The sequence below is a fragment of the Malus sylvestris genome, chromosome 6, assembly GCF_916048215.2.
Source record: "Malus sylvestris chromosome 6, drMalSylv7.2, whole genome shotgun sequence".
NCBI lineage: Eukaryota > Viridiplantae > Streptophyta > Magnoliopsida > Rosales > Rosaceae > Malus > Malus sylvestris.
The window spans coordinates 2,292,663-2,364,751 of NC_062265.1; the positions used below are offsets into that span (position 1 = coordinate 2,292,663).

At 38.8% G+C, this 72,089-nt stretch overlaps 3 protein-coding genes, 2 long non-coding RNA genes and 1 pseudogene across 7 annotated transcripts; 4 read left to right on the plus strand and 2 right to left on the minus strand.

The window, feature by feature from the left end:
• Positions 1-1,065: 1,065 nt before the first annotated feature.
• On the minus strand, positions 1,066-1,981 carry LOC126627114 (uncharacterized). Its single transcript, XR_007624907.1, has 2 exons — positions 1,610-1,981; positions 1,066-1,501 (listed from the first exon to the last, which is right to left on the minus strand). It is a non-coding gene; the product is annotated as an uncharacterized LOC126627114 (long non-coding RNA).
• A 1,023-nt stretch (positions 1,982-3,004) lies between these two features.
• On the plus strand, positions 3,005-13,872 carry LOC126627113 (uncharacterized). Its single transcript, XR_007624906.1, has 3 exons — positions 3,005-3,098; positions 3,268-5,053; positions 13,741-13,872. It is a non-coding gene; the product is annotated as an uncharacterized LOC126627113 (long non-coding RNA).
• Positions 13,873-17,819: 3,947 nt separating this feature from the next.
• On the plus strand, positions 17,820-31,690 carry LOC126626785 (uncharacterized). The gene is made up of 4 exons (XM_050296180.1): positions 17,820-18,164; positions 28,016-28,163; positions 28,368-28,446; positions 28,539-31,690. The coding sequence occupies exons 1-4, from the start codon at positions 17,820-17,822 to the stop codon at positions 28,663-28,665; spliced, it is 699 nt and encodes a 232-aa protein (XP_050152137.1). The 3' UTR covers positions 28,666-31,690.
• LOC126627108 (uncharacterized) lies at positions 29,414-31,466 on the plus strand. Of its 2 annotated transcripts, XM_050296538.1 has the most exons (3): positions 29,414-29,547; positions 29,681-29,834; positions 31,093-31,466. In XM_050296538.1, the coding sequence occupies exons 1-3, from the start codon at positions 29,537-29,539 to the stop codon at positions 31,315-31,317; spliced, it is 390 nt and encodes a 129-aa protein (XP_050152495.1). In that variant the 5' UTR covers positions 29,414-29,536; the 3' UTR covers positions 31,318-31,466. The 2 variants fall into 2 exon arrangements, with proteins under 2 accessions (XP_050152495.1, XP_050152494.1); XM_050296537.1 differs by lacking the exon at positions 29,414-29,547 and having other exon boundaries at positions 29,622-29,834.
• A 12,761-nt stretch (positions 31,691-44,451) lies between the features above and the next one.
• Positions 44,452-45,126, plus strand: LOC126627107 (uncharacterized; annotated as a pseudogene).
• Positions 45,127-55,681: 10,555 nt separating this feature from the next.
• LOC126627101 (alcohol acyl transferase 2-like) lies at positions 55,682-58,192 on the minus strand. Of its 2 annotated transcripts, XM_050296532.1 has the most exons (3): positions 57,678-58,192; positions 56,380-56,799; positions 55,682-56,343 (listed from the first exon to the last, which is right to left on the minus strand). In XM_050296532.1, the coding sequence occupies exons 1-3, from the start codon at positions 58,116-58,118 to the stop codon at positions 55,858-55,860; spliced, it is 1,347 nt and encodes a 448-aa protein (XP_050152489.1). In that variant the 5' UTR covers positions 58,119-58,192; the 3' UTR covers positions 55,682-55,857. The 2 variants fall into 2 exon arrangements, with proteins under 2 accessions (XP_050152489.1, XP_050152488.1); XM_050296531.1 differs by having other exon boundaries at positions 55,682-56,799; positions 57,678-58,191.
• Positions 58,193-72,089: the final 13,897 nt, after the last annotated feature.

A 72,089-nucleotide genomic window follows, 5' to 3' on the forward strand; every position in this document is an offset into this window, starting at 1 on the left:
TATTTTCCTAACTATGTGAATGAGCATATTAATACGAGGAACGACTCACAAAGGCGTTGGGACGATCCCACTTTTGATTACTACGCTCTAAATTTGAAAAAGCATTATAGTTTTAGATGGGCAGGTACTCAACAACCTTTTGAGCAGCCTAATGTGCCATAAGATTTAGAGGAATGGTGTGTAATTCAAACACCCCAATGTGCAGTGAGTTATGACTATATGCAGGAAGACGCTAGAATTGAAGAATCACCAAGTGATGACTCTAACCCAATGGTGGAAATTACTGATCCTAATATTTCCCCAGAACCCATTCCTACCCAGATCTATATGCCACACATACAATATCTCGAGGCTGCCAAGCAACCAACAAAGCTGCATGAAGGCATTGAAATTGACATGTTCAAAGGGGTTATTCATACAAATTCAAAATATGATCCAACATATGAACAACACTTGACAAATATACCAGATTTCGATACAGGGCAAATAGCTAAAGATAAAATAATTTTTGCTGTTGTAACAGACAATGCACATGCACAACCAATCAAACTTGAAGAAATTCAAGATGAGTCCTATGAACATCATAAGTTCTACATGGGTATGAAGAACAAGCATAATGGCAGCTAAATTCTCCATCACGAAATTCAGCCAGTGCAAAAATTATGGGTATTAAATACATGATCGTAGTCAGTTAAAGGGAAACACAAGCATTGATGGAGGAGACCCTATTTGATCACAAAGATTCATTCACATAGAAGGGAAGACATTAAGGATTCAACCACAATAGTTAAAAACTCGGTCAATAAACCTCAAGTCACTGATTACCTAATATTGCCCTATGATGCTATTAAAGATTGGTTGACTCTACAAGAACAAGTGATGCAATTGTTAATTCTTGTTATTTTTCTTTACTTATCTAATTATGTTTTTTATTTGTGATTCGTGCTAATCTCAACTACTCATGGATTCATACATTTGTCCATTCATCTCAGTAATATGCATTTAACTATCCATTCATCGCAACTTTGCATTCAATATCAACATTAAAGTGCATAAATTTAAAAGGAAATCTAATTGGAGTTTGAGTTTCAGAAACGTTACAGTGGGTTGGCAAAGAAGACTCTGTACCTACTTGGACCCACTCATCTCATTCGCTCTCACATTTCATAAAACAAATATATGCTACAATACAAGTTTGGGGTGCGATCCAAGTAGCACGAAAGACGTACTACTCTAACAGAGACCAAATTTAGTATCAGGCACAGAAGTTTCTCAGACATTCATCAAATGGTACATGAGCACATGAGAAAGCAATACATAAGCATATAGAAATTCACCGATCTCACACATGCATCAACAGATAAAAAAAGAGGGAGTCAAAATTTATACCTTTGGCTTTGGATCGAGCATTTCTTGTTTTGTTTTCCAGTGCATCGCCGGATTTGAGATTTTGTAGCAATTCCGTTGTCTCTTCCATGGTACTGACGTTAGCTCAAAGTTCCTTGCACAAAGAATGACCACATGCATGTGTTAGTTTTGGTTTATTTTCTTGAAATGCACAAATCAAAATTGAAACAAAGAAGTTTGGGGGAGAGTTCTTTCTTTATACCTTTAAGCTCTTGGATAGGACGGAAATAAGGGCCCTGCTTTTCCGTTTGCAGGCATGATGCACTCCATGATCCTCTTTGCTGTGTTGATGATGGTATAGAAATGAAGCTCAGATGGGCTAAGGTTTGAGAGCAAGATGGAGAGAGCCCTCATGGCTCTAGGCTCGAGGCTAGAGAGAAGCAGCTCTAAGTTTTAGAAATGGGAAATTAAATTAAATTAAATTTATATATATATTAAAATCCAAACTTGGGTGGTACTGTTTCATAACAATAAAATGACGAAAATGCCCTTCAAAAAAATTATTTCTCAATGTTTTCTACCAGCTTCTCTACAATAAAAGGACAGTTGTGCCCTTTGTGTCCACACGTCTGCCATCGCCTGTTCTCTTCGTGCATCGAGTGGCATTGCACACCGTTTCCCTTTTAGGCTAGCCATGTGTAGATCATCGTCGAAGGCTTTGCTTCCAATTCTTCTCGACATTTCCTTCTGTTTCCACTTCTATCTCTCTCACTCCGCAGTCTTCTCTCCTCTCATCTCACTCTTCTTCTAAGGCTCTGACTCTCCTTCCCTACTGAAAGAACCATGATCTTTCATGTTCCCCTCTTCTATTCCTTTGGGTAATTTTCCAGTACACTTTTCCATTTGCTTCCTACACTAATCTCACCCTGAAACCAAACACCATCTTTGCCGAAAATTTTGAATTTTTCTCGGAAATTATCGCCTATCCCTGAGATTTTCTTAGTGGGTTTTCGTTCTCAGGTCCCGTATGTAAAAGGGTTTTGGCTTTGGTAGCAGATGAAGATCGGTGACAATGATCGAAGTTCGTCGCCGTGTGGGTGATCCCAGTGGCACTGGTTTTCAATTCTGGTGATTTCTATGGTTTTGTGTTGAATAATATTTGGGGATTTGGTTTGGGTCTGTGGGTAAGCAATACTCAGGTTAAATTTGGTTCCCTTTATTTTCTCAAATTTGTTTCACCGCATGATTTTTTGATCCTTTACTTAATAGTTCTTAAGAAATTTTAGAATCTTTATTTGTTTTGAATTTTTTTTTATATTTTATTTTCAAGCCTTGAATTTGGTTTTAATTTCTCTGTTGATAAGTTTGAGGATGAAATTTATTCTTTCTTAACATTATTTGACTGCAAATTCTAGGTTCCAACCCCTAGTAACGCAACATGCTCGATTCCAATTCTTAATTAAGGGGGATGATGCAAAACCCAGAATTTCTTTGTAAGTTGGCTTCTCTTTAGACTATACAGGTATATTTATTCTGGGTGCCTAAGGTTTTGAGTTTTGAAGTTTGTGTTTGATTAATTAACCATTGAGATAGCCGTCATATATGACACTGCCAAGATTCTCAATTCTTAGTCTTTCATATTTACAATTTGGTTTGTGGTCTTTTGACATCTCTGCTGCTCTACCCATTACCAAGCACAGCTCGACAATCCCCAGCATTAGCAACTATCAGGGTCCTGCAAAAATTACACAGTATGTAAGACTAAGACATGAAACCTAATTAAGATTCACAACTTCTACATGCAAAGTATTTAGAAAGAAATTCCATACAAACTCAATGCTCATCAGTCAATTTCTTTCTCTCTTTCATAATTTAACTTTTGCTTCTTATTGCCTTTGTTTTTTCTTTTCTGTCTTGCAGATACTCTTTAATTTGTAGCAATCACTTCTGTCGCAACTGGTCGGCAACAGTAATAGTCAACCCTGTAAGAAGTGACATAGATTTTTCTTTGATATGTTTGATAGATATAGCCTGAATTGATATTTCTCCCTTAGCTTCCTGCGGAATCCATGTTGATTATATGGATTAATTATGCAACTTGATTGAAGTTTGATGTAATTTCATATTGTTAAACCCCCTTAAATGGATGAGAAAATATTGTTAAACCCCTCAAACTTTATTTGCGCTCTACTTTCAATTTAATTTCATATCAGTGAGACAATATAATTTTGTTTGAAAGGTTGGAAAAAGCTAATAACTCTTGGTAAAATGTCTTTATGCGGATCACAAACAAGCAAACATTATCAAATCTATGTGTATGAGTTGCAAAGATACATATGCAAAATAATAGGTGACCTCTTCATTCTATATTTCTAACTTTTTTTTATTTATTTATTTATTTTCCAAAATCCATGATGAGCAATTTATGTTTCTCTTTCTTTAACATTTTTTTCCTTTGGTTTTGCTCACTTGATTTGATTGACACCTACTTTTTAGAATTAGAATAGAATATGGTTATAATTATCTGCAATTGTGGGGTAATTGGCAAAAACTCGAGACCCTTTTATGCCTGTTTGAAGGAACAAACAGAGTTTGTAAACCTCTGCCTTGCCCATACATGTTTTACTCTTTCATTGGCATTTAATTTATTTTACCGTTTTGGTTTAGGCTTTTAGTTTGGTTTGATTTGTTGTTAACTTTGTTAATCTGGTAAGAATTACATTTTTCTAATGGCTTGGATTTAGGATTTCAATATAATTTCTTCTTTTTCAACATAATGGTTAATCTGGATAAGGAGGTAGTTTGCATTCAGGTGAGGTGGAGCGGACTTTTTTGAGAAAGAACCTCTTGGTGGAGCCCCCGGAGGACAAAATAGTACTATTTAGTGACTAAGAGCTGAGAGCCCAATTTCATTACAATTTCTTCCTTTTCAACGTAATGGTTATCGAATTAATTGTTTTTCCTTTAAGGGTACCAACAGCAGGCTAGACTCATACCTTTCCATTTTTTCTCTTCCAAATTCCCCAAACAATACTAATGTTATTCCATTTTTTCAAATGATAAATTTTCTACATGGAATCTTATTTTCAAATTTGTTTTATATTTTTGCTCGAAATTCACAAGTGCAGTGTTTTATATTTGTTAAAGGCATAATAGTATATCCATTCAGTTTAATGACATTTAACGAAGTGGTGGTTTACACAATTTTCAGCAGTTTCCACGTAGGTTCTGATTTTAATTGTTTGGTAAAACCTATAGATTGTTAAACTAATGACAAGCTATTACTATATATTGTTCATATCAAGGATGGAGACATTTTTAGATTACCCTAAAATATAGCTAGGAAACACCTGTTCTTTTTTATTACGGCAGACATTGATGCCCTACAATGTTGACTTTCTTTAATGCTTCCTCTGGATTCTCCAGTTTCTTTTTAAAGTTTATTTGGTTGTTGAAAAAAAAAAAACTTAAAAATGAAGGGCTTTAGAGTTTGATCATTTGTGCCTCAAATTTGGTACGGTTTCTTTCCCCTATATAATTTCGATTGGTAATATAGATTTTCATCATAAATTATTGTATTCTTTTGCAAAGTTGTTCATTTTTTATACTTTTTTTTAACTTTAACCCTTCGCTTGAGATCTCAACTTCAATTAGAGAAAGTGGAAGAGGAGCATAGAAGTATGTCCACTACTCCTCTGTTTCATTGGTAATATCTCCAAACCCAATTCTCAGTTTTTAGGTTATTTTCACATCAATTAATTTTGCCTGTAATATTATTTTAGGGAATTTTCCGTGCACAATTTTTTTTCTGGGTCAAATAAATAGTTATGGGTCTTCAACATGTTATTTTTATGTATTATAGTTTATTAGTTCACAACTATAATTTTTCAATATTAATGGTAAAGCTTAATTTCGGATTGCATGTCTGAAAGTTTAGCCTTTTGTTTACAATTTGAATTGCATGTCTCAAAATTTATAGTATTTTCTTTAATTGCCAACTTAGAGCTCAGAGAAAGAGGTAGCAGCCATCCATCTATTTTTGAGCCCTTTGTTTCGTTGGTAATCAGGTAAAGCTCAAATATTTCGAACATGTTTAGTTTTGGATTAGTCTCTACATCTACACACATCAACAACAACAACAACAACAAAGCATTTTCCCACTAAGTGGGGTCGGCTATATGAATCCTAGAACGCCATTGCGCTCGGTTTTGTGTCATGTCCTCCGTTAGATCCAAGTACTCTAAGTCTTTTCTTAGAGTCTCTTCCAAAGTTTTCCTAGGTCTTCCTCTACCCCTTCGGCCCTGGACCTCTGTCCCGTAGTCACATCTTCGAACCGGAGCGTCAGTCGGCCTTCTTTGCACATGTCCAAATCACCGGAGCCGATTTTCTCTCATCTTTCCTACAATTTCGGCTACTCCTACTTTACCTCGGATATCCTCATTCCCAATCTTATCCTTTCTCGTGTGCCCACACCTCCCACGAAGCATCCTCATCTCCGCTACACCCATTTTGTGTACGTGTTGATGCTTCACCACCCAACATTTTGTGCCATACAACATCGATGGCCTTATTGTCGTCCTATAAAATTTTCCCTTGAGCTTCAGTGGCCTACGACGGTCACACAACACGCCGGATGCACTCTTTCCATCCAGCTCGTATTCTATGGTTGAGATCTCCATCTAATTCTCCGTTCTCTTGCAAGATAGATCCTAGGTAGCGAAAACGGTCGCTTTTTGTGATCTTCGCTAGATTGCTCCGGTCATTAGTGTGGATAAGTATATAAATGGATAGAGATAGGAAAGCAAACACAAGATGTACGTGGTTCACCCAGATTGGCTACGTCCACGGAATAGAAGAGTTCTCATTAATTGTGAAGGGTTTACACAAGTACATAGGTTCAAGCTCTCCTTTAGTGAGTACAAGTGAAAGATTTAGTACAAATGACATTAGGAAATATTGTGGGAGAATGATCTCGTAATCACGAAACTTCTAAGTATCGGAGTGTGGTGTCGTCTTGACTTGCCTTATCTGTCTCATAGGTAGATGTGGCATCTTCTCTGGAAGTACTCTTCCTCAATCCAGGGGTGGTATCTTTAACTGGTGGAGATGCACAAGGTAATGTATCAATTTCACTTGAAGCTTACTTGTAGTTTCAGGCTTGGTCAAGCGCGATACAAACCATGTAGTAGGAGTCCCCCAAGTCGCCGAGTTAGGGGGTCTGCTGAAAGAGGTGAGAGACAAGGTAAGCAATCAGAGCTCCGACTGATTGTTCACCTTCTCCCCATCTTGCAGCAGCATGAAGGATAAAGAGAAGAAAAATGAGAAGAGATGATATGAGATACTTTTGCTTTTGAAGAAGTAACTTTCCACAGGCTTATTCTTGAACTGAGCTGGAGGGTTTTCTGGTTTCCTCCAGAGTATTAAGGCCGACTGAAGAATTTGAGGGTCAAAACAAGTCCATCAAATCTAGAGTACGTTCCACCCTGCTGATATGGGATACTTTTGCTTTTGACAGAGTAATGGATGTATCGGCACGTGTGCTGTTACGCTTGTCTCCACATGCTTCCTTGTATCCTTCGCACTTGCCCTATCTGTTCCTCAAGCAGATGCGGAATCTTCCCTGGAAACATAAGATGTTGAAGATGAGTACTCGAGAGCAATGCCAGGTAAGTAATCAGGTAAGGGGTTCCAGGCAGTCAGTTCCTGGCTGGAAGCTTGATTCCAAGTGCTGACTGATTGCTCTCTTTCTCCTTGTCTTGCAGGTAAAAACAAGGCCAAAAGAAAAGACAGGGAAAAAACATGATATGGGATACTCTTGCTTTTAACCCTGATGATATGAGATATTCTTGCTCTAGTATAGCTTGTTTGCAGAGGTATTATCGGGGGGAAAGAAAGCTAAATATTTTGAAAGGCTTCGTTGGGAGTGCCCTCTTAGATATGATGAAGGGTTGAGCATTTTTGCAGGTCTGCCTGTCCGTTGGGGATGGAGGTCGACATATATAGGAGTCTCCCTAACAACAAGTAGTAATGCTATTCCTTTACCCTGCTTGGTCATAGCACGGTAGTGGGAGCTGCCAGTTTCACATGTTTTAACTCTGTCAGAGCACTTTGAAAAGGTGGTCTGTGGTATCTGGCTCTCGAGATTCGGAGAACGATGCCTCTTCGATTTTTGAGAAAGCAATCATGTTGGGGGTCTGACTCTCGAGATTCGGAGAGCAGTGTCTCTTCGATTTTTGAGGAAGTAATCATGTTGGGAGTCTGGCTCTCGAGATTCGGAGGGCGGTGCCTCTTCGATTTTGGAGCAAGCAATCTTGTTGGGAGTGTTGTCTCGAATGTGAGTAAAGGTTGGGCATGTTTGCTAGTCTACCTTGCCACGAAGCACAAAGGTTGACACACAGGGACTTTCCAATTATCCAGCAATGGTACTGTTCCTTTACCCTCTCTTCGATTTTGAGAAAGTAGTCATGTTGGGAGTCTGGCTCTCGAGATTCGGAGGACGGTGCCTCTTCGATTTTGGAGCAAGCAATCTTGTTGGGAGTGTTTTCTCGAATGTGAGTAAAGGTTGGGCATGTTTGCTAGTCTACCTTGCCACGAAGCACAGAGGTTGACACACAGGGACTTTCCAATTATCCAGCAGTGGTACTGTTCCTTTACCCTTGTGGGTAATAATATGGTAGCTAGACCTTCAAAATTTATGTGTCTAAACTTTTGTTAGTGCTGTTTCTTTGCTATTCTTTTACCTTTCTTGGTCAGAGCGATGTAGTGGGAGCTGCAAGCTTCACGTGCTCAACTTTGGCAGAGAACTTTGGCAAAGTTATCTGTGGTACCCATGAGCTATTGTTGCGTGTGGGAAGTGGGTGATTGAACAGTAAGATTCATGTGCTTTCTACTTCACCAGAAGTCTTCGACAGAATGCCCATAATTTCTGCAAAGCTGAGTGTGCGTGTGACAGGTGCTGACAAGGCTAGAAAAGTAGGTGCCTCTTCGATTTCTGAGATCAGCCCTCGTGGTCTCTGAGCAACCCAGCTTTTGAGAAAGCGAGCGCCTCTTCGATTGATTCAGAGAACGATGCCTCATCGATTTTTGAGAAAGCAATCATGTGGGTCTGGCGTGCCTCTTCGATTTTGGAGCAAGCAATCTTGTTGGGAGTGTTTTCTCGAATGTGAGTAAAGGTTGGGCATGTTTGCTAGTCTACCTTGCCACGAAGCACAGAGGTTGACACACAGGGACTTTCCAATTATCCAGCAATGGTACTGTTCCTTTACCCTCTCTTCGATTTTTAAGAAAGTAGTCATGTTGGGAGTCTGGCTCTCGAGATTCGGAGGACGGTGCCTCTTCGATTTTTGGAGCAAGCAATCTTATTGGGAGTGTTTTCTCGAATGTGAGTAAAGGTTGGGCATGTTTGCTAGTCTACCTTGCCACGAAGCACAGAGGTTGACACACATGGACTTTCCAATTATCCAGCAGTGGTACTGTTCCTTTACCCTTGTGGGTAATAATATGGTAGCTAGACCTTCAAAATTTATGGGTCTAAACTTTGTTAGTGTTGTTTCTTTGCTATTCTTTTACCCTTCTTGGTCAGAGCGATGTAGTGGGAGCTGCAAGCTTCACGTGATCAACTTTGGCAGAGAACTTTGGCAAAGTTATCTGTGGTACCCATGAGCTATTGTTGCGTGTGGGAAGTGGGTGATTGAACAGTAAGATTCATGTGTTTTCTACTTCCCCAGAAGTCTTTGACAGAATGCCCATAATTTCCGCAAAGCTAAGTGTGCGTGTGACAGGTGCTGACAAGGCTGGAAAAGTAGGTGCCTCTTCGATTTCTGAGAGCGGCCCTCGTGGTCTCTAGGGAGCCCAGCTTTTGAGAAAGCGAGCGCATCTTCGATTTCTGAGATCGGCCTTCGTGGTCTTTGAGCAGCCCAACTTTTGAGAAAGCAAACGCCTCTTCGATTTCTGAGATCAACCCTCGTGATCTCTAAGCAGCCCAGCTTTTGAGAAAGCAAACGCCTCTTCGATTTCTGAGCAGGCGCCTCTTCGATTTCTGAAGCTCCGTCGAGTGCAGATTTTTATAGGGGCTGGCATTAAGTTTCAAATCACACTTGAATCTCCACCAGTAGAAGCTTCATTCTTGCACTTCTAAGATCTTGATTTGTCCGACCTCTTCTCTCTTCAACACCTTTGAAAATGTCTGGCCCCTCCGACCGTCGTTTTGACTTGAACCTTGTTGAAGAGGCAGCCCCGCCTTCTCCAGACAACATATGGCGCCCATCATTCGTCTCCCCTGCTGGTCCTCTTACCGTTGGGGATTCCGTGATGAAGAATGATATGACCGCTGCGGTGGTGGCCAGGAACCTTCTCACTCCCAAAGATAACAGACTACTTTCCAAACGGTCTGATGAGTTAGCTGTTAAGGATTCGCTGGCTCTCAGTGTTCAGTGTGCAGGTTCTGTGTCTAATATGGCCCAACGCCTATTTGCTAGAACCCGCCAAGTTGAATCATTGGCGGCTGAAGTTATGAGTCTCAAACAGGAGATTAGAGGGCTCAAGCATGAGAATAAACAGTTGCACCGGCTCGCACATGACTATGCTACAAACATGAAGAGGAAGCTTGACCAGATGAAGGAAACTGATGGTCAGGTTTTACTTGATCATCAGAGATTTGTGGGTTTGTTCCAAAGGCATTTATTGCCTTCGTCTTCTGGGGCTGTACCGCGTAATGAAGCTCCAAATGATCAACCTCTGATGCCTCCTCCTTCTAGGGTTCTGTCCAGTACTGAGGCTCCAAATGATCCCCCTCCGGTGCCTTCTCTTTCTGGGGCTCTACCGACTGCTGAGACTTCTCCTAAGCAACCTTTGTGAAGGCTCCCTCTTGTGTGTTTATTTTGACTCATGTATATGTACATATTTGTAGCTTATTGGGGATATCAATAAATAAGCTTTCCTTCATTTCAACGTATTGTGTTAAATACACCAAAGCCTTCTTCGCTAAGTTCTTTGAATTTTCTTTTGTTGAAGCTTGTATTTTGAAGCTTTTATAGTGGAGCATGTAGGTTGGGGTAGTGTTCCCTTAATTTCCCGAGTGAGGAAAACTTCTCGGTTGGAGACTTGGAAAATCCGAGTCACTGAGTGGGATCGGCTATATGAATCTTAGAACGCCATTGTGCTCGATCCTGTGTCATGTCCTTCGTTAGATCCAAGTACTCTAAGTCTTTTCTTAGAGTCTCTTCCAAAGTTTTCCTAGGTCTTCCTCTACCCCTTCGGCCCTGAACCTCTGTCCCATAGTCGCATCTTCTAATCGGAGCGTCAGTAGGCCTTTTTTGCACATGTCCAAACCACCGTAACCGATTTTCTCTCATCTTTCCTTCAATTTCGGCTACTCCTACTTTACCCCGGATATTCTCATTCCTAATCTTATCCTTTCTCGTGTGCCCACACATCCAACGAAGCATCCTCATCTCCGCTACACTCATTTTGTGTACGTGTTGATGTTTCACCGCCCAACATTCTGTGCCATACAGCATCGCCGGCCTTATTGCCGTCCTATAAAATTTTCCCTTGAGCTTCAGTGGCATACGGCGGTCACACAACACGCCGGATGCACTCTTCCACTTCATCCATCCAGCTTGTATTCTATGGTTGAGATCTCCATCTAATTCTCCGTTCTTTTGCAAGATAGATCCTAGGTAACGAAAACGGTCGCTCTTTGGTATTTCTTGATCTCCGATCCTCACCCCTAACTCGTTTTGGCCTCCATTTGCACTGAACTTGCACTCCATATATTCTGTCTTTGATCGGCTTAGGCGAAGACCTTTAGATTCCAACACTTCTCTCCAAAGGTTAAGCTTTGCATTTACCCCTTCCTGAGTTTCATCTATCAACACTATATCGTCTGCGAAAAGCATACACCAAGGAATATCATCTTGAATATGTCCTGTTAACTCATCCATTACCAACGCAAAAAGGTAAGGACTTAAGGATGAGCCTTGATGTAATCCTACAGATATGGGAAAGCTTTCGGTTTGTCCTTCATGAGTTCTTACGGCAGTCTTTGCTCCTTCATACATATCCTTTATAGCTTGGATATATGCTACTCGTACTCCTTTCTTCTCTAAAATCCTCCAAAGAATGTCTCTTGGGACCCTATCATACGCTTTTTCCAAATCTATAAAGACCATGTGTAAATCCTTTTTCCCATCTCTATATCTTTCCATCAATCTTCGTAAGAGATAGATTGCCTCCATGGTTGAGCGCCCTGGCATGAACCCAAATTGGTTGTCCGAAACCCGTGTCTCTTGCCTCAATCTATGCTCAATGACTCTCTCCCAGAGCTTCATTGTATGACTCATTAGCTTAATACCCCTATAGTTCATGCAATTTTGTACGTCGCCCTTATTCTTGTAGATAGGCACTAAAGTGCTCGTTCGCCACTCATTTGGCATCTTCTTCGTTTTCAAAATCCTATTGAAAAGGTCAGTGAGCCATGTTATACCTGTCTCTCCCAAAAGTTTCCACACTTCGATTGGTATATCGTCTGGGCCTATTGCTTTTTTATGCTTCATCTTCTTCAAAGCTACAACCACTTCTTCCTTCCGGATTTGACGATAAAAAGAGTAGTTTCTACACTCTTCTGAGTTACTCAACTCCCCTAAAGAAGCACTCATTTCATGTCCTTCATTGAAAAGATTATGAAAATAACCTCTCCATCTGTCTTTAACCGCGTTCTTTGTAGCAAGAACCTTTCCATCCTCATCCTTGATGCACCTCACTTGGTTTAGGTCCCTTGTCTTCTTTTCCCTTGCTCTAGATAGTTTATAGATATCCAACTCTCCTTCTTTGGTATCTAGTCGTTTATACATATCGTCGTAAGCCGCTAACTTAGCTTCTCTGACAGCTTTCTTCGCCTCTTGCTTCGCTTTTCTATACCTTTCACCATTTTCATCGGTCCTCTCCTTGTATAAGGCTTTACAACATTCCTTCTTAGCCTTCACCTTTGTTTGTACCTCCTCATTCCACCACCAAGATTCCTTTTGGTGTGGGGCAAAGCCCTTGGACTCTCCTAATACCTCTTTTGCTACTTTTCGTATACAACTAGCCATGGAATCCCACATTTGGCTAGCTTCCCCCTCTCTATCCCACACACATTGGGTGATTACCTTCTCTTTGAAAATGGCTTGTTTTTCTTCTTTTAGATTCCACCATCTAGTCCTTGGGCACTTCCAAGTCTTGTTCTTTTGTCTTACTCTTTTGATATGTACATCCATCACCAACAAGCGATGTTGATTAGCCACGCTCTCTCCTGGTATAACTTTGCAATCCTTACAAGTTATACGATCCCCTTTCCTCATTAGAAGAAAATCTATTTGTGTTTTTGACGACCCACTCTTGTAGGTGATCACATGTTCTTCTCTCTTCTTAAAAAAGGTGTTGGCTAAGAAGAGATCATATGCCATTGCAAAATCCAAGATAGCTTCCCCATCCTTGTTTCTCTCCCCAAAACCATGGCCACCATGAAAACCTCCATAGTTGCCTGTCTCCCTGCCCACGTGTCCATTTAAATCTCCTCCTATAAATAACTTCTCCGTCTGAGCAATTCCTTGCACCAAGTCTCCAAGATCGTCCCAAAATTTCTCCTTCGAACTCGTATCCAACCCTACTTGAGGTGCGTACGCACTAATCACATTGATAAGTTCTTGTCCTATTACAATCTTGATTGCCATGATTCTATCTCCTACCCTCTTGACATCTACAACATCTTGTACCAAGGTCTTGTCCACGATGATGCCAACACCGTTTCTCGTTCTATTTGTGCCCGAATACCAAAGTTTAAACCCTGAGTTTTCTAGATCCTTTGCCTTACTACCAACCCACTTAGTTTCTTGTAGGCACATAATATTTATCCTTCTCCTTACCATAACTTCCACTACTTCTATAGATTTTCCCGTTAAGGTTCCTATATTCCACGTTCCTAAACGCATTTTGCTCTCTTGAACTCTACCCTTCTGTCCTAGCTTCTTCACCCTCCCCCGTCTAATAAGATCAAAGTACTTTTTTTGTGTGTCCCGGGTAAAGTTGATAGGAGCATATGCTCCCAAACAACTTTGAGTGGAGTCGTTCGAAAAGAAGTTTCTATGGCCCCCTTGCTCATTTAACACTGCATCCGGGTGCCGATGGAGATACAGCGACCCTTGCTCACTTATCACTGTGCTCGGGCCACACAGCGCGCCACTTACGGGTGACGCCCTAGCTTTAGCGCGATTTTGTTCTGGATTCATTTTCATAAGGATACAAAGAATAAATATTCACTGGTCCTTTACAATGACGATTCAATGGTTATGAATTAGTGTAATTCATGGATATAATGGATATATTGACAAAGGGATATATTGAAATATGCAGGAAATTGTTTCTCTGTAACACATTGTGAGTCGAGGAATCTCTTTCTTTTGAGCTGGCCATGTCGGAGTATATTTTTAGTAACTTGGTACACCATATCACATTCAAAGACTCTTTTACGTGCCCTTTTGTATTTGTGTTTGGTAAATATATAATAGGGAAAATTAGGTTCACATCATTTGTTTTGTTACTCCATTGATTAAAATCCTATTCATTTTCAATTTTTGATCAATGTCTTTAGGTATTAATAACATCATTAATTATTTGAATAATAAAATGTTTTTATTTTTAAATATATTCGTTTAATGTTAAAAATGTTACAATTAGTATATTTATATTTATGGTTAAATTTTTTTATCATATAATTTTATTTTTAGTTTGTACCTATTTTTAATTTGCAAATATTTTTTAATTTGTACCAATTTTCTTTTCATTTTTCATTTGTACCCATATATTAGTTTCTTTTTGTGCCCATATTTTTTTTAAGTTTTATTTGTGTTTGTACCCATGTGTATACCGTCACGTGACATTGTATATTTAATCAATAATAGAAAAATTACATATGGTATATTTATGTTTTATGCGTAAACTTTGTATCATATATTTATATTTTTAGTTTGTACCCACTTTTAATTTGCAACATTTTTTTTAAATTTGTTGTATTTTCTTTTTAGTTTTATTTTGTACCCATGTACTAATTTCTTTTAGCGCCTATATTTTTAAAAATTCATTTGTATTCATAAATTTTAATCTTTTATTTGTACCCTAATTTATTTTTAATGTACTCATTCTTCTTTATTAATGTACCACTTTGTTATATGTGAAATGTACCAATTTTTTTGTAAAATGTACTAATTTTTTTAACACTATGGATACATTCTTTTGCCATTTATTATTTCTTATTTTTACATATTTTTTATCCATTTATTCAATCAAAATGTTTGAATTTTTTTATTGTAACCGTTTCTAATAGTATTATAATGAGAGATTTTAAATTTATAGGATTATAAATCTCATAAAATATCAAATAATTAATGTCAAAGCTATAAAAATATAAATATTAATAGTAATATAATGAGGTGTACAAAGTTAAGAGACCTTGATCAAACTTTGAATAATATTAAGGTTTTAATCAAAGAATGTTAAGGATTAGGGACCACATCCAAAATATCCCTATATAATATTTGTCGTAGTATTTTGTATATGGTTGAGTCACATGAAATTCAAGATTCCAGTTAGTATATCATTTGACGCTTACCATCATCTAATCTTTGGCATGTATAATCCATGCGGTTGCTTTACAAAATCTGTTCGAATAATCTCCATTAAATGACTTCTGTGTTTGTGACCTTTTACTCAAATTTTATATATTTTCTCCTCTCTAATTTGTGTTTTTTGCCGTGTCAGAAGATTATTTTTGTATAAGATATAAATCTTAGAAACATTCACCCATTGTTTAGTTTCTTTGACGAATTTTGTAGTGTTAGTTCTGCACCATTTCAGTTTGGCTTGGATTGGATAAATAATAGCATTGTTTATGCTAATTTGCCAATATCCTCATATTTTTAAGTTATCTCGAAGACTAATTCTGGGCCTTTTATTCAGTGTTTTGAAGACGTTGGGGACTTCACTGTGACAAAGAAATTGAAGACTTAGGGTCTAAATATATTTTCACATGTAAATATATATCTAAAACTATCTACATGATTCATACGATTTCTAAACCCTCGCAGCACCGCGCGGGCAAGCTTTCTAGTTATGTACTAAAAGAGAAAAACTTTGTTACTGTTCATCCAATTTTGCTCTGAGAGTTGTTAGACCAACTCTATTGTCTTATTTCCTCACTCATGTTATATTTACACCTACTATACAAAGTTGTCAAAAATTAAAATGTTATTTTCTCACCCATTATTATTCCTAAAATAACCCTATATATAATTAAAGACACATTTCTCTTAAGAAAAGAATATAAACAGAGAATATTACACGTTTGGTCGGGATTGAAAATGAAGAAGCTTACTCAAGTCCGAACCCATGTTTTAACTTCTCTCAGCAGTTTACTTTGTCCTGCAATATGTTTGTCTTTAAAAGTCGATTTGCACTTGGTATGAACATGATGATCTTTTCACTTCATTAATGGCTGATGTCTTTTTTGCTTGGCATTCTTACCAGTTAGGCCCTCTATAACATTGGGAACCTTTCCTGGGGCTCGTAAGAAAACCCTTCCCAAAAAACGTTCTCTTGGTCAAAACAAGCCACTCGAAACACTTGGTTCATCACTGTCGCAATCAGGGTAAAATAAAAAAAAATGTCTTGCCTTTTTGTATTGTCATAAACTCATTAAAAAACAAATTTACTGTACGACAGTAGTATGCAACAATTGAAACTTAATTCAGCTTCAATTCTAACTTTAAAGGGAGAGAGAGGTGGTGCTTGTGGTAAGTACGGGCTAATGAAAAATCGACCAGTCTTACCGTTGTTTAGGTTTTCAATTCTAAATCAACCACGCCTACAACAGTATGCAACAAATTTACCCTAACCTAATGAACGATGTCGATAGAGCTATACTTCAATTCCAGAAATTCTCATTCAAAAACAAATTGCACCCTAATCTAATGCAAATTCAAATAAAAAATCACAAAACTATGCTTCAATTGTACGATGTCGGCAAATCAAGATGACCCATATAAATTATCTTTTACTTCTTTGACGGAAACATAATCATCTAGTTCTTCCATAGAAACGTTATCTTCTAAGTTCATTCGTTTTGCTTTCTCAAAATGATTTTGTTTTCTCTGAATGAAAGGAGATAGGAATGATGAGTTAGGGTTTAAGAGAGACAAATTTCCTAAACATAGTGTGAGAGTTATCACGTACAAACTTTTCTTTTTTTTTTTTATAAAAAAAAAAAGTAATGTAAAATGAGGTAACTAAGGTTTTTATTAGTCATTTTACAAATGAATAAATTTGTAATTAAAAATTTCATAAAAATACAAGTGGGATGATAAGACGTTGAGTGGAATTGACCGCTCTATTTTGCCATGGAGCCTTCCCCCTGGCAATCCACTATTGAATCCACGCTTTTGAACAGTAACTGCCTTAAATGAATAGTAACTGCCATTAATGAACAGTAATTGCCATTTGCATCTCCACCCTTGGAGCCCTCCCCCCCCCCCAGGCAATAGGCAATAAAATATTAGTTTTTTTGTTTGTTTAAATAATACAAAATAAAATTATTTGTAATTTCGGATAAGATTTTTTAAATCGTTCTCGTTGCGCCACGTGTCATTTTATAAAAACAAACAATTATTTAACGATGGATTTCGATAAGATTTTTATCCAATGTCATCGTGCCATGTGTCGTTATTTTTTGAAAATCTTTGACGATAGATTTTGATCAGATTTTAACTCGTTCAAAATTGTGCCACGTGTCATTATCCGAAAAGATAATTATTGGAGATCGATTTCGATTTATAGAAAAGTAAAAACAATTTTTTACAATTTTTTTCAGATTTTTTACAATTTTTTCGGATTTTTTACAATTTTTTTTTAAATTTTTATTCAAAAAATTAATCTCTGCCGTTGGATTTTAAAAAATTTGAATTCCAACACTCCAGATTGTGCCACGTGTCGTAACGGTAACTTTTCTTAATTTTAAAACTATTTTTTCTTTATTTATAAAGCATATTAATATCGACCGTTGATCTCAGATCGAACGGTTGATATTAAATCAGATTTTTTTTATTTTTTTTACCGTTGAGATCCAATGGTCTAAATGAAGGAGCCGTTGAGATCGAACTGACCGTGGGAAGCCACGTGGCTTCCCAACGGTAACTGTGAAAGGCTGAAAAGTTGACTGTTTTTTCTGAAAAGCTGTCGGGCGACGCGCCCCCACGCGCGAGTGGGGTGCACGCGCCTGACAGAAAAAAATAAAAAATAGGCTTGGAGCTCGGGCTCCAAAGCTGTCACAAATTGACAGGCCCCTTGCTCGGGCCTTCTCCACGAGCTCGGGCTCCTCATGGCTGGAGCAACTTGACAGGCCCTCAGGCCTTTTCTTCTTCCCTGTCCCCCGGCCTATTGACATGGCTGGAACTGCTCTAAGTGTACATTTTTGTGTGTTTTATACAGTAAAATGGCATTTTTGTCCCTGCAGTGCAGTGCAACAGAAATCCCTCGATTTCTTCAGAACCCGCACTCAGCTTCGCCATCTCTCTTCCATCTCTGCTCTGTTCGATCTCTGCTTCGCGCTCTTCAATCTTTGGTCCTTCGTCAGTGAGCATTGGGAGGGTTTCAAGGATTTCTGGTGCGAACGATTCTCCTTCCTCACCAACTACTCCAAGTTTGTTAAGCAGGACAAGCCCCTTCCTCCCTGGTCCGACTCCGACGTCGAAGCCTTCATTGCTCTCGACCCTGTTCATGGCCCCGCTGTAATTTCCTGCCCTTCTGTTTTTTTATTTATTCTTTTCAGTTTATAAGTGTTAATGGTAAATGGGTTTCTTTGATTTCGTGTTTTTGTGACCTCTGTGGACCTGGGTGTTTGTATTTTTGTTTTCCTTTTGATATTTTTCCCGTTTTGTCATCTGGGTATTTGTTTATGTTTCTCCTTGATTTAATTGTTGAGCTGTGCCCCTTTCTGTCATTGATGTTCGAGTGCTCAATCTCTTGGTCGAGGTCACTTGGGTGTGTCTAATTTCGGGATATGAAGGTTTTGTATTTTCTGTTTATCCTCCCCCTTTCCCCGAACGAGAAATCTGAAATCAACAACCCAAAACTCACTCATAGTAGCCTTTGGCTTGCCGCATTCCTCATATCCTGGTGGTTCATTCTCTCCATTCGATTCAATTTCGGTGAGTTCTTCGTTGATCCTTTCCCAATTTGGTTTTTTTGGGCGTCTTCAGACGTCGTTTTGATTTCGGTGAGTTCTGGGTTATTGCTTTTGGCTTCTGGGTTTTTATTTTTCGGCTGTTTGATGAATCTCTGTGTGAGATTTTGGGGGGTTTTTTAGTTACTTTGTATTTGGGGTTTTGGGTAAGCAAAGAAACTAAAAGAATTCAGCTGTAATGATCAAATCAGTTTCTTTTAAGAGTTCTGATTAGTAGTTTGGATGGCTTATACATATAAATATACAACCTTCCCCTATTCCTCCACATTCAATTTTACCAATTTTTCCAAGAACACATTAAATTCCCTCAAAATATAAGCTGAGGTATGAAAAAGCTTCAAATTCCTTGGTTTCCTCCAATTAGTATGCAGAACTCTCAAAAAAGAAAGAAGTGAGGGTTGAATGTCTACCCTCATAAATACACAGAGATATGGAAAAATTTAGAATGGTGAAGTGAGGGTTCAATGACTTATTACTCATTTGGTTCTATTTAAATAAAGTTCGCTGATTGGGTTGATTTGTGCTGTGTACATATACATCTTGGTTTTTTTTTATGAACTTATTTATTTCTGTATCGATTGCTGACAGAATGGATAGGGTGCCAAAGAGAAAGGTGGCATTAGGAATAATGGCTTTTTGATAGAATTAGAGTTTGATCTCTTCATTTGGGTTGTGCATATTTCGTTTGATCTCTTATTTTGGGTTGTGTAGATTTCGTTTGAATTAATTTGGGTTGCCATTGTAATTCTCTGTTTTTTCACTCAAACATTGTTTATGAAAATTGAAGCTATAAAATGTTTCATATGATTTTCAATCCCGCAGTATCGCGCGGGTATAAGTTTCTAGTTTATATTTACTAAAACTGAGTTTTAGGATGGCACTATTGATCTATAGTGTGCGGACGGATTTGCCCCTCATTTTCTTCAGTGTTACTCTGATTTTGATGGGATTGTGCAATGAATTGACCATTTTGCCATTAATCATACGTCCTGCACGTGCCTGCTGCCCGTGTGGCTTTCGTGTTTTGTGGGAAAGATGCTGGAACCCTTTCCTCTTCTTTTCTCCTCTCTCTCTCCCCGTTTGTGTTTTGCCTTTTTCGATCTCTCTATTTCTTTCGTTTCGATTCCGATCTGGTCGTTGAGTGATCAGTATTGGCAGTCGCAAGGACACAGTGGAACTGCGGGTAAAAGTTCTTCTCTGTACAATAGTTATGAACTGCAGTTTGTGTTTGGATGGCTGTGATTCATGTTACACGATCTTGTTGATTCAATGTTTTAGATTGGATTTTTGTGGTTTTGAATTTGTGGTTTTGAATTTGGTCTCTGCCTGAGAAGATGTTATCCAATGGCAGATTGACCATTTTTCCTCTTTCTGTGAGACTTTGTTTTGTCTTTTTTTTTTTTTTTGCTCTGTACAACTTTTGTAAAAGTGAAGTGTTCATTTTCAATTTTGAGATTGAATTGAAGTGTGTAGAATTTAATTCAAGCAGATTTGGTTTGGTTTCATAACATTTGATTGTTTGATCTGTACTGCTAGAGTATTAGATGAAATCAAAATTTAGTTTAGAGATTGGAGTGATGGATTATATTAATTTCTTGGCAAAATTCATGTTTTTATCATTATTAAAGCAAATACATATACTTGATGCAAAATTTGGATTCTTCATAGGAGCAGATTATAGTTTTTCAGTTTGATTTATAGTTTTGTTTAATTAGGAATATAGTGAAAATGAAAATGAACAGAAAAGGGTTAGTGAGAAAATAAGTTTTCTTTGTGTTTATTACAAAATTAGTAAGTTGAAAATTTTGACAGTACATTGCTTCTTGGAGCAGGTATTGTTTCGAGAGTGAATCCCATGTCGGGAATTGAAGTGTTATGTAAATAGTTTGAAATATCTCGGGTGTCTCCACCCGTTGCCAATTGGTTTCGGGTTGGATGCTCGATTTGTAATAGAATAAAAAGTATTGTTGTCTTTTTATCATCTTTCATTGTTTGAGTGGGGAATATAATCTTTATACAAATTGCTTCCTGATAGTGTTTGTATGGTTGTATTTATGTGTGTGATCCTTCATCCCGACTTTGAATGCATAAACTAGCTGGATGAAGAGGTTTTGTTGTTATTGCCTTGCCCAAAACAAGGATTTCATTGAGGGCCAAATAGATTTCTTTTAACTGGGTTCTGATGTCGTCAGGGAAGGTTAGAGTTCTTTATCCTTTTTCGTATTTCAGTCAAATGATGTATCTTTTGACATCTGTGTTAAGTGCTTCGTGATTCCTATCAGTAGACCTGTAAATGGGTCGGGTTTACTGGATTTGGGTCGGGTTGAATCCGACCCATTAATTTAACGGGTCATCCGAACCTAACCTGTTAAGCTAACGGGTCATCTGAACCCAACCCGTTAAGCTAACGGGTCATCCGTTTCAACCTGTTTTACCCGTTAACTTTTTATTTTTATTTTTTATCCAATTGTCCTCTCATAGACATTTCCACAAACACAAGCTGTGCAAAGTCTTTGGAATCGCTCTGCTCAGGTTCTTGAATTTTCTTGAACATTTTATTCTGCCCGATTTATGGTTTTATACATCGATTCATAAAGTACCAATCTTTTAACTTCTTGACGCCATGAATGCGAATTTTCAAGAAATTTTGGCCAGGATCGCCAGAACAATCCCTCCTCTCCGCAGCTCAACAATTTCAGAGATTTCTCCTCCTCCTTCTGGTAATTGGTCTCAATTACTCCACGATTTTCTTGGATTTTTACCTTCAAAAATGTATTTATTGTTGTGGTCTATTTTATCTGACAGAGAGAGTAGGGCCGGCGGCAGAGGGAGAGAGGAGAGAGATGTGTGTTTGTAGAATTGTAGGGGAATATGTGTGTTGTTATCCCTCCTACATTGTGCCTTTATTTATAGTAGTAAAGGGGGAGAAGATATTCCTTCTCCTCCAAGTAATACAAGTTGTAATAGGAAAGGATAACTAGAATCAAATCTTATCTAGGATTTACACAATCATACTTAAACTAGGAATGTTTACAACACTCCCCCTTGAGTGGGTAAATACTCAAGGTAGATTTAGCATCATGCAGAAGTTGAGGAAGTCGACTCGTCGGCATTGATTCCAAGGAACAACGCTTATTCTCAATAAGGTAGGAACTTGCATAAGTAGTAAGTCTCACTAAAAAAACCCTAAGGCTATGGCAAAAACCCGAGTAGGGACAAAATCCATAGTTTAAGGAAAAATGCGTGAGAAATGCAAAGTCAAAAGAAACGTCTACAGGACGTCATCAGGGATATGACCAGCCCAAGGTGGGTGCCTCGTTAAAACCTAGTTAGGTAGCAAAAACCCAGTGGGAAAAATGCTCCTAATCGTAGGGAAAAAGAGTACATTAAGATCAAGCAAGTATCCAGAAGATACTCCCCCTGAGTTTGACATAATTCCAAAGAGAAATAGCAAAGTTACAACTCAGAAAGTTTACGCATACCAATTCCATGAACAAGCTTCTGAAACGTCGCCTTCGGTAGTGATTTGGTGAAGAGGTCGGTCAGATTGTCTTGTGATCGGATTTGCGTGACTTCAATCTTCTGATGCTCTTGTTGTTGATGTGTAAAGAAGAACTTCGGCGCAATATGCTTGGTGTTGTCTCCTTTGATGTAACCCTTCTTGAGCTGTTCGATGCAAGCTGCGTTGTCTTAAAAAATCGTCGTCGGGGCATTAACGGCGGGATGAAGATCATAGGAGCTTCAAATATGGCCCACTACTGCTCTCAACCAAAAGCATTCCCGAGTTGCTTCATGTAAGGCGAGAATTTCAGCATGGTTAGACGAAGTGGCAACTAAAGTCTGTTTAGTTGACCTCCAAGATATTGCGGTGCCTCTAACGGTAAAGACATAACCCGTTTGAGAACGCGCCTTGTGCGGATCAGATAAGTATCCAGCGTCGGCATAACCAACAAGGCGAGAATCAACCCGATGAGCATAGGGTGCGGCATCACTCGAGGATTCGTAGGGATAGAATAAGCCCAAATCCGTAGTACCCTTAAGGTAACGGAAGATGTCTTTCACGCCAGTCCAATGTCTGCGTGTTGGTGCATTGCTGTATCTTGCCAAAAGATTAACAGCGAAGGAGATGTCGGGTCTAGTGCATTGAGCTAAGTACAATAAAGCGCCTATCGCACTTAGATAAGGAACTTCAGGCTCCAAAATCTCTTCATCATCCTCCTTCGGACGGAAGGGATCTCGCTTTGCATCTAGCGTACGAACGACCATAGGAGTACTCGAAGACTTCGCTTTATCCTCATTAAAACGGCGCAACACCTTCTGGTGTAGTTCGATTGATGTACTAAAATTCCATCCGAACAATGCTCTATCTCGAGACCGAGACAATATCGAGTCTTACCTAGATCTTTCATCTCAAATTCCGACTTTAGGTGCGAAGCTGTTCTTGCGAGCTCTTCAGGAGTTCCGATGAGATTCATGTCATCGACATATACTGCAACAATTGCAAATCTGGAATCTGACTTCTTAATGAACACACAAGGGCATAGTTCGTTATTCACATATCCCTGACTAGTCAAATACTCACTTAAACGGTTATACCACATTCTTCCGGATTGTTTCAAACCGTATAGTGAACGCCTCAGCCGAATTGAGAGCGTGTTCCGGGGTTTGGAAATATTTGAACCAGTCAATGTAAGTCCTTCGGGAACTTTCATATAAATTTTCGTACCAAGATCCCCATAGAGATACACGGTTACTACGTCTATCAGCTGCATATCCAGTTTTTCGGAAACTACCAAACTGATAAGGTATCGAAAAGTAATCACATCCATAACGGGTGAGTAAGTTTCGTCATAGTCAATCCCGGGGCGTTGTGAGAAACCTTGTGCTACAAGACGAGCTTTGTAACGCACAATTTCGTTCTTCTCATTACGCTTTCGAACGAAAACCCACTTGTAGCCAACGGGCTTCACATGTGGAGGAGTAGGAACTACAGGTCCAAACACCTTACGTTTCACAAATGAATCAAGTTCGACTTGGATTGCTTGTTTCCAGTTTGACCAATCAGCTCTACGTCGACATTCATCAATGGAACGCGGTTCAATGTCATCGCTCAACATGATCTCAGTAGCTACTGCAAATGCTAATGCATCGTCGACAATCATCTCATTTCTACGCCACACATCATCTAAGCTAGCATAATAGACCGAAATCTCACGATTCTCGGGAGGAGGATTCGTCTCTTCAAGGACGCTTCCATAATCTAGAATTTCCTCATGAGTTGGGTAAAATGAGTAAGCGATAGTCGGATTCACGGTAGGCTCTTCAGGACTTTGTGCCGTGGTTTTCCTCTTCCAGGGGTGTGAATCCTTTGAACCAAGGGGTCTGCCACGCTTTTGTGTAGGGGCAGATGATTGGCTAGCCGTTAATGTACGTGGATCACCAGAATTGGCGTCCCGGGCTTCCAGGAGGGTAGTCCGTCGTACATTTGGTACATCCATCTTTGCAGGCGTATTCGCAGCTGAAATATGTGATCTTGTCACGCGCGCTAGATCGGTGAAAGCATCTGGCATGCTCTGAGCTATGCTCTGGAGATCTAATATGCGCTGCACTTCAGCTTCAGACTGAGCGGTGCAGGGATCTAAATGAGACAAAGTGGGAGTCGTCCACGATAATTCACGTCGTTCATTAGGAATGTTGACGTTCTTATCTCCCCCTAACGACGGGAAGACTGTCTCATAGAAGTGACAATCCGCGAAACGAGCGGTAAACAGATCGCCTGTCAAAGGTTCTAAGTAACGAATAATCGAAGGAGAATCATATCCGACATAGATTCCCATCCTTCGCTGAGGCCCCATTTTTGTACGTAAGGGCGGCGAGATCGGCACATAGACCGCACAACCAAAAACGCGCAGATGCGATATGTCGGGTTCGCATCCGGTGACCAACTGAAGGGCACTAAATGGTTGTGTCGCAACAGGCCTCATGCGGACCAACTTTGCTGCGTGCAATATTGCATGGCCCCAAGCAGCGATCGGGAGCTTGGTACGTATGACCAACGATCGAGCAATCATTTGTAAACGCTTAATGAAAGCCTCTGCCAGGCCGTTCTGGGTGTGAACATGGGGTACAAGATGTTCAACTTCAACCCCAACTGACATGCAATAGTCATCAAAAGTTTTAGATGTGAATTCTCCAGCATTATCCAATCGAATAGATTTGATCGGATAATCAGGGTGGTGAGCCCTGAGCTTGATAACCTGAGCCAACAGTTTGGAGAATGCAGCGTTCCTTGTGGACAACAAGCACACGTGTGACCAACGTGTAGAAGCGTCAACCAAAACCATAAAATATCTAAATGGTCCGCAGGGAGGTTGAATCGGTCCACAAATGTCCCCCTGAATCCGTTGTAGAAAAATGGGAGGATTCGAACGAATCTTGTCATAAAAAGGCTTAGTAATAAGCTTTCCCATAGAACATGTTTGACATGCAATTTCATGGATCGAACCTAAGCTTCGGGTTAGTGGATGCCCGTGTGAAGTTTTGAGGATATGGCGCATCGCTATTCGTCCAGGATGTCCCAAACGATTATGCCAAAGTGTAATTTCGTGCGCGGTCCCTGTGGTAGGGCCGGCCACATAGTGGCATTCTATGGGGCGTATGGTCGTAGTATACAGACCACTCGGGTTACGCTCCATCTTCTCTAGAATACGCTTCTGGCCATATTCGTAGGAAGTTACGCACAGAAATTCAACTCCGTTTTCTACGTGGGTTTCAGCGTGGTAATTTTTATCTCTAATGTCCTTGAAACTTAGTAACGTTCTTCCGGAATGTGGAGAATAGAGTGCCTCAGCAATGGTCAAGATTGTACCATTGGACAACATTATACGTGTCTTACCGTATCCTTCGATCAGGTTGGATGGGCCTGAGAGGGTTGTCAGAGGTGCATTCTTAGGTACGAAGTTAGTGAAATAGATGCGTTCACGCAAAACAGTATGCGTGGTTGCACTATCTGCCAGACAACTAACTTTCCCACTAGTCATACCTAGAATGAAAAATTAATTTGAATCGGTCACATGCATAAAAGTTTATAAAAACAAGTATCAATTCAAAATAATTTCATTTATTCAAGTATTAAAAACTTAATATCCAAAATAAATCGCCAACTAATGATCCAAAACATAAAGGAAAATTGTTCAAAATCAACCAAAAAACAAGGTGGGGTTCGGCCACAAGGTGGAATTCGGCCCCAATTGTATTATTTCAACTGAAAAATAAGTCTATGTCTAAGATTCTAATCTTCCATAGGAGTGGTATCCTCCTGAAAGTCAGAAACCTCCATCTTTGTAGTCTCCGGTTCGTCCACTTGCAGGAAGTTTGATTCAAACTTCGTACGACGAGAATGATATGCATCCACAACCTTCTTGGGAGCACGGCAAATACGGGACCAATGGTCCTTGGAACCACAACGATAGCACATATTGTCATTCATTGTGGCAGGTGCTTTGCCCTTATTCTTGAAGTTCGGGGCCTTGGGAGCGAGGTTTGGGCGCTTCTGGGCTTTGTTTCCTCCCTTGGATGGGCCTTGGCTCTGTTCACCTTGGTGGGATGGCTTCTGGCCGCCCTTACCATGCCTCTTTTGGCATTTTGGGTGCTGATTAGTGCTATAATGTGCTTCAGGCACAACAGTAGCCCCAGTAGGTCGAGCTTGATGATTCTTCATCAATAGCTGGTTCTGCTTTTCAGCAAGAAGTAAAACAGAGATCAAATCCGAGAACTTAGTGAACTTCTGAGCTCTATATTGTTGCTGCAGAACAATATTAGAAGCAGAGAAGGTCGAGTAAGTCTTCTCCAGGAGATCCTCTTCAGTCAAAGTTTCATTGCAAAACTTGAGAAGTGATCGGATTCGACAAACTTCAGAATTATATTCATTCACAGACTTAAAGTCTTGGAAGCGTAAGTGCTGCCAGTCGTGTCTTGCTTCAGGCAAGAATATGTTCTTTTGGTGATCGAAACGATCAGCCAAAGCGACCCATAATGCACGTGGATCCTCCTCAGCAAGGTACTCAGTTTGCATAGCGTCATGGATATGTCTTCGGATGAAGATCATAACAGTGGCTTTTTCAGCTTCGCCAACAGGTTTATCTGTTGCTTCTTCAATAGCAGGACGCAAATTCTTTGCAGTGAGGTGGAGCTTCACATCTTGAACCCACTTGAGGTAGTTCCTTCCAGAAACCTCCAAAGCGGTGAAGTCGAGTTTGTTCAAATTCGACATGTTCTTATCACAAAATGGATGAACAAGATGTGGTTAGTGTAATGGAGAAAAATCAATCCATTCACATAGGAGTAGAACATACAGGTTCTAATAGACATGTATTGGTTTAATTTTGCATGAAAAACTTCGGGTTTCATAGGTGATATATTTAAGTGAAAACTTCGGGTTTTCAAACAAGGCATGTTTAGAAGAAACTTCGGGTTTCAAAGTAATTATGAACTTCAGGTTCATATATTCCTGCAGACAAACACAAATATATATATGCAAACAAATATGCAACAGATATATGCAAAAATATAACCTTTAGGTGTATAATTATAATTGAATTAATTTATTTGGACTTTGGGCCAAATTAAAATGTGGGGAAAAAAAAAATATAAACCCATTGGGCCTAAAAATAATTAGGCGAATAAAATTTGGGATCCAAAAAAAAAAAAAATATGGAGCAGTGGATGGCTAAAAAAAAAAGGGTCTGTAAGACATATGCCCAAAAATTTGGGCAATGGAGGGTCTCGAGGTGAGCTGCAGGCTCACGGGGTGGGGAGAGGCAAGGGGCCGCAGAAAACAGGCCCTAAAAAAACGCGGGCCGCTAAAAGCTAACCCCTGAAAAAAAAATTTGCACTCGGCTCTCTGCAGGAGGGCCCAAATATATATATATATATATATATATATATATATTTTTTTTTTTTTGTATGTGGAAGAAGAAGGCTGCAAGCTCTTCTACTCGGCGTGGAGACCCCATCCTCAGGATGGTGGTCACGGGTTCGAAAGAACCCAAGTCCCAATCGCAAAAAAATGTTTTTTTTTTCAATTCAATTATATTATATGCATGTATAATTTTAATGAATCACATATTTACGTTGATGCATATGCAAATAATAGTTTCAATGCATGTACATATGTAAGATTCAATTCATGGCAAATATCAAATTCACATAATTGTAGCAATTTTGGTTATGAAGCATACACAATTTATGTAGAATCTAAAATACGTTAAACGTAAAGTTGGGTCATGCATCATGGTGAATGTTCATGTTATCAGGGCTTGCAAAATATCGAGTTAAAAACCGTTGTTTGGAAAGAACCTGATTGCGTGATGATATGGATGAACTGGTTTGATGCAGAAAAAAAATCTCCAATGTCAGATTCCTAAGCGCAGCGGTAGGAGCGTGCTGATAACGTGTTGTGGTCTATTTTATCTGACAGAGAGAGTAAGGCCGGCGGCAGAGGGAGAGAGGAGAGAGATGTGTGTTTGTAGAATTGTAGGGGAATGTGTGTGTTGTTATCCCTCCTACATTGTGCCTTTATTTATAGTAGTAAAGGGGGAGAAGATATTCCTTCTCCTCCAAGTAATACAAGTTGTAATAGGAAAGGATAACTAGAATCAAATCTTATCTAGGATTTACACAATCATACTTAAACTAGGAATGTTTACAACATTTATCATTTAATAATTATTATTACTTGTCTTTGAAGTGCATTGGGATTCAAGAGGGATGCGAAAGAAAAAGAAAGAGAAGAATTCAAGAGCAACAGGCTGCAAAGCAGAATTCTGGTAATTGGTCCCAATTACTCCACGATTTTCTTGGATTTTTACCTTCAAAAATGTATTTATCATTTAATAATTATTATTACTTGTCTTTGAAGTGCATTGGGATTCAAGAGGGATGCGAAAGAAAAAGAAAGAGAAGAATTCAAGAGCAACAGGCTGCAAAGCAGAAACACTGCAATGCGAGACAGACTCCACAAAACTGCAAGTCTGCAATGCTTATAATTGACAACTGAAATTACACAAAAGCCCTTAATAACGGGTGTAACGGGTGGTTAACGGGTTTCGCGGGTTCACCCAAAATGATCCGTTATTTAACGGGTGCTTAACGGGTTGACCTGTTAAACACTCACCCGAATACTCATTTTAATGGGTCGGGTCGGATCGGGTTAACGGGTCGAGTTTGAAATGCCAGGTCTACCTATCAGTCAATTGATGTATTTTTAAGTCAGGGAAATGATATTATGAATTGGAGTGTTTCCTATTGTCCTTGAGTGAGGAAATCCCTCTGTGTTTTGTTTTTTTCCTATAGGTCTAGGATTATTCAAATGATGCAGCACTGAACAAGAGTTAGCACTGCAACTCAGTGTCGCAAAAACTTACTACCAATAGAAAGTTTGTAAGCACTTATACTCCAACTTAGATCCTTACTGAAGTTATTTTGAAAGTTGAAACGATATAGCAGTAGGCCCAAGGTTATTAGATGAAATCAAAATTTAGTTTAAAGATTGGAGTGATGGATTTAGTAAATTGATACATATCTTGCCAGTTAGATTATGTATTTGAAGGAATTTTTTTTAATTTAAATAAATCCCTTATTAAACACGTTTTAACAATTGGTCTTTGGTTCTATATATTTGTTAAAAAATTGAGTGCAAAGAGTAACCGGTTTGATTGAAGTGTGTTATCACCATTCTCTTACATGCTTAAATGAATTGCCACTAAGTTCAGACATGTAAAATTGTGTAATCATACCTCAAGAAGAGAGCTAAAGCAGGGATTTAAACCATGAGGACCAAAGCATAATCTTGACAGCTCCAAAGGAACAACTTGAGGAATGGGTGGATAAAAACTTTTGTATATAACAATCTACCAAATGTTTTCAATGTATTAATGTTTTGCAACATAATCTTTTATATCTTGCACGCATAATCTTTCATACAATTTCCAACCCTGTAGCAATGTGCGGGTACAAATTTCTAATGAGAACTAAAACTTGGTTTATATGTGAATCTGCTAGGGTTCCCATCAGCACGTGTGGCTCGTGTGAAGAGGCTCAGCGCTTCAAGCTATTCCAGCAGGTCACGGGTTCCAGTCCAGCACGCAGCACAACTTTTGGGATTTTATTTTTCAGCGCCTTCTTTGATGCTCTCGTGTCCCAGGTTCGATCCCAGGTGTGTCCTCTTCCATTCCCTTTATTTTATTTTTCGTTTTGTATCATTTTATACTTTGTTCTGCTTTGTCTTTTGTTTTATTTTCTAGTTTTATTTTTCATCTTTCTATTTCTAGTCAATTAAGGTGGTGTTTTATTTTTATTTTGTTGTTTTAGTTTATTTTTGTTTTTCTTCTACTTTCCACACCTTGAGGATAATGTGTGATTTAAGTTTGAAAGTGAGAAATAAGAAATTTTAGATTTTTAATTTTTGAGTTAAATTAAAAAATTTCATTCTTTTTAAGTTAATATCCATCGTTTATTTTAAACGTTAGAACAAATGAACATAGTGAAGGTTAATCTCATAGTAGAGTCTTTTCTATTTATCATTGCTTAGACACTAATTCATGAGTTATATTTTGAAAATTTGCATGTTCACTTCAACATGGTTTATGGGGAATGAGATTGAAACACTTACTTTTAGTCTGAATGTATTTTAATTTTTGTTTTTAGTAAAGTTTAGTATGTGTTACAAATAAAGTAATAATTGTTTCACCTGAAACTTTGCTTAGTAATCGGGCCAGTCCTGCCTAATTAGCAGTGATTCTCGTGTAAGACGGTTAAGTTTTGGCATGGGGTAGGATGGTTAGTTGGTTTTGTAGTCTTTTCAGCTTGAGTTAATAAGTCCTTAGGGGTGTTCTACATCTAATGCCCTAAAGCCTTTGTGGTTTGGGAGTCATTAACCTAATGCTCGTTACATGGGTTGGATCGAAAGCTTAAGGGAACTGACATTGCACGACTACTACTGTTACTAGAAGAAGAAAAAAAAGCGAAAAAAGAAAAAAAGAAATATATAAAGTTAGTATGTATGGAATAAAGAGTACGAAAGGTAGAGATTTTAGTCGAGTCTCTTTAACATTATTGGTTCACTTTACATCAGATGAAGTTCATGAATTCTTTTCTAATTTTTTCTAAATGGCTTATAGACTCTGTGGTGGGATCAGTTGGAACTTTTGGAAAGATGTTTTGATTTTTAACATTTGTTATCTATTGCAACTTGAAGATGAAAATTTTGTTTTATTTGAGTTTTAATAAAGTTTCTAGTTTGTTAGTTTTTAATTTGTTTTTGAGTTTTGTTTTGCTTGAGGACAAGCAAAAAGCTAAGTTTGGGGGTTTTTTGATGAGTCGATGTTATACTATATATTTTACCCTATTCTTAGTTATAGTTTATTGGTTATTTTGGTATAATTTTGATACTTTGGATTATATTTTTAATGTAGGACATTCGAATTCCTCTGGAGCAAAAATTGATCAAACGGATGAATTTTGGAGTGATTCTAATTGGAGGATATTCGGGAGTCTTTCAAGACGATTGTATCAAAATTCCAGATTTTTTACCAAGCCGTTTGACTGTGGCAATGAAAAGAAGGCCCAGTGCGCAGCTTTTCCAGATTGATATTTCTGGATGTTTTGGGTATTTTGGAGGTCAAGATGGCATATTTTGAGGAAGATTTCTTCTGAGGATTTGTAGGGGATGTTTCCATCTTTCAAAAGAGACCTTTTGGGACTAAATCGGAGTTGATTTGGTCGGTCAAAAGATTGATTTTCTGAAAAGTCCGAATTTTAATTCAAATAAGAATCCTTTTATTTTCTATTTTATTATTTTATTATGTTTCCTAGTTTTATTCTAAGACTTTTTAGGGTTTTATTTTTGTAGTAGTATAAATAAAGATATTTAGCTATTAGGGTTAAAAAGGAGGGAGGCGGACGCATAAAATTTAGGCATTCACTACTTAGAGAGCTCTTGACGATTCAAGTTTATTTTTAAGATGTTTTTTTTATCTACGTTTTTAATAATATTTTGTTTTATGGTTGTTAGTAACTAGTTTCATTTGCTAAGACGAGGCCACGAGCTTTAGTAAAAATATGTAGTTTCTTTTCAATTTACTTAAGATATTATGCATGCATGTTTTGAATTATTAATCACCGGTTTAAACTATCTAATTGTCTTGATAATTGGCCACCATTAGGGTATTTAGAAAAGTAATTTGATGCAATTTTGGTGGAGGGTTGTCCTTGAAATTAGCGCTGGTTTTTTATGGTTAATATATGTAACTTCTTAGGATGTACGACACATTTAAAGGGTTATAAGGTTTTTCAAAAGGATTTCACAAAACTTAATGAGTCTTGCATGTTCACATTCAATGATGCCATGGATGAGTTGTATGTTAGATATACGTTTTATATTAGAGGTTCAAAGTAGGACATACTTTAAGAAAACCTAACCTTCAAAATATGCATAGGTAATTCGTAATTGGAAGAACTACGTAGGATTGTTAAGGTGACGACGGGATCCTAGTGCTCAAATTTATTTTCAAAACTATTTTCTTTTGTTTTGTTTACTTTGCCAATTTATTTAATTGTGTTTAATTAAATTCGTTTTTAATATTTTAGGCAATAAAATCGACCACTTCAAAACTTTGTTTTCAAATAATTAATTAATATTTGATCTTTACATAAATTATTCATTCAATCCCTATGGCAAACGACCTTACTTGAACTACTATACTACGACAACGAGAGTCTTTCTTCCTAGATGAGCTTCTTCTCTCCTCTTGTCTGAGGTTTTCCTTCTTGATTTTCTGTTCAGCTGCCGACCCTGCTATGTCCAAGGTCGGTGGCAATCGTTTCCTATCTTCTACAGTTTTTTCCCTCGTTCCTTTCTGTTACTGCTTTCCCCCTGTTATCCATCCCGATTAGTGTGACCTATGCACCCTTATTACCATCATTCCTACTCAATTATGTCCTCAGATCCATCCCTTCATCTTCATGTCCCCCAGTCATCCTCTACAACTCCGGTCAACCCCACAAATCCGATCTCCTCTATCTTCGGCTTGGCTCTGCCTTTCATCAATTTATTCTCATATTCGATTTGCAGTCACTTTTAACCGCGTTCTGTCGCGGTCCATTGAGAAGGTGTGTAGAGTTCCGGTATGCATATTAGCTCGGGTGTCCACACCACCTCATTCTCTCAGTCTGCCTTTATTGGCAGTGTCCCTTGTGGGATCCACCATTGATGCTGCACTGGCTGCTTACCACGTCTACTGGTTACACATGTTCTGCTTGCCGCAGAATACGATTTCTAGACCACCACAAAGACAATATGAGCCTCATGAAGGAGGGCAAACTACCCCTTGGACATGTCAATCGCCATTCGGAATAGCCTTTCTTTAATGCTACGAGATCGCAACAAACTTATCTGAAAAGACAAGGGACTAACAAACGACATAGACCTTTTTATGTAGAGAACAAACGACATGGAACTTTTTATGTAGAGAACAAACGACATGGAAATTTTTAAGTAGAGCCTCGATGGGCTTGCACATACCCTGTTTTCCCTCAGCCTGTTTGCCTGCTTGAAATTTCATTTCCAAATATTACTTTGCTTCCCTCTTTTTTTTTTTTTTTTTTTTTTGTTCCGTCAAATAATTTATTATAATGTTTGTTTCTTGCATTTCTGGATTTGACAGCTTGGCTACATGATTTTTTTTTTCTTCGCATACGACTTTCTTGTTCTTCAATTTTTTTGGCGTTAGCTTGCTCAAATGGTTTGCGTGGAACATTGTAGTTTATTTTACTATGTTTTCGGTTTGGTAGGTCGCTTAAACTCTACTTGAACCAGTGAAACCTGCTCGGTGATGTGAGCTCGAATTACCTATAAATTGAGGAGAAGAGGAGAAATCTTGAATTACACAATCGCTCAGAGAAGAAGAACACGATTGCAAGCAAGAAACAGAAATTCTTGATCAAACTTGAAGAGCGGAAGTAGAAGAAGGATCGAGAAGAATCGTGCAAGCAGTTATGGTGATGGATACCATGTTAATGTACACAGAAATTGAAGAAATAGAGAGAATCAAGAACTAGAGAGAGAAAGATATAGAGAGAGAAAGGAGACTGAATATTCTTTGTTTTGATTACTTAATGATCAAGTCATTACATTGAAGCTTATATAGCACAGCTAACAAAGACAATATGAGCATCATGAAGGAGAGCAAACTACTAAACTCACAATCTAATGACAAAGTGTCACAATCTTACACTATTTAATATATCCTAACACAACCTACTCCTTGGACATGTCAATCGCCATTTGGAATAGCCTTTCTTTAAGGCTACGAGATCGCAACAAACTTTTCTGAAAAGAGAAGGGACTACCAAACTACATGGAACTTTTTATGAAGAGCCTCCATGGGCATGTACATGCCCTGTTTTTCCTCAGTCTGTTTACTTGCTTGAAATTTCATATGAAAAAATTGCTTTGCTTACCTCTTTTTTTTTTTTTTTTTTCTTCAAATAATTTGTTAAGATGTTTGTTTCTTGCATTCTGGATTTGACGGCTTGGCTACATGGACCCTTTTTCTTCCTTGGGCATGTGATTTGCTTGTTATTTTACTATGTTTTCGGTTTGGTAGGTCGCTTAATGTGGAAATTTTCAAGTCGACGAGCCGAGGGCCCACTCTAACAACACTGATACTATCCCCACTTAACCACCTGCACAATCCTCAGGTGTGGGATTTTATCACAAAAGACATCGATATTAGTTAGAGTGGAGTAATTCTATTTAAAGTACTATTTCTCCTTCCCTCTGTCCGATGTGGGACAATTGGTTTCAACACTCCCCCACACGTGAGACCCCATTTATGGATCACACGTGAAATTTCACACATCGGCAACCACGTGGAGCCATGTTGGGACTCACCCAATCGTGTGGGGTCATTGGGGACCCACCCAAACACGTGGCATCTTTGGCCTACGTGGACAATCACGTGGGGCCAATGGAGACCCACCCAATCACGTGGCAATACGAGCCCGTCCCTTGGCTCTGATACCATGTGGAAATTTTTAGGTCGACGGGCCGAGGGCCCACTCTAACAACACCGATACTGTCCCCACTTAACTACCTGCACAATCCTCAGGTGTGGGGTTTTATCATAAAAGGCCTCGATATTAGTTAGAGTGGGGTAATTCTATTTAAAGTACTCTTTCTCCTTCCCTCTGTTCGATGTGGGACAATTGGTTTCAACACTTAAGCTCTACTTGAACCAGGAAAACCTGCTTGGTGATGTGAGCTCAAAATACCTATTAATCATATAAGTAAACCCAATTTTAACTTGCAAGTGCACAAGACCAATTGTAGTATAGTAAGAGCAAGTATGAAGTTGTTCCCACGAGTATTCACTAGTGGAAAAAATAGCTTGCGCGACGAAACATTTTTTGTCACATAAGAGGCACTAGCGTGACGAACAAACATATTCGTTGCGCAAAAATGGCAGGAAAGGAAAAAAAAATTAGGTAATGGCTGATTCGGGAGAAGGCGCTCGTGAAAGGAAAGTTGTATTGCGAGTAGAGAGGTACCAACGCAAGCAAGTTCCCTATTAATATTTACATTGATTATAATATGTATTTGGGATAATAAATTAGTTTTGTTAATTAATTTGGTAATGTTTAATTAGGTTTGAGTTTTTTTTTTTTATTTAGATGAAAAAAAAAATTTACATTAATAATTTATAAAGTAAACGAAAAAAAAAATGTAGACATGTGCAACGAATGATATATTAGTCGTGCAAAGTGTATTTGTGCGACGAGCACAGTATTCGTCACGCAAAATCATTCGTCCAAAAGTTAACTTCCATTTTCTCTCAATTTCATCATCTAATACTCCCTCCATCTTCTTCTCTAGGTTGATCGAGATAATTACATTATGTTGAAAATTATGTTGTTATGTTTATATTGTGTTGTGAAATTATATTTATATTATGTTGTAAATTTGTACGTGACGTACAAATATGTGTTGTGATGTACGGAGTTAATTGTGATTAATTTCGTACTTGTTTTTTTTTTTTTTTTTTTTAGTAAAACTTAGTTTTCTGTTTGAGGATTAATTAGATGGAATCGAGAATTTTATTGAGTTTTCATGTACACACAACCTGGGTGCAATTAGAATCCGGTGTCCATGTAGGAGGTGTAACAACACGTTAAGGGACACAATTGAAAATGTTCGATTTCATTTAGTAAGGAATGGAATGGTAGATACTTATAATACTTGGAACCACCATGGGGAACAATTAGACAATGCTTCGTCTTCAAACGCCACAATAGTGGGCAATGTTGAACCTATTGTGGATCCTAATAAACAAGTCATGGATATTATAAATGATGTTTTTCTATTTGCATCAACAAACACCAATCAGGAAGGGGAAGATGACGTGCCTACAACAATGGACCGTGCAAAGTTCGAACAATATGAAAAACTATTAAAAAATGCCAACCAAGAGTTATACCTGGGGTGCGAGAGCTTTTCAGTTCTCACGGCTATTGTGGAACTAATGCATGGAAAAATAAAGTATCATATGTCGAACCAGTGTTTCGATTACTTTTTGGGGGTTTTCAAGAGAATGCTTTCAAAGGACAATTGTTTGCCGAAAGACCATAGACATGCACACAAGGTGTTGAATGGTCTTGGATTGAGTTATGAAAAGAATTCACGCTTGCAAAAACAATTGGATAAATGCCCTGTATTTTATTCCATAGAGAATGAAGCATTGGATAGATGTCCTGTATGCAATGAGTCGAGGTTCAAAATGACATATAAGAATAGAATGACTAAGATTCTACAAAAAGTCATGCATTATATGCCTTTGAAACCTAGGTTGCAGCAATTGTATATGTCGACGCATACTGCCATTGACATGATATGGCATAAGGAAAAACCGGTAGACGATGACGTGATGAGGCATCTTGCAGATGGGGAGGCATGAAAAGAGTTCAATCAAACGTTCCTTAAGTTTTATGTTGACCCTCGAAATGTTAGATTGAGACTTGCCATTGACGGATTCAATTTGTTTGAGGCTCTAAACCTATGGCCGATTTTCGTATTTTCATATAATTTGCCGCCTTGGAAATGCATGAAAAAATAATACATGATTATGACTCTTTTGATAACTGAGGATCCTGGTAGGTCAATCAATGTTTACTTAAGGCTGTTGGTAAGGATTTATGGACAAATGGTGTGCGCATGTACGATAAGTGTATTGGGAAGATGTTCACTTTGCGAGCAGCAATTATGTGTACTGTGAACGATTTTCCCACATATGCAATGGTTTTTGGGTGGAGCACTAGGGGTTATATGGCATGCCCTGTATACAAGGATGATGTAACATCTGGTTGGCACGTCGAAAAAGTTTGTTACCTTGGTCATCGGAGATAGTTGCCATGGGACCACGAGTGGCGGGAAAAGGATAAAGAGTTCGACGAGAAAATAGAGCATCGCCTTAGACCTAGAGAATGGTCCGGTGATCAGATTTTGAAACAGCTTAATTGTTTGGATTTTGCTCCGTTCGGGAAAATAGTAAGCAGGACTAGACCTTCTACACATATGAACTAGACGCACAAGTCTATGTTTTTTGAGCTCCCGTATTGGTCGAAACTAAAATTGAGACACAACCTCAAACGTTATGCATGTTGAGAAAAATGTATTTGACACATTGGTGGGCACCATTCTAGATATCGAGGGCAAGACAAAGGAAATGATCAAAGCTCATCTTGATTTGGAAATAATGGGTATATAGAGGGGTTTATGGATGAATAGGGGCAATGATAAAGTTAGAAGGGATCTTGCGTTTTTTTCCATGAAACCGAATGACAAAAAAGAATTTTTAAAGATTGTATCGTCTGTAAAGTTTCCCGATGCGTATGCATCCAATATTGCGCATTGCTTCAATGTTGATGGGGGTAAATTTGCTAGACTAAAGAGCCATGACTGCCATGTGGTTATGCAACGCCTAGTTCCTGTGGGTGTTTGACACCTATTGCCGAAAGATGTTGTGAAGCAAATCATGTTGCTGTCCAGATTTGTTTCCTAATTGATGGCAAGAACGTTACGAATGACAAACGTTAATCAGTTGCTCCATGACATTGTCCAAGTTCTATGCAAGTTTGAGATGATATTCCCTCTAGCTTTCTTCACAAGTATGATCCACATGATGGTTCACTTACCGGAAGAAGCATTTCTTGCTGGTCCTATAACCTATCGCTAGATGTATCCAATAGAATATATATAATCCTTATCATTTGTTTATTCATCATTAACCCACGCTTGCTAACTTGTATCGTATCGTTTTATTTTGGCAGCCTTCTCGAGGAGTTGAAAAAAAAACACAACAGGGCGAAGCCCGAATGATCAATTATAGAGGCTTGGGTTCAATATGAGTCGCTTACATTTTGTGGAATGTATTTAGAAGATGTGGAGATGACTTTCAATCGTCCTCAGTGCAATAGTGACAAGGGTGTGAGAAAGGAGAAACTTTCAGTTTTTGCCCAATGTGTACGACCCTTTGGAGATCTTGTAAGAGGCGAGTCGTTTTCCAAAAATTACATGGAGGTAGCTCATTGGTTCGTACTGAATAATTGTGACGAGACAATAACATACCTAGATGAGTATGAAGAGATGATGAAGCGAAAACATCCATCACATTGGTATGCCAAGAAACACTGAGAATTATTTCCACAATGGTTTCTCGAATATGTAATTTATAAATGTGTTGTATTCGACATATATATTGTAGTATTTAATTTTCTAGAACTAACAGGTGTATGTTTTTGTATAATGTTAGGTGAATAAATTGAAAGCCTCGAATTCCCCCACTTACAGTGAAGAGTTATATAACTTGGTGTTCGGCCTAATTCCGCTGAATTGTTCTCGGGTTGCTATGTTAATGGCGTAAAGTTTTTGGGGGCTGTATGAGATGACAAGTTGTGTATGTAAAATAGCGCAGGTGGAGGCGAAAGTACGGACATTGATTTCTATGGCAAACTAACAAGTGTCATGCAATTGCTTTACAAAGACAGATGCCAAGTGATCATGTTTAAGTGTCGATGGTTTGATACAAATCCAAATGGGTATGGAAGTGTTAAAATCGACCATGGCTTGCTATCTGTGAAACACTAATATAACTTGGTACAATGAAGACCCTTACATTTTGGCAAACACGGAAAAACATATTGTGTACCTAGATGACCTTAAATCAGGGAGAGGTTGGAAAGTTGTTCAGAAGATGGATCAGAGGAATGTGCATGCTATACCAGAACAGGACACTACTGACGACGATGTCGACAACGTCCCTGACCAACGTTTAGAATCTTCAATGGAAAATGATGCGGAAACATTTTGAGATACAAATCTTATCCAAGAATTGTTCCATATACAAGGAGTGGCTTCAATTGAAATACAGATTCAGTCAATTACAAATGACCTCGGTAATCTTCTGCGATACGATAGTGTAGTGGGCCTGAATGACTACGATGACGTACCTATCAAGGAAGAGGATTGGGAGATCGAAAGTGATGATAGCGACGATACTGAAAGTTATTATAATTCGGATGATGAATAATGCAATTCATTTATGAATTGCTCTGTAAAACATATTAAATGATTTTTTTTGGTTGTAATTTATTTATCTTATGTTATAAATAAATTGTTTTTATTTGAATAAATATAAATTAAAAAAAATTTGACCCTTAAATTTTCAGCTAATTGCGTGACGAACAATGAATATTCAGAGTAACCATATACCTGAATTTTGAGCCTCCACTCTTATCTCGAATACCCTTGCAATAACACATATCATAATTGACAACAACACGACATCTTGAGTCTGGAATTTCATCAAACACATTGAGAGCAAGATGAGTTTTCTCAGCAGGTACAATAAAGGGGTCAGCTTCCTCTAAAAAATTCCTCTTTTTTCGCATTAAGAACAAAACCCAAACCAAAAATTGCCAGAAAATCAATTGAGTTGAATTCAGAGAGACAAACAGTTCCGTCTTTGTTATATGCAGTAGCATTTTCAGATTCATTTGTACAAGAAGAAATAAGGATTGTACCAATCTTGTACCTGAATACTCCTGAATGGTCCTTCCAAATCTTGTCTTTTGGTAAACCTCCACCTTTGTCACGAATGCCTTTGTGGGGCCTTTAGTTTAGGCCTTGAGGCTCACAATCAAAGCTAGTAAGGATATGAGTGTTCCACAATTATCTTTTTGTATAACATATTGTTGTATAACTGTGAGTTAGGTCGATTACTTGCGCCTTAAGTTATTTAGACTTCTTGTTTATCAAAGGATTGTCATAGATGGATTAAGTTTGTATAAGGTTAGTTTCTTGCCTTGTAAACAAGGACTTTTACTTATAACATTGTATGTCCAAAATAAAGGCAGTTCAGGGCCCTTCCAACCATTTCCTTGATCCAAGTTTGCTTTAATGAAAAAAAAGTTCATTAACTTATCTAGATTTGATTACAGATGAAACTTTTGATTGGAAAAAGTCGAAAATGACTTAAATGCACGAAGGAAAATGCATTAAACAACAAATCTACTATATATAAGTACAATGAAAAGAGATTCAGGCAAGATCTAACCTTGTCGGGCAAGGTCGAACTTCTTGCAACCACTTCTCTTTGTGTTTACAGGGGTTTGTATATTGTGAGGGATGAAAAGTAACTAGGTTTTACTAGAGAGATTCGATACTACAGCATGAAGAGAAGGTGGCAGAGCTTTTAAACTTGACAAAAAATGGCTTCTGTAAGGGAACTATAGCTAAAAAGGACATAATTTGGACAAAGTGCAGCTTTGTGGGTACAAACTTGTTTAAGAGCAAGTTTGTATGTCTTTTCATTGAATGGTTGAGTGTCCTTATCTCTGGTGTCCATTTTTGCTTTTATAAACAATTTGGCCCCACTGTCCAAGCCTTGCCTTTAGCTGATAGTTCTCGGAGGGCAGTGAGTCATCACCTATTTACTCATCCATATCCTTGAAAAGTGCTTTTTGGTTGTGGTGAGGTGCCTTCTATTGCCCATGACTTCAATCACAAGCATATAACCTATGCCTTTGTTGAAATAGCTTCCAATTCTTCTTAGGCCTATTAGCTTTTCTGAGTCCAGTCTTCTCCTTGCTTTTGCATCTTTGGGCCTCCATTATCACAAAGACTAGAGTCAAATATAAACCCAAACAGTGCCCCTTTAATCATTGTTAAGTTTATTAACCAAGACATTGTTAATGATTAAAATTAATTGAATGCTTTAACTGGGGACTTGCGCCATTTACTCAGCCATTTTCGAATAAACCTTTGCACTAACCCTGGATCACCAACGTTAACTACCTTAAATAACTTCCATTTAAATTTCCTTGGCCATTACCTTCAGCAAACCCATCTCTCTGAATTTCCAGAATCCTTGAATCTCTTGCATTCTTAGCCCTTTCTTGCCCTAGTTTCAATCACTTTTCACTTCACTCTCTCGAAATCAATTATGGCCCCCAAATTGTGCCCTGTATGTGAATCTAGAAAGAGAATCGTTAACTTACACCGCCGGCTCAACGACCTTATCACCCTCGGGCTGGCCTAAACCTGTCTATCTTCTTCGATGAGGAAAAGGCACACTATCTAGGGCATGCTTGGACTGCCCGAGTCCCAATTGTAGTGGAGCACAACATGCCTATTGCCAATTGGTTTACTCCCACCTCTACTTCGTCGAGGCTGGGATTTCTACCTCCAAATGGTTCGAATTTTAGGAGGGGCTTTCCTCTGATGAAGGACGAAGCTTGATCTCAGTGGGTGCATGAGCTTGAGCCCATCTGGAAGCAAAAATGGATGGTGAATGGCATCTACGAGCTCATTATGATGTCAAAGATCGTTGTTCCAATTAAGCACGAGTTTCTATGAACTGCCCTACTCTTATGGAAGAATAGGACCACACATTCGACCTTAAAATAGGTCCCATAACCCCTACAATCTTGAACATGGCTCAAGTATTTGGCTTAAGGCCTTTAGGCAGATATGTGGATATCACACACGACTGGTCCTTCCTCTCTTGCCTGATCGCTGAAAGCTCGGAGACCTCCAATTCAATCACTCTCTTGGAGTACAACTCTTCCATATTCAAGAGCTATGGGACATCATTCGCAGACTTCATTCCTTTCCCCAAGAAGATGTTTAGCCCACCCTCTTCCACCGTGGATAGAGCTCAAGTACACATGTATTTCCTCCTTTATTGGTTGAACAAATATGTGTTCCTCAACAAATCGAAGGGGGTGAAGTTAGAGTAGATTCCACTAGTGGATGCACTACACTCATTTGATGATGTCATCACGAAACTATTCATTTTGGCCCATCTCTACCACCTCATCTACGAAATGACAAAGGGAGATCCCTTTGAAATCAATGTCAATAAGGCCACTTGGATGGTGCAGCTTTGGCTCTAGTGGTACTTCCCTGAGTTTCGGGCTGCCAACCTAGAATTCCCTGAAGGCGTAGCTCCATCCCAAATTTTAGTAGAGGTTTCTACCACAAGCCACTCCACACTTGCCTGCCTTTATTTTTTCAGAATTTGTCGGACTCGGGCAAACTTAGAGTAGGATGCCTCTGTGTTTAGGAGCTACCCTTGGTTCTCAGACCAACTTTTCCAGGACTCATTCGGGGATGACACCAGCAACTCGTGCAAAGAAAAGTTTATCAGCTGCATTCAACAAAGGGACCTGGCTTGGGGAGTACGAAGTGACAGAGTGGGGTACGAGTGTGGGTTAGAGGCCTACCACCCTAACTTATGTGGTAAACAAGTAGGATTCAGGCGGGCAATCCCAGCGCTGTTCTTCGACTCCCTTCACTATGGGACCTTCTATCGCCTCCGTTCTCCCTTTGAGGTTACTTTTTATGCAAGTTGGCAGAGCTTTGAAGTGTTGAGTAAGATTGCTCACAAGCCCTTGGCTCTGAACTTCAAATGTACCTCCCAGTTCACTACTTGGTGGAAGACTAAGTGGTCAAAGAAATATGATGGAGATATTAGGGAAGCCCACGATAAACTCTTCGAGCAAGTCTTCTTCAAGTCTTTCCCCAAAAAGGATGAATTCGAGAGCTGGAAGATGGTTATTAACCAAAAGAACCAACTTTCACTTATTGGTAAATCACATTGCTTCTGTTTTCATTTTCCACATCATACTTTCATAGTTTATGGTTTGCTAACTCATTTTCTAACTTTGCAGCCCAAGGCAACATTGAGGAAATGGATATTGGGCAAGAAGGGTTGGCTGCTGATGCCTTGGTCATCTAATAGATTGCTGCAGAGGCAGTTAGGCAAGGAGTAGGGTCAAGCCATACTTCTGGGGATGTTGAGGACATCTCCGAGTTGTTCAATGAGTAGGAGACTGAGGCTGGGCCCTAAGTAGAAGCTATGGCCCCTCGTCTAGTAAAGGCTTTCGTAGCGTAGTCGTCGGAGTTCGAGCTCGAGGAAGGACCCCAAGCTCAGCTTACCTTACCTGCCTCAAGAGTTACTTCCACGAAGAAGGATATTGGGTCTCAGACTTCCTAAGCTTCTAAGTCTTCCTCTGCCCTTCCCATCGAAACAGGTAGGAAAAAACAAATATCTGCTAATAAGTGACCCAACCTTAGCTTTTTCTTCCCTTAGTTTCAACTCTTCTAAGTTTCGAGCTAATCTCTCTTTTCTTTTCTTACAAGCAAGACTTCCTGCCACTAAGAAACCTGCCCCTACTCACCAAGAGTCACAGATGGGCGAGGAAGTGCAATCGACTGACAAAGAGGTCCTTGCCAAGATTCTTGAAGAGTTGAAAGTATAATCTCTCAAACTTTGAGTACTAAGGCAACTCTGAAGTTTATCTTCTTTAACACTTTACTAATTCTTTGTTGTTTTCTTTGAAATAAGATACCAAAGTGAAAGGAATTTCCTAGCCCGAGCCTTCTTCTCATCCAGCCCGATCGATGCATCATTCTCCTTCTCGGGCTAAGTCATCAGAGGTACAATTCATTCTCTCAACATTAGTTAAGTTTTGTTTTCTGAATTTCAAAGCTTAACATTCACTTCTGTGGTTTTTTAGGCAAGGGGAAGTACTTCAGTACCTCAGGTCGGGCAAGCATGAGCTCCTCCATCTTCCACTCTTACCCCAGCAATGGTGGTGACCCCTACTTCCCAGTTTAATCTAACAACTGAGGGGATGCTTCACTATGTAGAGGATGATAACACTTTTGTAAGTTTTCATTCTTTAAGCTTTTTCTAAGTTTTCTTTAAGTTTCTTCATTAACTTACAATCTGTGTGTTGTCTTTGCAGTCTTCTCTAGTGGATGAGACCACCAATTAGCCAACACAACTTTTGAGGAGCCTATAGTCCTCGAGATACCAGTTGTCTCTGAGGTGACTAGCCATAAGGCTTCCCAAGCTTCATTTTGGGCCAGCCAGCCTACTTCTTCTAAGGTAGCATCATCAATAGAAGCTCATCCCAAAGCTCAAGGGTCTTCTCAAGTATACAAGTGCTTTCATTCTTGTTCTTTCTTTATCTTAGGTATAGACTAACCTTCTAACTTATCTCTTTCTTGGTTCAACAAAATTCTTACGAGAGCTCGAGCAAATCCCCTCAACTTGCAGTGAGCAAGGTTATTCTCCATCGACCTCTCAAGCCTTTTGGAGTCATAGAGATTCCCCATCCCTCGGCCCATGAAGGTTGCTACATCTGAGGCTCTCCTAACTATCACTTATGAGGTTGCCACCGCTGCTACTGCCTTTAGAGGTGCTAGAGTGATGCCTTTTCCCTTAGCTTCCATTCCTACCATAGCTTTTTTGCCCGAACTAGTCAGAGAGTTTGGGAAAATTCGGACAAGGATGATGTTTCCACGACGCCCTTCCAAGCCTCAACACCTTCAAGATCAATGATGGATCTTCAAGGAATGGATGCAGAGCGATTTCTCGGCCTCCTTCAGTCTCAGGGCACTCTAAGAGGTTGAGAAAGCTCTTACTAAGTTGTATAAGGCTCAACAGATGTCAAAGGTTCAATACGAGTCATTCCTCTCCTTCTTCGAGAATTTGAGGGCACTGAGGGATTAACATCTTCGGGCTGAGAGGCAAGCTAACATTTTAAAGTGCTACAAGGAGAAGCATTCCAGAATTTCTACTTCCCTGCAGCATCTGGTGGAAGAGGGCTCAACCATGGAAGACAGAATCATGGTAGTGACCTCTGAGATCCAAAAGTTGGAGGAGCAACTCTCTGCTTTTAAGGCCAAGCAGATGACCCTCTTAAGCAAGCTCTATCAAAAGATTGAAGAAATGAAGGAGGTCAACCAAGAAATGGATGACTTTGAAGCTCAACTAGCAAATAACAACATTGCCTTAGAAGAGCCGGGCATAATTTTCACTATCATGCAGACCTATCATTCCAGGATAGCTGCTTTAGCTAAGGATGTAAAACTGTTAGTCTAGGGTTTCTTGTAACTTCCTTCTTCACTTATCTGCTTATTCACTTGCACTTTAATGCTTAAGTACTTTAAATACATAAAAAGGCTTCACTACTTTTCCTAGTGTTTAAACTTCATCAATGTAATAATCTTTAACATCCCACAGAGTTGGGCGATACTTATTTAAGAATTTAGCATTGATTGAATGTCTTTGCAAGTTTCCTTCTAAATTTGCCAAGTAGTATCCCCCTCTGTCTAACACTTTGTTGATGATAATAAGGCTTTCCCATGTGGGACTCCATTTCCCAAAACCCCTGATTTGAGCTCTTAAGGGTAGAACTACCTTCCATACCAACTCTCATTCTTCAAAGGTTTTGAGTCTCACCCTTTTGTTGTAGGTTAGGGCAATAGCCCTCTTTCCTTCCTATATCTTGTTTAAAGCTTCAACTCAGGGTACATCCAAATTTTCAATCCCTTGACACATGGCCTAGATGAATTCTTTACTATGTAGACCGAATTGGTTCTAAAGCCTTATAGAACTTACGTTGATTTACATAGAGAGTACAACATCTTGCCCGAATGTTAATGCATAAGGAGTAGTACCAGTTCCTGCTGTTTTTGAGGTTTTGTAGGTCTAAAGGGTATCTCCCAACTTCTCATGCCATCTTTCTGGGCTTTCTGCCACCATCCTCCTTATAATGTTCGGCAAGATCTTATTGCTAGCTTTTGCTTGACCATTGGATTGGGGATAATAAGGGCTAGACTGGATCATCTTTATTTTAAACCTATATGCAAACTCTTCTACTTCTTTTGAGATAAATGATGGCCCTCTGTCTGTAACACTTATCTGCGACCCCATATCTGTGTAGGATTTTGGTCTCCTTCTTCACAACAGTTGAATTAATGGTCTTCACAGCTGAAGCTTTTACCCACTTAGTAAAGTAATCAATTGCCATAATTATGAAGGTGTGCCATTTGCTAGAAGCTAGGTATATTTGCCCGATGAAGTCCATTGCCCACCCTTTAAAAGGCCATGGCTTCACTACTGGATTCAAGGGTACTGATGGTATATTCTGGAAAGGTCTATGTTTCTTACATTCTTCACACCCTCTGGCATAGGCCTTAGAATCTTTTTCAATGTAGGGCCAAAAGTATCCATATCTTCTTAGTAACCACCTCATCTTTGTTCCGGCTTAATGTGCCCCACAAATACCTTCCTATACTTCAACAATTACCCTTATTGATTCCTCCAAACCCAAGCATTTCAACATAAGTCCATTTGGAGTCTTTTTTAGCAAGGTCTTGTCCCACGTAACAAACTTAGTTGCTTGTTGTCTAACCTTTTGACATGTGGGGAAGAGGGGTATCTTAAGTATTGAACGATGGATGTTCTCCAGTCTTTTATCTCAGGCTTTTTAGCCATTATATCTAAGCTAAATCCTCTCTCAAAGATAGAAGGGAGATTTTTCCTTTGTACTTCTACATTCATCTCAAACCCTTTTTCTTGAATCTGTGCTCCAAAAGCCATATGTGCAGTTTCATTGGTAATTAAATTTGCTTCTCTAGGGACATGATTGATTGTTAGTTCACTACCCCAATAGTTTAGCAACTGAGTAGCTGCCAAATAATAACTTCCATTGTGAGATGTCTGCCCTTGTATTCTCCATTCAACTGATTAATCACCAACTTAGAATCACCATATATTTCTACCTCAGTTACCCCCAACTCTATCAGGATTTCTAAGCCAATGATCAATGCCTTGTTCTCTGCCCTGTTGTTGGTAGTATCTTGGTAATCCATAAGGAATGAGTAGCAATGTTGGTTTCCCTTTGGATTAATGATGACAATCCTAGCTCCTGCAACATGTTGAGTGTAAGACCCATAAAAATAGAATTCCAGTAGGGGATCCATAATCTAGTTATTCTCTTTAGTTCTTGTTGGATCCATTCTTTCCTGCCCGAATGAGATTTACTAGGTGGGATCTAAAGGCTGGCCACTTCCAGAGTTCCAGGGATGTTGACAAGTTCCTCCTTAAAGTCTTGGTGCTCGGACATGAAGTTTGTAATTGCTTGCCCCTTTATTGCCCTCTGAGGTACATACTGAAAACTGAACTTTGATAATGCTAGAATCCATTTCCCAATTCTCCTAGTTAGCATTGGCTTAAATATCATGTACTTGATTACATTAGTCTTGGCAATTCTATGGAGCTGGGAAGGCAACATGTAATGCCTTAATTTGCAGGTAGTGAAGTATAAAGATAGACATAACTTCTCAACTAGGGTATATCTTGTTTCTACCTCAGTAAGGATTCTACTGAGGTAATATATTGCTTGTTCCTTCCCACCTTCATTGTTTTAAGCCAATAAAATTCCTGTTAACTTCTCAGATGCAGAGATGTAGAGTTTCAAAAGTTTCCCCTTTGGGAAGGCATAAGCACTAATGGATAGGCCAGACAAGCTTTTACTCTGTCAAAAGCTTCTTGGTGTTGAGGGCCCCACTTGAACTTATCTTGATTCTTTAACCTTAATAAAAGAGTCAACGATTGGATCTTACCCGCCAGATTAGCAATGAATCTTCTTAAAAAGTTGATCTTCCCCAACATCTTTTATAATTGTACTTTGTTGGTGGGGGGAGGTGATTTCATTATAGCTCGAGCTTTGTTCTTGTCTATCTCCACACCTATCTGATGAACTAGGAATCCTAAAAAGTTGCCCGATCTAACCCCCAAAGGCACATTTCTTAAGATTCATCTTCAACTTGTGGGTCCTCATTCTCAATAAGGCTTGTCTGAGGTATTCTAGGTGATGTTCTTCAGTTTTTGGCTTTACCACAATATCATCAATGTATACCTCCATGCTATGCCAGATTAAATCATGAAAAATAGCATTAATTGCTCTTTGATAGGTAGCACCAACATTTTTCAGCCCGAATGACATGACTACATATTCATTAGCTCCTATATGTCCTAGGCATCTAAATGTTGTCTTATGTATGTCTTTTTTAGCCATTTTTATTTGATTATATCCAGCATTCCCATCCATAAAAGATAGAATTTTATGTTTTCCAACTGCAGCTCTGGACAGGTCAACCATAGACATAGGGTATTCATCTTTAGGCGTGGCTTCATTAATGCTTCTATAGTTGACACAACATCGGACGGTGTTAGTTACAACTTTTAATACAGGTACAACGTTAGCCAACCACTCCACATACTTTGTAGGCCTAATAAATCTTGCCTTTACCAGCTTCACAATCTCTTCATTGACCTTCTTTTCTATCTCTTTTGGCATCTTTCTTAGTGCTTGCTTTATAGGTTTGTACCCTTCTTTAATGGGCATTTCTATGTAATGCCATGCAAAACAGTCCTTGAATTCATGCAAAAGGTCAACTATTTTTGCCCAATCTTCAGTTTCCAACAAGCCACTGAGTTGTAGGGGTGGGTTCGGTTTAAATCGGTTCGGTTTTTTGCCAAAACCGAAACCAAATTGAAATTTTGGTTAGGTTCGGTTCGGTTCAATTTTTTTTCGGTTTTTTTTTGTTCGGTTTTTTTTCGGTTCGGTTTTTTCCGGTTCGGTTTCGGTTTTTTGTTTTTATTTTTTTTTCAAAAAATGAAAAACATTGAAATTTTAAATTTTAACATATCCAATACAATCATAACATAAACATTCTAACTAGAATCAAAGACAATGAAAATAAAACATTTAAAGTTGAACTAAAATCATCAATCAAGTCTTTCAAAGTCCAAACTAACAACCTCACAACACAAAAATCACACAAAAATCGTACAAATGACTTAGAAAAGTTAAATTGTATGATGTTGTTCAAAGATCAGTGTTGTTTGCTTGTAACTACATGTTGACAACTTGATTAGTAAAGGTAATGCGTGGGTGGATTTATTTAGTGTGTGTTGGATTCTTTTCCATCACAAATTACCCAAGTAATCTACCCGAAATAAATGTTTATGGATTATGTTATATGTTATATGAAAGTAGATTTGGAAAAGAAAGCTGGCACAGAAGTAGACAGTGCTATGGAGATGGATGTAGGTACTTCGGGAAGCGGTTTGGTTCCGGAACCTTATATGGGGGAGAAATAATAGGTTAGGGTTTAGAGTTTTTATAGGCCTTTTTTTAATATTTTGAGCTTAAAGTTTGGCAACACATTGGGGTAGCACATTTTAACTTACAAATTGGGTTTAGAAAATAATACCCAAAACAAATAATTAAATAAAAAAATTAATTTAATTAATTCGGTTCGGTTCGGTTTGATTCGGTTTCTAGATCACTAAAACCGAACCGAACCAAAAGAATTCGGTTTGGTTTTTTCGTTCGGTTCGGTTTTTTCGATTTCGGTTCGATTTGGTTTTCGGTTTTTTTCGGTTTTCGGTTTTTTGAACCCACCCCTACTGAGTTGTATTAGCCTTGAATCCTCCTCAATCCCGAAATTAATGGTTTCCAATGGGTCTTGTAATTCTGGTGCTAGTTTGTCAGGCTCTATACACAAAAATTCGACTGACTTTGGGGCCTCGGGTTCATCATTTAGCCAGTTTAGGTCATATACACACTTTGTCATGTCAATGGCTGCTTCCACTTATTCTCCCAAAATCTCTTTTCCTTCTCTATCCTTGGTGCCCGAAGTTCCTTCTTTCCACTCAGCCAACTCCTTTGATGAACTCTCGTTAATCTCTCTTCTTTCTCTTCTATATTCCAGCAATATTTCGATTAAGGACCTGACTATTATCACTTGGTCCTTCCTCTTATCTAACATCATTAGTGTGGGTGGGATGGGACAATATAAGGCATGTCTTATTCCTCATTGGTGAAAAAAATTCCTTATTCTAGGAGCTTCCAGGCCGTCACCTTAGTAGGGTTGCCGTTCTTATAAGCACCTAGACATTGTAGGATCCGAACACTAAGATTGTAAAAATTTGCTTTTACAACATTGGCTGTGGGGAGAAATGACCATGATTCAGGCTCCACTCTCTCCCAAAATCATGGCTCATCCGTTCTAGCCTCATGGTAAACAGCAACTTGTTAATGCAAACCGGATGGTACAAACAGACTCTGGTGGATCCAATCTCTCCCCAGTAATGCCCCATAGGTAAAGCTATTATCCACCATAAAGAATGCTAGCATAATCCTCTTGGATCCCAAATTTACCTCGAAAGGCAATATCCCATAGGTTTTGGTGATGACCCCAAAGAAACTAGATACTGTGAGATAAGTGGGAATAAGATTTTCCTCACTTCTGCAAAGCCTCATCATCTGTTTAAGTGGGAGCACATTAATTGCAACCCCACCATCTATCAACACCTTTTCGAATGGGACTCCCTCCAGATGAGTTATCACATATATGGGCTTCAGATGGTTTGCTAAAGCTAGACTTGGCTTGCTAAACACCATTTTGTTAGAATAAACCCTCTCGGGCTTTTTTCGTGTAAGGTCGGGCAAGTCTGCCAAGCTTGATACTTATTTCCCAGCTTCCTCAATGTTCACAAGTGCCATAATTGGTTATGGTGCCAAACAATCACCCTCCATTGCTGCTGGCTGATCTAGTTCTGCATAAAACATGGCTGATAAGACATAGGTCATGTTTACATGGAAGTTGCTGGGTCCAGGTACTTTTTATTTCTTCTCTTCAATCTGACACATAAATTGGTCCATCGAGGCATGGGCATACTTGGTTAGCATCAACTCGGGCACTTCCTCTTTTTCTACTATATCAAAGTTATGCAACTATCTTGGGATTTCACAAGGAGCATCTTCCAGTAGAGGTGGAGGTATCCCCCTCTCAGGGGAGATGGTCCCCAAATAAATAAGCTCTGGATCCCATCTTGGTGTAGGCATCATCACAACACTCTTTTGAGCTCTTCTTAAGATTATGTACTTCCCTAGATGGGGGTTTTGAGGTGCATGGTCTCCCTCTCCTTCAGCTTTACTGTTGGCTTTCTTTATCTTTTTCTTACTTCTCCATTGGAGTTGTCTTCTTCCTTCTTGGGTGGCATTTTCAAACTTAACATTTTCAGAAGCTTCTGAAATGACAGGGATTTTCAATGAGTTCATATAAGCCTTATGCTGCTTTTAAACCCTCCTTATCATATATGTCCTTCTAACAGGTCTCTCATCTTTACCTACTATGTACCATTTTCGGGCGAGTCAAGCTGAATCTTTCTTAGTAACTGGGGAAATTGGGTTCATGGTTCTCTCTCGCCATCCTTGTCTTACGCTGCTATGATAACTTGGCTGGGAAGGTTTCACATCCACCCATCTTGGCATTTTTGCTTCCTTATATTCAGCTTCTTAAAAGGCTTCATAGTTTCTGAACACCTCAGATAGGCATTTAAGTTCTAAATCTCCTCCCAATTTCTGGAACACATTCGTGGTGGTTTCTTTCTCTGCAGCCCTAACAATACTTCTACAGGGATCTTGCTCCTCTATCTCTCTTCTTCTGATTAACTCCCGATCAATAATGAAACTCAATGTGCCACGCTGACACTTACTACATAAAACCACTCATTTGACCATAGCTGCTTAGGGTCTGTCGGGCAACCTTTTAACACCTTTTGATGGCCTAATAGCTTGCCTTCTCTCTCTCCATTTTCATCCCAGGTAGCCTTTGTTTTTCCTTTCTCAATCCAATTAAGGTTGATCATGTTGAGTGAGGCTTATGGGAATGGATCTATGTCAATTATCATATTAGTTTCGGGTTTCTCTAATAATAGTTTACCCTTGACTATGAGATCTTGGATCCAATCTCTTAACTACACAAAATTAGTTATAGAGTGATTGAAGGTGTAGTGAAGCTTGCAGTACTTCTTCCCTCTAAGCTCTTCAGGTTTGGGCATCTTCTTGGTGCTGTTGGGTAAGATTACTTTAGCCCTTACTAGTTCTTCATAAATGTCTGCAACCTTGGTTAGCTCAAAGGAATACGCCTGGTACTTTGGGGGCTTCATGGGCACAAAACCTTCACCATTCATTACCACATTCTGGTCCTTGATAGGTTGGACCAATCCCTTCATTATTAAAGGTTTGAAAGAAGTGGTCATCTCCGCAGCATATAACTCAATCCCTTCTCCCAAACTGCTATCATTTTCTCCCTGCTCTAGGCCTTCAAGCTCTACCTGGTGTATTAGGGCTTTGTTCTTATAGAAATGAGGCACTTTAGATGAGTGCTTCACTTGTTGTTCCTCTGTCAACAACTTCTCATACTTAGTAGCTACAATCACCAACTCTTGAAGCTCGTTAAAATGCACATAATAGAACTTCTTTCTCAAAGGTAGCCTTAGAGCATTTTGGGCAATAGTTATGAGCTGAGCATGGTTGAATCGGAACTGGCACCTCATCCTGGTTCTTCTGAACCTCATCATGAAATCTTCCGTAAACTTATGTCCATACTGTTTTACCTCTACCAAATCATTGATGATCATCTCTGGCTCCATCCTATAGAACTACTCATGGAAGGCTATCTTCATTTGCCCATAGTTGGCAATGGAATTAGAGGGTAACAGAGAATACCACCAGGAAGCCAAGCCTACCAATGAATTTCCAAATAGTCTCAGCTTGTAGTTAGGGTTATCTCGAATGCTACACAGTGATTTGAAAACTTGAAAATGTGGTCTCTGCAAGACACATTACAGTCTTCTCCACTGAAAGTTGGGAATGCAGGCATCTTGAAGTTGAAAGGGAAAGGATTTTGCTCATCAATATACCTAGGATAAAGCTTCTGGTATGTTATCCTGAACATCGGGTGAACCTGTGGCAGAGCATTATGTACCACCATCATTCTTATCTCTGCCAACTTATTCATGAGTTGTTGATTAGCCATGTTGTTGTGTGGGGTATAAGAAATGCCCCACTTCGGCCTACGATCAATGCCTGAGAAATCTTATCTCTGTGGTTCTGGCTGCCTTCACCTAGCTTCTTTTGCCTTGTTAGCCAACGGTGGTGGCCTATAAAAGAGAGGTTTGCCCGTAGCTACAGGTAACCCTTTTTCGCTTGTCTCTCACACTGGATTGGTCGCCATTAACTTCACTCCTTCCTGCCCGATCTGTCTGCTAACATTTAGTGGAAGTGGTAGAGGATCAGGCAAGCTTATGTCTTGAACTCATTACTTCTGGCCGACTGGTCCTAGCATCCTCTTTCTTCTTCCTCGTGTTCGTCTTTTCCCCGAGTAAGGGGAATAAATGAATCACCGGTTCATTCTCTGGGCTTGTTTCCCTGATTATCTCCCTGGCATAGCTATCCCTTGATGTAGAGTACTCTAACTCCAGCTTTCTTTGTAGAGTTCCTGTTAAAGAACAAAGTCTGCTAACCTCTTATTTGGTCTCCAGAGTGATCTTCTCTATACTTCTTAATACTTGCACCATAGTAGCTTGCAAGTCATTGTTAGTAACTTTTCCACCTGACTTTTCAAAAGAAGTCGAGCTCTCTAGAATTGCAGGACCTCGTAGTGAGGGAAAATCTTCTGGGTGATCTGTTATGTTTGCTTTGTCAAACAAGGGGGTTGCCCAAACTCTGCTTTCCATATAAAGGTTTGTTCCTTCCTTCTTCTTGGCATACAAGATTATCAAATGGTCCCACCGAACATGCCAAAACTATGCTTGGCCTGGATTCTGGATCTGGTCCATCGCACAGCTCCTTATGGCCCTAGCTCTTTCTTGCTTGTCGGGCAAGATCTTGCTGTTTGGTTTGTTGCAATACGAGTTTATTGTTAATTTGAAAGGTGCCTTTGTGGGGCCTTTGATTTAGGCTTTAAGACTTACAATCAAAGCTAACAAAGATCTGAGCGTGTCACTGTTATCTTTTTGTATAATAGATTGTTGTATATGTGTGAATTACGTCAATTACTTGTGCTTCAAGTTATTTAGACTTCTTGTTTATCAAAGGATTGTCATAGATGCGTTAAGTATGTATAAGGTTCTTTTCCTGCCTTGTAAATAATGACTTTTACTTATAACATTGTATGTCCAAAATGAAGGGAGTTCAGGGCTCTTCCAACCATTTCCTTAATCAAAGTTTGCTTTAATGAAAACAAGTTCATTAACTTATCCAGATTTGATTATAGATGAAACTTTTGAGTGGAAAATAGTCGAAAATGACTTAAATACATGAAGAAAAATGCATTAAACAACAGATCTACTATTTATAAGTACAAACAAAAGAGATTCAGGCAACATTTAACCTTGTCAGGCAAGGTTGAACTTTTGCAACCACTTTACTTTGTGTTTACAGGGGTTTGTATACTGTCAGGGATGAAAAGTAAATAGGTTTTACTAGAGGGAATCGATGTTACAACACTAAGGGAATGTAGCAGAGCTTCTAAACTCGACAAAATATGGCTTTCTATAAGGGAACTACAGCTAAAAAGGACAAATTTGGACAAAACTTGTTTGAGAGCAAAGTTTGTATGTCTTTTGATTGATTGGCTGAGTGTCCTTGTCTCTGGTGTTCCTTTATACTTTTATAGACAATATGGCCCAACTGTCCAAGCCTTGCCTTTAGCTGATAGTTCTCGGAGGGCAGTGAGTCATCACCTATTTACTCATCCATACCCTTGAAAAGTGTTTTTTGGTTAGTGGTGAGGTGCCCTCTGTTGCCCATCACTTCAATCATAGTCATATGGCCTATGCCTAAGTTGAAATAGCTTCCAATTCTTCTCAGACCTATTGGCTTGTCTGAGTCCAGACTTTTCCTTGCTTTTGCATCTTTGGGCCTCCATTATCACAAAGCCCAAAGTCAAATATAAACCCAAACACAAGGGACTAACAAATTACATGGAACTTTTTATTTAGAGCCTCGATGGGCATGTACATGCCCTGTTTTTACTCAGCCTGTTTACTTGCTTGAAATTTCATATGCAAACATTGCTTTGCTTCCCTCTTTTCATTTTGGATTTGACGGCTTGGCTACATAGACTTTTTTTTGGGCATGTGACTTTCTTGTTGTTCAATTTTGTGTGAACATTGTAATTTACTTTACTATGTTTTCAGTTTGGTAGGTCGCTTAAGCTATATACTTGAATTAGTGAAACTTGCTCGGTGATGTGAACTTGAAATACCTATTAATCATATAAGCAAACCCAATTTTAACTTGCAAACCCAATTAATCATAGTAAGAGCAAGTATGAAGTCGTTCCCACGAGTAGGTTTTTACTTTAATTTGAGTCTCAACTCAAATTCAACAAACTTTTAATACAAATAGGGCTGAAAATTTTACCTAGAATGAAAGAGCCAAGGAGATCTCAAACCCTAAATCACGAGTAGGTGGGAAGAATATTTGAGTGCTTGTAATTGTTTCTACATATGCTTCTACAGTAATCAAGGGTCCTATCATTGTGCGTGATTAGTTTACTTTTGTGTTCTCGATCGCATGTATATCATTTTGCACTCATTGGTTTGAGGAAATTAAGGCTCAGACTTCGTGATATTTTCATGGTTCTTTAAGAAATCCATTGAAATCTTACTAAATTGTCTAACAAATGAGCAATTTGATTCTTACTGTTGGAGGAAAGATTAGCAGTTTTCAATTACACTGCAGAAAGGAAGAATACAAGAGAATATATATGGAGGATGACTGGATGAGTTTTGAATGGGAACTAAAATTTACATAACTTTATTGCTTTTAGATTTTTATTACAACACTTGGCCATCTTATTGGCTATCTATATTAACATTCAGACCTTTAGATGACGCCATAACTCTTGAATTAGTTTCAAGAGACACAACTCTACATTACAGAAAGTGCATTACGTTTAACACTTACATCATTGACATGATCCTAGTTGATCTAAGGTTGTTACATATATCCTCCTTAGGTTCCTGAGTAATCCTCTCTAGTTCCTGCTGAAATCTCTCCATGGCCGAGAATGGCAAGCACATTGGTACCAATATTCCATCCTCAGTGTTGTTTTTGTGTTGAATGTAGAAGCTAATCAAATCCATGGCCTTGGCGGGTCCAGCAAATACCGGCTGTCCCCATCCAAAATTGACATCTCCAACACCTACACGAGTTAGATCAGAAACTAAAAAATTACTTCCTGTCGATGAATATTGAGGTCGCCCTCTTAGTACCAAAAGATCTGCCACTGATCTTAAGTATTCTTCATTCATGGTAGCTTTAGCCTTCTTCACCAACTCTAAAGCATATCCCAGTGGATTTTTGCATAGAAGTTCAGCCTTTGAAATTGCAGCTGGAAATGCAAATGCATTGCCATAGTATCCCAAGGGAAGACGTACATTGTGGTGCTTTCCCCGTGCATTGACAATGCAGGAAACTCGAACAGCCTGTTTTGGATTAACTTTAAGTGCAAGAGTGCGACATTTCCACAAACAAGCTGTGATCAAGTCAAATGTGGAGCAAGTGGAAATTAGGTGGGGTGGAATCTGTTTTCGAAGGACTCTCATGTTCTTGGCACCAAAGTAGAAGGATCGTTGAACCATGTTTGACTGGTTACTGGATGCGTATGAGCCATCAGAATGATCAATCACGTCTTCATATTCATGATGAGCACATGCAATTCTTGGTGGATCTCGGGCAAACAAGAGCTCTCTCTCCCACACTGGTATAATAGATGGTGCATGTATTACGCCTCTTGCCATCTCCGCAACGGCGGTCAGGAACTGGAGAAATCCAGGTGCATCACACATTGTGTGGTTTAGGCGCAATGCAAGTATGAAACCTCCACATTTAAGACGGGTCACCTGCATATTGAAAAAGTTAGTTACTAGACTTTTTTCTTGATCATCCTATTCGTGCTAGTTAACAATTCCTTAGAAAAGACCAAAAAAACTATCTAAATTGGATGATCTAATTAGGAAACCAAAATTTCATAAAAATCAGGAATAAAATTCAAGAAAGATGGAATCTCTTCGAAAGAGTCTCGTGCATGTTGTAGTTACTTGAAAAAGTCTTTATAATACAGAGGAATTTAGACAAAATGCTTATAGAAGATAGAAAAGCAAAAAACCTAGAAGAAGAATGGCATAGGAAAACCTATGCAATAAAGGTGATGTGAGACTGATAGAAAACCTAGGACCTATTACCATGTAGAAATGTAATTTCCTCGATCCGGTGTGTACACAAATTTTATAATATATAGGGTTAAACATAAGGATTGTCGAAGAAAAATCAGTTTTGAAAAATAACAAAAAGCGTCTCATAATCTTTTCTTTCAAAACAACCTAATGAATTTTCTTTAATCACATGAACAAAGAGGTGTGGTAGTATCGTAGATAAGTTCAAGTTTGGGTGTAATGGCAATATGATAAATTTTCATTTATGAAAAAGGTTGCCAATTTTATGAAAAAGTTAAAAACAGTTGCGATGCCACCAAACTTCAACTTATTTACAATATTATTAGCGCTTTCCTGTTTATGTCCTTATTTTCAGTAAAAATTCATATGTTGTTGATTGCATTAATTTCTTACAAAAAATCTCCGGCGTATGTATGTGATCTTAACTCAAAAAATACTACTCTTACCCTTAACCTACTTCAATTTTTTTGTAAAGAATTAATGGCTATGACCAAATATGAATACGAAAACCTAATTAACATGTTATTAATAATTAATTGACTCACTTGAACCAGCAGCAAAGGACAACCAATAATTCCATCAGAGCCTGGAAAATTAAATAAAAACTCCTCTAAGAGTGGACAAGGGGGTAGAATTTTGTCTCCTAGTTGCTCAAGTGTGACATCAGCAGAAGCCTCGACAAACAAGATACCTTCACCATTGCAATCGACCATGAGCATTTTGTTAGGCCCTTCCTTAAGCCTACCAGCTAAAGGGTAGTAATACACTAATGCTCTACTTAAGGCTTCCCTAATCACCTTAATGGGATTACGATTTTCATTAAGTGAAGGGTTGTCTTTGTAACACATTATGACTGGAAGCTGAAACCTCAAGCCTTCTTGGTCGTCAATATCTGAGAGAAACTTTGTTTCTCGAGGCGTTGACTTTGCCGGAATTATAAGTTCCGGCTGCAATCGTTTCACCTGAAGTACTGAGGATGACATCATTTCAGTAACGAGCTTAAGAACCAGCAAAAGATCAAAGGATTTGGAACTTTTATTTTGTGGTATGCATGCTAACTAAAAGTTGATAGCCAGTACTTATATAGCGTTATGCAGATGCTCTAGGGTTCCATCCAAGTTTCCACACATTGTGAATGTGATTCTTTTCTTTTCCATTAAAAATGTTGTTAGAAAGAAAGTTTAAATCACGCAATCAACATGGGCTGCAGAAGAAAAAAAAACAAACAATAAAAAACCCTAGATTCGTACGTATACATTAATGCTGAATTTCATTTCAACAACAGAAAACTGTACACTAACAGGGATATGATGACAGGTGTGCGGTAAAAAACCCTTCATAGGAATGGAAGGAAAAAGGCCACGTCGTATGTACCTGCCCCAATTACAGCTGTCACTGTTGTAAAACATCGATCAGACGTCCGCTCTAAAGGAAAACGTTGTTATTTTATAATAACTGGCATACTACTAGCAGGGGAGAATATTGTTTCACATTATTATTAATTTTGATTGATCTGGTATGGTGACTACTCAATTATCTCATGATAATAGTTTGTTATGATAAAGAAAGATGAGGCTTCGTAAAATTAAGGGATATATTATCCACACATTTTATTTTATTTTTCACACATTTCTTGATGATTTTTGTTCGTTGATCTTCTTCAATTTATCTGATCCAACAACAGAAAATTAAAAATGTGTGCGAGAAGTAAAATGAGGTGTATGGATATTACACCCCAAAATTAATTAACAATATAAGGACCAGTTTAATCACTTATAAGCAGATGCAAAGTCCTCTTTTATCCGATTTGGAATTCACACTCCCAATATGCACTTTCATATGTGACGAATTTTTAAGCTTAGCACGTGAAACATAAACCATGTGTGACGAATTTGAACCACATTACTGTTAGTCAATTGTGAGTCTAAGCCTATCATTTTCCCCTCAGTGTAGATAATGTCGTTTGTTAAAAATAAAAATAAAAAGTAGTTGAAATTCCATCATAAAACTAATTGAAATATGAAGAGTAACTCAATTACTTATAAGCACATGCAAAATCCTTCCCTTACCTAATATGGGATCCATACTCTCGACATTTAACTGTTAAGCAAATATGCACAAAAACAAAATGGAACAAATAATTCGATCACTTGACAAGATAGAACTCGCTAAAGACAATATTATGTTTGTTAAAGATATGACTCACTAAAGACAACATTATGTTTGTTAAAATGGAAATGGAGCTTCTGATAACACCTAACTTTTATCTCCTCACCCAATAACTCCTTTTACTCTACAAGATTTTAAAAACTTAACATCCACTCTCCGCACTCACCAAATCTTCCAAAATTACCCCTTCCAAATCCTTCTCTATCTTATACGATATATCTTCTCATCCAACAACCTCACCTTCAATATGGGGCTGCCGAACCCACTTTTCTCCATCAATATTCGGTTCTTCATCAAGCTATGCACACACTTTCGAGAATTCACCTTAATTATAAGGAATATGAAACCAGCAGCTCTTTGCAACTATTTGTGAATTATGTCTTTATTTGCGTGTTAGCCATCAAATTGTTCTTTCCCATCAATTTTTAGAAGAAATCAAACCAAACTAGACTTGAGTGTTCATATATTCATTGGAGTTGAATATAACAATACGTAAAATTCTATCACTACGAAACCAAATTGTATCAAGACTTTGTAACAACAGCACGAAGGTCAGGAGTCGACTTGGAGGAGAAGATCACGAGTGGGTTCGGCTAGCACTGGTTAACCAAACCCCCGATTCCATGTTCATGGCTATCGGCTAATCCTCAACTCTTATGTTCGGTGTTTAACTTTCGAACATTGAACTTTTTGTCAAATTTTGTGTTCGGTATGTTCAAATACATGATTCAATCTAGTTGTATTTATTTAAGAAAATAGAAACAAACCCAAGAGGATTTCAAAGAAAAGTGACGGCTTAGGGCAGAACATCGCAGCTCAAACATCGCTTATATACTTCAATGATTTAGGGTTTGGGTCACAATACCACCTTACATCTCATTTAAATTAGCTAGCTAACAAAAGCCTTCAAGACCCCAGTTGTTAGCTAATATAAACCTCACACCAAAGCAAACCTATCTCAGCCCTACACTTGTAATTTTGGACTGAGTCAACATATTGGCTGTTACAAATTTAGAAAAAACCAAGCCATTACTTTTGTTTAATACAAAAAATTGGACGCTAGAAATCAGTTTAGGCATCAACACTCTCCTTCAAATTGTTTCTAGTTTTGACACCACGCACATCCCTGAGGTATACAAAACTCTCTTTTAGCGTACCCTTAGTAAATATATCAACAGTTTGATCCGCATATTTGCAATAGAGTAATTCAATCACATTATCTGACTTACAAAGAAACTCTAATAAAGTGATGGTTCCTCTTGGCATGTTTTGTTTTTTAGTCAATCATAGGATATCTTGTCATAGCAATTACAAATGTGTTGTTGAATTTTATTGATATAGCATCTACTTTGAAAAAGTAGTTGGGTCGGGGAACCCAAACCCAATAGATAAATAATCTCAACTAAAATTCTAGACGAGGATTCAAGTATGGTTTCAATCATACTACATAATAGTGAAGAACAAAATGAAATAGAGAAAAATAACAAAAGACTCATGATATAATTCATGGCCACACAACCAATTAAAGAACCATTGAGAAATAAGTACTTTGACAAGACTCAACAAGACAAACATCTACTACACTTGAAGTTTTCTCTTGTACTTTTAATCTTGGATGAACACAACGCACACAATAGGTTCTCCTCACAACTAAAGAGATTGCACTCAACTTCATCACATAGATGGACACAACGTCTTCACACAAATGAATATGATGAATATAATATGAAAGGTATGAAGTGTTTCACTAAGATCACTCTTCTAACCTAGCACTCAAGAACTTTGCTTTAAACCTTTTACGCTCAAATCTTATAACCAAGCAAAGATGAATGATAGGCTTGATTTCCTATGAAACCAACAGCCTTGAATAAAAGAAACTGGAATTATGTACTAGAATAAAATCAAATTGGTTTTATTTCTTAAAACTAGGCAATTAAACTGATCTTATAATCTTCAAGATATGCAATGATGTGATTGTGATTCTCGTTTCCTATATGAATGCACATGATACTCCAATATATGCCTTGATGTGCACGTTTTCAATAATTAAACCTAGAAACTACGACACGCCTAAAATATAGAACTAATATATTGCAGACCCATTAAACTTGTCTAGGAAATTAGCCAAATACAAAAGCTTGTACTTTCACACTTGCATTCAATAAAGTCCTTAAGAACAAACCTCAGCCAAATTGCTTGAGAAGTAGCCTCCAGCACCAAGGAAGAACTTCACTTCGAACAATAGTCGTCTTTGACTTTGGGCTTAATCAAGGGTTGTAATTCCAATTCTAATGGTGAAATTGGGTTAAGATAAAAAATACTTTTTTATTTAACAAATGATATTATCTATACTAAGGGGAGAGGGTGGGCTAAACCTCACAATGTGTTAGCATAATGTGGTTCAAATTCACTTTTATCAAGAATCGAACCTAAAACTTCTCATTTACAAGTGAAGAGAAAAACCACTAAAACGTAGTAGTAAGTGGCAATACTTTGGGTTAGTTTGGTATTCCTATGCTTTCTAAAAAAAATGTGATTTGTTGTCCTCTGAGAATAAAAAGTTGTAAAAAAAGTTATCGAGTGTTTGGTAAATTTTATTTATTATTTATTTTTATTTTATTATTGAGTGTATGAATATTTGGTAAACTTTTATATAAATTGATGTGAATGTGTTAAATAACTAGAAGGGATATGGTATGTAGTGTGATATAATAATTGTCAAAGACAATAACGTAGGGGCAAAAATTATAATTTTGTAAAATATGTAGGGTTGTACTTGCTGTTTGAAAATTTTATTAAATGAGCACTAATTAATCTATTTTGACCAAAAAAAAAGGCACGACAATTGTTAAATTATTTTGTATAAACTTAGCATCCATAAAGCATTTTAAGTTCGGAAAGGGATCCTCGCTGGATCCTTTTCCTAGGAATCCTAAGGATCTCGTGATCGTGACCGTTCATCGTACATCATGTGGTCAGAAATCATTTCAAAGTTTACAATTTAAAATTAAATATGAATAGTACCTAACGAAAACTAATCGCACAATGTACGATGAACTGTTACGATCACGGGATCTCAAGGATCCCCAGGAAAATGATCTGACGATGATCCTTTTCACTAGCAAGAGCATTTAAATTGTAGGGAGTAGAAGACAATTTTGAGATCAATCCCAATCATGTTTCGAATTCAAGAGATAAGTCATTTTTTTTTGTATTCATTTGATTTATTCAATTTGAAACCCAAATGTCTTATTGTTGTCCTTTTCAGAATACCTTCACCCCAATCTCCTTGCTCTATATCTTGGGGAAAGAAATATAGATTTCAATTTTAAGCCAAAATGTTTGGTTATAATGATTAACAGATTAATTTTGTTGGAATATTTACATTTTTGCAATTTATTTACAATTGAGTTGTAAGGAAAGACATTCACTATTCTTCCAAGAAGAGGCCAAATTCAGATTCATAATTTGAATTGAGAGCCCAAATGCAAAGCGTGAGGAGACGGTGGCTATCAACAACAGAGGAAGCAGAGAGGAAGTCGGAGAATTGATCCTGCCTTCCTCCTTGCGGTATTTCAAAATACAGTCTTGTGTAGGCATTTGTTTCCTCTGTTCTACATGGCAAATTATTGATCCTCACAAAGGTGCACAACAATGTATTCCGAGTTGATCCCTTGCATTATTTTATTTTGTTTAATGCTTCAACGTGTAACACATTTTAATCTTCCATATGAATCCCTTAACAGTCGTTGGTAACTTAGAACCTGTCCTTTCCTCTCTTGACCTGTCATTAGCTAATATATCGTTTAATTTCTAGGGCAATTAGCAGGAATGATCACTTTTTGACATTTGGCAATAGAAATGATCAGGCGTTGTTATGTTATTATTGTGTGGTCGATATGTGATCAAAATATCGCCGATATTAAAAAATGATCATTTCTGCAACCAAATGTCAAAAAGTGATTATTCATGCTAATTGCCCTAATTTCTATTTACCAAATACAAGAATAGTACTATTAGTCGGACTCCAGTATTCCAAGTGCACAAAAAAAGGTCGAAGGTAGTACCCCATAACTTGCTACATGAGACATTATTTTTTAGAGACGAAATCGACTCTTAAAGATAGTGTCTAAATTGCCTCAACTTATAGTGTTGTTCTAATTAAACATCGGCAAAGAGCGATTTCTACACCCTAAAAGATAAGTATTCAATATGTTGTTGATTTCATTTAATCAATTGTGGCAATGAAAATTCTCATTGACCGTATTTATCTTTTGTGAATTGTTGTAGAAGTAGCAGCATCAACGTCGCAAAATTTTTCAACAACAAACACCACTTGTAAAGCATCCCTTTCTGAATGAAAATACGAAAGCTCAATAGGATGGCTAGTTAACACTTCATAACGCTACCAATATGCTTCTACGTGAAAAGGACTAGCAGTACCCTTCTGAAGAGTAGCAACCAAAACAAGACAGGTCCCTTCCCCATCCCTAACCACCCTAATGCCACCATTACCACTGCACTCGCAAAAACCATAATACAAAATAATATTAACCCAACTGTGACCCAGAGGACTCCACCATTGATGCTGCACTGGCTGCTTGCCCCGACTACCGGTCACACATGTTGTCCTTACTGCAGAATACTAGTCCTCGACTCCTCGACTACCACAAAGACCATATGAGCATCATGAAGGAAAGCAAACTAGTCCTTGGACATGTCAATCGCCATTGGAATAGCCTTTCTTTAAGGCTACGAGATCGCAACAAACTTTTGTGAAAAGACAAGGGACTAACAAACTACATGGAACTTTTTATGTAGAGCCTCGATGGGCATGTACGTGCCCTGTTTTTCCTCAGTCTGTTTACTTACTTGAAATTTCATATACAGAAATTGCTTTGCTTCCCTCTTTTCATTTTCTATTTGACGGCTTGGCTACATGGACTTTTTTTTTCTTGGGCATGTGACTTTCTTGTTGTTCAAATTTGTGTGAACATTGTAATTTACTTTCTATATTTTCGATTTTTACTTTAATTTGAGTCTCAACTCAATTCAAATTCAACAAACTTTTAATACAAATAGGGCTGAAAATTTTACCTAGAATGAACGAGCCAAGGAGATCTCAAAACCCTAAATCATGAGTAGGTGGGAAGAATATTTGAGTGCTTGTAATTGTTTCTCCATATGCTTCCACGTACAGTAAGCAAGGCTCCTATCATTGTGTGTGATTAGTTTACTTTTGTGTTCTCGATATCATTTGCACTTATTGGTTTGAGGAAATTAAGGCTCAGACTTCGTGACATTTTCATGATTCTTTAAGAAATCCATTGAAATCTTACTAAATTGTCTAACAAATGAGCAATTTGATTGTTACTGTTGGAGGAAAGATTAGCAGTTTTCAATTACACTGCAGAAAGGAAGAATACAATAGAATATGGGATGTGCTATTCACACACCTTATTTTAATTCTCACACACCCCTTGATAATTTATGTCCGTTGATCTTCTTCAATTCATCCGATCTGACGATTGAAAATTAAAAAGGTATGTGAGAAGTAAAATAGGGTGTGTGGATATCTGAAATTTACTTAACTTTATTGCTTTCAGATTTTTATTACAACACTTGGCCATCTTATGGGGCTGCCTAACCCACTTTCCTCCATCAATATTCGGTTCTTCATCAAGCTATGCAAACTCTTTTGAGAATTCAACTTAATTATAAGGAATATGAAACCAGCAGCTCTTTCAACTACTTGTGAATGATGTCCAAAGGAAATCAAAACCAAACTAGACTCAAGTGTTCATATATTCATTGGAGTTGAATATGTTAAGGAATCTCCTACATCAAAGGAGATCAGTTCGTCAACAACACAATCTGCTCCATCTACCGCACAATCGACTCCTCCGTATGAAAGTCAACTATGATATATGCTATGCTGTCTTTCCTATTCTATTTGATTAGGATAGATTCAGTCATTCAAGTATGATTGTATTTACCATATTAGGATTGTATTCAAAGTGTATATAATCACAGACCTGTACCTATAAACATATCAATGAAATATACCCATTCTATATGGTATCACGAGCCTAAAAACTCCAACGAGCAATCTTTTTTTTTTCTGATCCCTCTCTTCCCTGTCTTCATCCATGGCCACTGACGCCTCTACAACCAACCCTCTACCAGAGCTCAACTCCACTACTCCCACCTTGATCACAATCAACGCTACAACCCAACTACCTGTGAAACTCACACCCACCAATTACCCATCCTGGCGTGCTCAGTTCAACGCCCTCCTTTACGGCTACGACCTCATGGGTTATGTGGATGGTTCTAATCTCTGCCCATCAACTGCTCAAACCGTGCTTTGCACCTTTTGGATTCGGCAAGATCAACTCCTCCTTCATGCGATTCTTGCTTCCGTCTCACCGCAGGTCATCTCCCTTATTGCCTCTGCCAAGACATCCAAGGAGGCTTGGGACAAACTTCTCCATCTCTTTGCTAGCAAAGCCCGTGCCTGTGTTCTTGGCCTCAAAAAACGTCTTACTCTCCTGCGCCGTGAGAACAAGCCTGTCTCTGAATATCTGCAAGAAGTCCGCGTTATTGCAGATGAGCTCGCCATCATTGATGTCCCCCTCTCTGATGACGATCTCCTCCTCTACATTCTTAATGGTGTTGGCTCTGACTTCAAGGAAATTGCTGCGGTAGTTCGTTCCCGCGACACCTCAATCTCTTTTGAAAACCTGCATGACAAACTGGTTGAACATGAAGCTGCTCTCAAGCGTGATGATACCGTTGTTGCAGCCCCAGTGATCACTGCCAATGTCACTCAGACATCTCGCTCCCACACCTCAACCCGTGGCTACCACTCTCACAACTCCAACTCCAACCGTGGGTCCTTTGCCTCTCGCAATCCTTCTCGTGGTTCCTTCGGGCACCCCCACACATCTTCCATTGACACCAATTCTTGTAGTTCCTACAATCCCACCCAATAATCTTTCACCGACAATGGGCGCCGCTCTACCAACATGAACAACACAGGTTATCGTGGTTTCTGTCAATGGTGTGGCACTCAAGGTCATAGTGCCAAATGCTACCCTCAACTCCAATCTGGACCTCACAGTCCGCCAGTGGCCAATCCTACCACCCATGGCCGGTCCACCTCTTCTCCAACATGGTTGCTTGATTCCGGTGCCTCTCACCATGTTACCACCAATGTCAACACTCTTTCTGGTGCCTCTATATATGATGGTCCTGATGAAATAATTATTGGTAATGGTTCAGGTTTGGGTATCACTCATGTCGGTTCAACCACTTTACCCTCCTCATCCTCCCAATCTTTCAACTTATCAAACGTTCTGCGTGTTCCTTCTATGCAAAAAGACATTATTTCTATCTCTAAATTTAATAAACAAAATAATACCTCTATTGAACTTTTTCCTGATTTCTTTCATGTCAAGGATCTGAGCACGGGGGCGGTTCTTCTTCGAGGCCCGAATAAGGATGATGTGTACGAGTGGTCTCCCAAATGTTTTTGTCAACCACAAGCTATGGTGGGTGTGGTGGTCTCTCCCAACCTTTGGCATCGTCGTCTTGGTCACCCCAGCCACCAAACTCTCCAACAAGTCCTTCGTATGTCTTCCATTAATGTGTCTTCCAAGTTGTTCGAGTTTGTTTGTCATTCATGTCTATGTAATAAAAGTCATCGGCTCCCGTTTGGTACTTCGTCTCTCACCAGTCATGGTCCATTAGACCTCCTTTATAGTGATGTTTGGGGCCCTGCTTCGTACTCTTCTATTGATGGTTTTTCCTACTATGTTATCTTTGTTGACCATTTTACAAAATACATATGGCTCTACCCTTTTAAAAAGAAATCTGATGTGTTTTCCACTTTTGTCACCTTCAAAGCACTTGTCGAAAATTACTTCAAAAGAAAAATCACTAGATTATACACTGATGGTGGGGGCGAATTCATCAAACTCCAACATTTTCTCTCATCCAATGGCATCACCCATCTTCTTACACCACCTCACACTCCTCAACACAATGGAGTCGCCGAACGACGACATCGTCATATTGTTGAAACTGGTCTCACCCTTCTTCATCAAGCTTCTTTACCTCTCACCTATTGGTCTTCTGCCTTTAAAACAGCTGCCTATCTTATCAACCGCATGCCTACTCCGCTTCTTCATAATCTCTCCCCATTCACTCAACTCTTTGATGAACAACCCAATTACTCCCGTCTTCGTACATTTGGGTGCTTGTGTTTTCCTTGGTTACATCCTTACAATTCCAATAAATTACTCCCTCGTTCCCGCCCATGTCTCTTCCTTGGTTATTCTTCTAATCAAAGTGCTTTTCAGTGTCTTGATCTTTCCTCCAACAAACTTTTTATCTCTCGGCATGTTCAATTCGATGAATCCACTTTTCCTCTTGCCAACCTCCCTTCCTCCATTCCCCATGTCACTGTTGATAACTCTCACACTTGGGTCTCCTCTCTTTCTCCAGTTACTCATATTCCTGTACACTTCCCCACCAGGCCTGTTGAGTCGGTTGTTTCTTTTTCGCTGCCACCACATGTCACATCATCATCATCAGAATATGCCCTTGTCTCAGAACCGTCACCATCCGCTGCCCCGACCCCTATTACTACTGCTACCACTCATCTCTTACCGTCACCCAACCACCAGGCCTTGGCCCCTACCTCTACCACACCTCTATTCACCCCACCACATTCTCCAGCCCAAACTGACCACGTCCAGCTACCTCCTCCCCTCAACCCCGTTCGTACATACACTAGAAACCCTCATAGGACTGTTGTCACCTTTCCATCCTCTGACCCACACCCCCCCAACCCCCCCGTACCTCCTGTGCTCCCCGATCATTCCATGATCACCTGTGCCAAATCCGGTATCCATAAACCCAATCCTCAGTATGCTATGACTGCTACTAAACATCTCATTCTCTCCTCAGTTGAACCGACATGTGTTTCCCAGGCCGTCAAGGATCCCATTTGGCGGTAAGCAATGTCCAATGAGTTCAATGTGTTAATTCGCAATGGTACATGGGAGCTCGTTCCTTCCCTCCCCTCTCATAATCTTATTGTTTGTAAGTGGGTGTTTCGTATCAAACGGCATCCTGATGGCACTATTGACAGGTATAAGGCACGCTTAGTTGCCAAGGGTTTTCACCAACGCCCTGGTGTTGATTTTTCAGATACTTTCAGTCCGGTGGTCAAACCTACTACCATACGCATTGTTTTGCATCTTATCGTAACTCATGGGTGGCCAATTCGTCAGTTGGATGTTAACAATGCTTTCCTTCATGGCACCATCCGTGGAAATGTCTATATGGTCCAACCGCCTGGTTTTGTTGACTCTAATCATCCATCTCATGTGTGTAAATTGAGGAAAGCCCTCTATGGCCTCAAACAGGCTCCCTGGGCATGGTACAAGGAATTACACTTATTTCTGCTCTCCCATGGCTTTGTTAATGCCATCTTTGATGCCTCACTCTTTCTCTTGAAAAATGGGACTGCTGTAATTTATGTTTTGGTTTATGTTGATAATCTTCTTATTACAGGCAACGATTCCTCACTTGTAGCAAAGTTCATCCAACTATTGGCAACTCGGTTCTCCATCAAGGACCTGGGCTCATTACATTACTTTCTTGGTGTTGAGGTTCTTCCCACAGCCACTGGCCTTTTCCTCTCTCAACACAAGTACATTCATGATCTTCTCGTCACTGCCAAGATAGATGGTGCAAAGGCTGTCAGTACGCCTCTCTCCACCACTAACTCACTCATGCTCCATGATGGCTCCTCCCTAACGGATGCCACTCCCTACCGTCGTCTTGTTGGTGGTCTTCAATACCTAAGCCTTACACACCCTGACATCTCCTTCGCAGTCAATAAGCTCTCTCAATTCATGCATTCTCCTTCCGAGACTCACTGGCAGGCACTCAAGCGTCTTCTTCGCTACTTGAAGGGTACCATTTCCTTTGGCCTTCATCTTTGTCGTCGCCCCTCTCATCGTCTCTATGCCTTTTCTGATGCTGACTGGGCTGGTGACCGTGATGATCGCAAGTCTACGACTGGCTATGTTGTCTATCTCGGTGGAAATCTCATCTCTTGGAGCTCTCGTAAGCAGCGGTCTGTCTCTCATTCCTCCACCGAAGCCGAATATCGGGCCATTGCTGCCACCACTGCTGAACTCATATGGATTCAGTCCTTACTGCGTGAACTTGGCATTCCTCTCCCCACAACACCGGTTGTTTCTTGTGATAACATTGGAGCCATGTTCTATTGTGCTAATCCTGTCCTACATTCCCGAATGAAACATATCGATATTGATTTTCAGTTTGTCCGGGATCGTGTCACTCGTGGTCTTCTTCAAGTGTCTCATGTCTCCACTACTGATCAGCTTGCTGACGCTTTCACCAAGTCCTTGCCACGTCCTCGTTTCCATCTCCTTCGTTCCAAGATCGGTGTCTCCGATGGTGCCACCGTCTTGCGGGAGCGTGTTAAGGAATCTCCTACATCAAAGGAGATCAGTTCGTCAACAACATAATCTGCTCCATCTACCGCACAATCAGCTCCTCCGTATGAAAGTCAACTATGATATATGCTATGCTGTCTTTCCTATTCTATTTGATTAGGATTGATTCAGTCATTCAAGTATGATTGTATTTACCATATTAGGATTGTATTCAAAGTGTATATAATCACAGACCTGTACCTATAAACATATCAATGAAATATACCCATTCTATAGAATATAACAATACGTAAAATTCCATCACTAAGAAGCCAAATTGTATCAAGACTTTGTAACAGCAGCACGAAGGTCAGGAGTCGACTTGGAGGAGAAGATCGTGAGCGGATTCGGCTAGCATTGGTTAACCGAACCCCCAATTCCATGTTCATGGCTATCGGCTAATCCTTCACTCTTATGTTCGGTGTTTAACTTCCGAACATTGAACTTTTTGTCAAATTTTGTGTTCAGCATGTTAAAATACATGATTTGATCTAGTTGTATTTTATTTAAGAAAATAGAAACAAACCCAAGAGGATTTTAGAGAAAAGTGACGGCTTAGGGAAGAACATTGCAACTCAAACCTTACTTATATACTTCAATGATTTAGGGTTTTGGTCACAATACCACCTTACAGCTCATTTAAATTAGCTAGCTGACAAAAGCCTTCAAGACCCCAGTTGTTCTAAGCTAAATCTAAACCGCACACCAAAGCAAACCTATCTCAGCCCTACGCTTGTAATTTTGGAATGAATCAACGTATTGGCCTTTACAAATTTGGAAAAAAACTAAGCCATTACTTTTGTTTAATACAAAAAATTGGAAGCTAGAAATCAGTTTAGGCATCAACACTCTCCAAATTGTTTCTAGTTTTGACACCAAGCAAATCCTTGAGGTATACAAAACTCTATTTTAGCGTAGCCTTAGTAAATATATCAACAGTTTGATCCTCATATTTGCAATAGAGTTAATCAATCACATTATCTGACGTACAAAGGATCTCTAATAAAGTGATGGTTCCTCTTGACATGTTTTGTTTTTTAGTGAATAAGAGGATATCTTGTCGTAGCAATTACAAAGGTGTTGTTAAATTTTAGTGATGTAGCATCTACTTTATAAATGTAGCTGGGTCGAGGAACCCAAACCCAGTAGATAAATAATCTCAACTAAAATTCCTGATGAGGATTAAAGTACGATTTCAATCATACTATGTAATAGTGAAGAAGAAAATGAAATAGGGAAAAAGAACAAAAGACTCACGATATTCTTATACGTGGTAAAACCCCACACACAATGGGGAAAATTCATGGGCACACAACCGATTAAAGAACCATTGAGAAATAAGAACTTTTACAAGACCCAACAAGACACACATCTACTAAACTTGAAGTTTTCTTTTGTACTTTTAATCTTGTAGCACACATTCCTTCTTTTGCTCTCTTTTGGATGAACACGATGCACCCAGCAAGTTCTCCTCACGACTAAAGAGATTGCCCTCAACTTCGTCACATAGATGGACACAACTTCTTCACACAAATGAATACGAGGAATAATATGAAATGTATGAATTGTATCACTAAGTTCACTCTTCTAACCTAGCACCCAAGAACTTTGCTTTAAACCTTTTATCCTCAAATCTTATAACCAAGCAAAGATGAATGATAGGCTTGATTTCCTATGAAACCAACAGCCTAGAATAAAAGAAACTGGAACTATGTACTAGAATAAAATCAAATTGGTTTTATTTCTTAAAATTAGGCAATTAAACTGATCTTATAATCTTCAAGATATGCAATGATGTGATTCTCGTTTCCTATATGAATGCACATGATACTCCAATAGATGCCTTGATGTGCACGTTTTCAATAATTAAACCTAGAAACTACGACACGCCTAAAATCTAGAACTAATATATTACAGACGCATTGAACTTGTCTAGGAAATTAGCGAATACAAAAGCTTGCGCTTTCACACTTGCATTCAATAAAGTCCTTAAGAACAAACCTCAGACAAATTGCTTGAGAAGTAGCCTCTGGCACCAAGGAAGAACATCACTTCGAAAAAAGTCGTCTTTGACTTTGGGCTTAATCAAGGGTTGTAATTCATTTAATTCTAATGGTGAAATTGGGTTAAGATAATTATTTTTTTTTGTTTTATTATTATTTTTTTAACAAATGATATTATTTAACCCTAAGAAGAGAGGGTGGGCTATACCTGACAATGGGTTAGCATAACGTGGTTCCAATTTGCTTTTGT

Bases quoted from the DNA above. Each gene is read 5' to 3' on its own strand.
- LOC126626785 (XM_050296180.1), top strand. From the start codon at position 17,820: ATGGCTGGAACTGCTCTAAGTGTACATTTTTGTGTGTTTTATACAGTA. The intron at 18,165-28,015 runs GTAATTTCCTGC...GGTTTGATGCAG, and splicing joins ACCCTGTTCATGGCCCCGCT to AAAAAAAATCTCCAATGTCA. The intron at 28,447-28,538 runs GTAATTGGTCCC...TTGTCTTTGAAG, and splicing joins GGCTGCAAAGCAGAATTCTG to TGCATTGGGATTCAAGAGGG.
- LOC126627108 (XM_050296537.1), top strand. From the start codon at position 29,622: ATGTGCGGGTACAAATTTCTAATGAGAACTAAAACTTGGTTTATATGT. The intron at 29,835-31,092 runs GTGTGTCCTCTT...TTTTTAATGTAG, and splicing joins TGTCCCAGGTTCGATCCCAG to GACATTCGAATTCCTCTGGA.
- LOC126627101 (XM_050296531.1), bottom strand. From the start codon at position 58,118: ATGATGTCATCCTCAGTACTTCAGGTGAAACGATTGCAGCCGGAACTT. The intron at 56,800-57,677 runs GTGAGTCAATTA...TTCAATATGCAG, and splicing joins GTCCTTTGCTGCTGGTTCAA to GTGACCCGTCTTAAATGTGG.